Source organism: Triticum aestivum, chromosome 7A, assembly GCF_018294505.1.
Source record: "Triticum aestivum cultivar Chinese Spring chromosome 7A, IWGSC CS RefSeq v2.1, whole genome shotgun sequence".
NCBI lineage: Eukaryota > Viridiplantae > Streptophyta > Magnoliopsida > Poales > Poaceae > Triticum > Triticum aestivum.
In genome coordinates, this window is record NC_057812.1 from 35975980 (window position 1) to 36048068 (window position 72089).

General features: G+C 42.7%; 1 protein-coding gene, 1 long non-coding RNA gene and 2 pseudogenes across 2 annotated transcripts; all 4 read right to left on the minus strand.

The window, feature by feature from the left end:
* Positions 1 to 23309: 23309 nt before the first annotated feature.
* Positions 23310 to 30951, minus strand: LOC123152910 (uncharacterized; annotated as a pseudogene).
* Positions 30952 to 39343: 8392 nt separating this feature from the next.
* LOC123152912 (monooxygenase 2-like) lies at positions 39344 to 40194 on the minus strand (annotated as a pseudogene).
* A 98-nt stretch (positions 40195 to 40292) lies between these two features.
* LOC123152913 (monooxygenase 2-like) lies at positions 40293 to 40610 on the minus strand. Its single transcript, XM_044572288.1, has one exon. The coding sequence runs from the start codon at positions 40608 to 40610 to the stop codon at positions 40293 to 40295; it is 318 nt and encodes a 105-aa protein (XP_044428223.1).
* A 1991-nt stretch (positions 40611 to 42601) lies between these two features.
* Positions 42602 to 45217, minus strand: LOC123152181 (uncharacterized). Its single transcript, XR_006476060.1, has 2 exons — positions 44153 to 45217; positions 42602 to 44081 (listed from the first exon to the last, which is right to left on the minus strand). It is a non-coding gene; the product is annotated as an uncharacterized lncRNA (long non-coding RNA).
* Positions 45218 to 72089: the final 26872 nt, after the last annotated feature.

The following is a 72089-nucleotide window of genomic DNA, read 5'->3' on the forward strand; positions in this document are numbered from 1 at the left end:
GAATAGTTCTTGGTCTTATGAACATGGCGGTTTAATGAACCGCTCTCATATTCATATGCCTGAGTATGGTTTCCCTGCAAAACACTTGCGTTAGTGCGACTCAGGTGAGTCCTCTGTCTGTGTGAAGCCTTTGGACCGTATGAAGCCTTTGGTCTGAAGTTTGTCTTCTTCACGTGAGGTGTCATGACGACATTCACAGGAAGATTCTCCAGACACCTTTTCGGAACCTAGATCTTCTTCATAGGCGGTCCATTCCTGCAGTTAGTACCAATGTACCTAGCAAACACTTCACCATTCTGATTCTTAAATAGTTTATAGTTTGCATCAAAGGATTCATCAATGACAATGGGGTTAGCACAAGTGAACCCAGATAGAGTGGATGGATCTGCTGAAAATTCCTTTGCAGTAACCCATGTGGTTTTGGGGTACTGCTCGGTTTTCCAGTAAGAGCCATCAGCATTCATTTTCCTTACGAACCCAACACCCTCTTTCCTCGGGTTTCGGTTCAAAATCTGCTTTTTGAGGACATCACATAGTGTCTGATGCCCTTTAAGACTTTTGTACATCCCTGTTTCAAGCAATGTCTTCAACCTAGCATTCTCATCAGCAATAGCAGTGGAATCCTCAGCAGTGGGGTTAGTTCCCACATCAACAGTTGAAGATATTGCAACAATAGCAGCAGTAGAACATTCAGCAACAGTAGCAGCATTATCACGCTCAATGCATTTAAGACATGGTGATTCAAATCCTTCCTGAGCGGAGCTGATCTGTTCGGCGCGAAGTGACTCGTTTTCCTTTTGAAGATCTTCATGAGCCGCTCTCAATTTCTTAAGATCTTGCTTCCTTTGAAGATAATCATAGGAAAGCTTTTCATGAGTTGTTGAGAGAGTTTCATGACGACTTTCAAGTTCCTCATACTTAACATGAAGATTTTTTATGTCTTCAATTAAGGATTCAGATCGAGTCATTTCAGCACCTAACAGATCATCGCTTCTGTCTAACAGTTTTTGAATATGTTCCATAGCTTTTTGTTGTTCAGTTGCAATTTTAGCAAGTGTTTTGTAGCTGGGTTTTGAACCACAATCAGAGTCATCTTCACTAGATGTTTGATACTGAGTAGTGTGTGTGTTTACCTTGGCACCGCGTGCCATGAAGCTGTAGGTAGGAGTAGAGTAGTCCATGTCATTTGCATCAGTGTCGGTGGTGAAGTCATTGTCTTCAGTGTTGAAGATGGACTTGGCAACGTATGCTGTAGCCAGACTTGCAACGCCTGAATCGGACTCCTCCTCAGACTCCAGCTTCGCCTCCTCAGAAGCGGATTCCTCCTCTGAATCCATTTCCTTGCCAACAAATGCACGTGCCTTGCCAGATGAACTCTTCTTGTGTGATGAATACTTTGAGGAAGACTTGGAAGAAGACTTTGAGTATTTCTTCTTCTTCTTGTCGTCAGAGTCATATTCCTTCCTCTTCTTCTTCTTTTTGTTCTCATTGTCCCACCGTGGACACTCAGAGATGAAGTGGCCAGGTTTCTTGCACTTGTGACATGTTTTCTTCTTGTAGTCGTGAGTAGAAACTTCATCATTCCTTGAGCTTGATCGGGAGGACTTTCTGAAACCTTTCTTCTTGGTGAATTTTTGGAACTTCTTCACAAGCATAGCAAGTTCCCTTCCAATGTCTTCAGGATCATCCGAACTGCTGTCAGATTCTTCTTCAGATGAGGAGACAGCTTTTGCCTTCAAGGCACGAGTTCGCCCATAGTTTGGACCGTAGATATCTCTTTTCTCAGAAAGCTCAAACTCATGTGTGTTGAGCCTCTCAAGTATGTCAGATGGATCGAGTGTCTTGAAATCAGGACGTTCTTGAATCATCAGGGCTAGTGTGTCAAACAAACTGTCAAGTGATCTCAGTAGTGTCTTGACGACTTCATGTTTGGTGATCTCAGTAGCGCCGAGGGTTTGAAGCTCATTTGTGATGTCAGTGAGTCGGTCAAATGTGAGCTGGACATTCTCATTGTCATTTCGCTTGAAGCGGTTGAAGAGGTTGCGAAGGACACTGATTCTCTGATCTCTCTGGGTTGAGACGCCTTCATTGACCTTGGAGAGCCAGTCCCAGACCAGCTTAGATGTTTCCAAAGCACTCAGACGGCCATACTGTCCTTTGGTCAGATGACTACAGATGATATTCTTGGCAGTAGAGTCCATTTGAACGAACATCTTGACATCAGCAGCAGTGACACCTTCTCCAGCCTTGGAAACGCCGTTCTTGACGACATACCATAGGTCGACGTCAATGGCTTCAAGATGCATGCGCATCTTATTCTTCCAATAGGGATATTCAGTTCCATCGAAGACGGGGCACGCAGCAGAGACTTTAATTATCCCTGCAGTCAACATAGTTAAAACTCCAGGTGGTTAAACCGAATCACACAGAACAAGGGAGCACCTTGCTCTGATACCAATTGAAAGTGCATTATATCGACTAGAGGGGGGTGAATAGGCGATTTTTATGAAAGTCTTCAAAACATGGAAGTTTCAAAGACAAACGATAGAAATAAACCTATTACCATGCAGCGGAAGGTAGACTACACTAGGTAAACCATAGTCATGTATTCAATGAAGTGAAAGCACAATGACAAATAGCAGCTAGGTAGTAAGGATCAGGTAGGAAGATACTAAGAAGCCAAACAGATCACACAGTCACTCAGTGAAGACAAAAGATAGTGCAGGCATACAATGACTTCACAAGGAGTAACAGTAAGTAAGGAGAAAGGAAAGGATGAAACCAGTGACTCGTTGAAGACAATGATTTGTTGGACCAGTTCCAGTTGTTGTGACAACTGTACGTCTGGTTAGGGCGGCTAGGTATTTAAACCTAAGGACACACAGTCCCAGACACCCAGTCCTAAACACGCAGCTCAGGACACCCAGTCCTCACAGTATTCCCCTTGAGCTAAGGTCACACAGGCCTCGCCCAATCACTCTGGTAAGTCTTCAAGGTAGACTCCCAAACCTTCACAGACTTCGTTCACTAGCAATCCACAATGTCTCTTGGATGCTCAGAACGCGACACCTAACCGGCTGGAGGATGCACAGTCCTCAAGTGTAATAAGTCTTCAGATCACACAGACAAGAAGACTTAAGTGATGCCTAATTCTCTTTGGCTCTGGGTGGTTAGGGGTTTATCCTCGCAAGGAATTCTCTCTCAAAGGCTTCGAGGTGGGTTGCTCTCAAACGACAAAAGCCATACTCTAAATCTGAGCAGCCAACCGTTTATGGTTGTAGGGGGTGGACAATTTATAGCCACTAGGCAACCCGACCTGATTTGTCCGAAATGACCCTGGGTCACTAAGGAACTGACACGTGTTCCAACGGTCAGATTTCAAACTCACAAGACAACTTTACTTGGGCTACAAGTAGAGCTGACTTGTCCGACTCTGGACAAGATTCGCTCTCAAAGTCTTCACTCGAAGACATAGGCTTTGTTTAAGCATCACTTCAGTCATTCTGACTGGTTCTCTTGGACCCCACTTAACAGTACGGTGGTTCCTATGACTCAACACAGAAGAAAAGAACTACGAAAGATCTAAGTCTTCGAGCTCCATAGGCTTCATGCAGTGTCTTCTCTTGTCATAGTCTTCAATGTGAATATCTTCATATACCACCTTTGACTTCAATGTCTTCATACATTTTTAGGGGTCATCTCTGGTAGGAAAACCGAATCAATGAGGGACTTCTACCTGTGTTATCCTGCAATTCTCACAAACACATTAGTCCCTCAACTAGGTTTGTCGTCAATACTCCAAAATCAACTAGGGGTGGCACTAGATGCACTTACAATAAGTATCTCTTTAATTAGAGAAACATCAAAAAAATTCGAAGATTCAACCACTAGCTAGGAACGGTCACTCCCGCCGTTTTGACCGCATTTTGAAACGGGCATAAAAAATTCAAAAAAATCAAAAAATTGGGAAACCTTCGCATTGTGTCATTATATGTGGCCAAGTTCCTAGGAAAAATAGTAAACTTTTAATAAGACAAGTATTTTAAAAAAGTGTTCTCAGAAACGAGCTATCACGTATGGAGATCAATGGCTTTCAAGCCAAATGATCAATCTTATGGCCACATTCATGGCCTAGTTTATTCAAATGATCTCATATTGTGCACAAAGGTGCATATTGGAATGGCAAACAATATTGCCTAAGGAAGTTTTCACTTTCTTTGGACGAAAAAACCATTTTCCATTTTTTGAGTGCCCAAAAGGAGGTTTTTTTTGTGAAGGACCTCGCAAATATTTGTTGCAAAATTGGACCAAATCATTTTTCTAAAATATTAGGCCATATTTAATGCACAATTGAAAAAATGGTTGGGTGTAAAAAGTTTTGACCCTCCTCTCGTGAAAAAGACAAATTTCCGTCGATTCAGTAGGAAGCGGGTCAAATTTGAACTGCAGGTGCATCATAGTTTGCTATTTTTTTTTACAAAAATCATTTCTAGGTACATAAGTACCTATTTAATCAGAGAAACACCAAAAAAATTCCAAGATTCAACCACAGCTAGGAACGGTCATTCCCGCCGTTTTGACCGCATTTTGAAATGGGCATAAAAAATTCAAAAAAAATTAGAAAAATTGGGAAACCTTCGCATTGTGTCATTATATGTGGCCAAGTTCCCAGGAAAAATAACAAACTTGTAATACGGCAATTATTTTAAAAAAGTGTTCTCAGAAACGAGTTATCACGTGTGGAGATCAATGGCTTTCAAGCCAAATGATCAATCTTATGGCCACATTCATGGCATAGTTTGTTCAAATGATCTCTTATTGTGCACAAGGGTGCATATTGGAATGGCAAACAATGTTGCCTAAGGAAGTTTTCATTTTCTTTGGACGAAAAAACCATTTTCCATTTTTTGAGTGCCCAAAAGGAGGTTTTTTTGTGAAGGACCTCCCAAATAATTGTTGCAAAATTGGACCAAATCATTTTTATAAAATACTAAGCCATATTTAATGCACAACTGAAAAAATGGTTGGGTGTACAATGTTTTGATCCACCTCTCATGAAAAAGACAAATTTCCGCCGATTCAGGAGGAAGCGGGTCAAATTTGAACTGCAGCTGTATCATAGTTTGCTATTTATTTTTTACAAAAATCATTTCTAGGTACATAAGTACCTATTTAATCAGAGAAACACCAAAAAAAATCCAAGATTAAACCATTAGCTAGGAACGGTCATTCCCGCCGTTTTGACCGCATTTTGAAACGGGCATAAAAAAATTCAAAAAAAATCAAAAAATTGGGAAACCTTCGCGTTGTGTCATTATATGTGGCCAAGTTCCCAGGAAAAATAACAAACTTGTAATACGACATTTATTTTAAAAAAGTGTTCTCAGAAATGAGCTATCACATGTGGAGATCAATGGCTTTCAAGCCAAATGATCAATCTTATGGCCACATTCATGGCATAGTTTGTTCAAATGATCTCATATTGTGCACAAGGGTGCATATTGTAATGGCAAACAATGTTACCTAAGGAAGTTTTCATTTTCGTTGGACGGAAAAACCATTTTCCATTTTTCGAGTGCCCGAAAGGAGGTTTTTTTGTGAAGGAACTACCAAATAATTGTTGCAAAATTGGACCAAATCATTTTTCTAAAATACTAGGCCATATTTAATGCACAATTGACAAAATGGTTGGGTGTAAAATTTTTTGATCCACCTCTCGTGAAAAAGACAAATTTCCGCCGATTCAGTTGGAAGCGGGTCAAATTTGAACTGCAGCTGCCTCATAGTTTGCTATTTATTTTTTCCAAAAATCATTTCTAGTTACATAAGGACCTATTTAATCATAAATACATGGTTTGGTAGAGATATGTCGAGGTTTGGGCGGTGGCCGAGGGCCCCAACTCTAGAGCGCGTAAACTTGCATGCCCGTCGCATGGTCACCGCGTGACCGTAATGTTGCCATGTGTTCTGGGCGGCCTAGGCATGTCTAGTGGGTTGGGCACTCCCCAGGTTGGTGCTAGGAAGAAAATTACAACATAAGATTCTCACGAGGAGACCGATCGATGCTCAAACATGAATTAGCAGCCAAGTGTTTGATTAGCGGTACGGGAAATGCACATGGCCAATGGGCTTGAGTTTTGGCTGAGGATGATCATCTACTAAGCATAATGTCTTCACAAATTTTTAGCTCAAAAGGAGGATCCTAGGTGGTACTTGCTTTGCAAAGTACCACACTGGACAAAAATATGAATGTTGAAGCTGGGCTCAAAATATTGAATGGAGTGAGCTGAAATTTTGTGGAGGATGGTTATTTGGGCATAGGAAAGCATTGTAGAAAATTGATACCATTTGAACATGCCAAAGTAGTACTTCCTTCACAATGCTCTTCTATGGACAGAAACTTGGGAAAACTAGTGAGAGAGATTGGATGAATGAAATGAGCTCAAAATTGGTGTAGGTAAGTTAATTATGTATGGTCATGCGCTGGTAAATTTTCAGATAATTTGGGTAAGCCTAGCTAGTACTTACTTCACAAAGCTTCTCTCGATGTAGAAACTTTGGAAATTTCCCGAGAAAGATTTACTAGGAAAATTGAGCTGAATATTATCATGTGGCAATGATTTGTGTATGGAAGAGTGCCCGAGAAGTTTGAGGGTAATAGGAGGGGTCTATATAACACTTGCTTTGCAACGTGCCAATTTGGCCATAAAATATAAATTGAACCTGGGCTCACATAGATGATTTGACTGAGTTGCAATTTGGAGGAGGGTGATAATTTGGGCATATGAAGGAACTATATAAATTTCATATCAGTTAGAGATATAAAAAAGGTACTTCCTTCACAATGCTTCTAGGTGGACAAAAACTTTGGAAATTTGCCGAGGAAGATTTGCTAGGCAAATGGAGCTGAATTTTGTCATGCGATAATTATTTGGATAGGAAAGAGTGCCCAAAAATTCCGAGGGCAATCAAGAATATATAAATAGCACTTCCTTCATAAAGTGTTGTTATGAACAAAATAGGAAAATGAATATTGTTGAATTAGTTTTGAACTAGGCAAGGAAGGATTTTTACAGGTTTGTTGAAGATATGCCCCAAAGAATTTATGAGATTTTTTTGGGAATTTTGGGAATGATAGAAATATAGGTTGCTTCACAACCTAGGGCAAAAACTGCCACATGGACATGACACATAGGCCAAACTGATGAGATGGCGCCTAGTCATCACAACCCACCACAATCTACAAGGCTATGACCATCTATATTGGTCATTAACAACTAGAAATAAGGCAGCGGACTAGCACTGTTTGCTTTGTGACCATTTCGTGTAAGGAAATTACGACCTTTCTGACCAAAATGGTCGCAATGGTTTAGGGTTTGGAGCCCCCTGAACAGCTTTTGACCAATTGGTCTAAAATGGTCATAAATTTATGACCAATTCTTCGAGGGTCACTGACAGAAGGTCATAAGTTGACATATTTCTTGTAGTGGCAAGGGTTGGCATGGTGGTGAGAGATCATGAGGGATCGGTACTCATTTCTTCATGGTATTTACTTCGAGTCTGCTCAAATGTCGTGCTCAAATGTTGACGAAATAGAACTTCGAGCTTGTTTTGGTGGGATTGTATATTACAGTTTCATTGCATAAGTAATGGCGTAGCTAGGCCCCAGGCTACCAGGGCTGTGGCCTGGGGCGTAGCAGCTTGATGCTTCATGTCCTGTAGCAACAATAGAACTGTTTACTACTGTTTGTTACTGGAGCAACAAGCTTGGCCTGGCTACGCCACTGTGCATAAGACCGTCATTTTGGAGACTAATTGTTTGTTTACAAAAAATATTTGTCTAATAATGTTTTGGATAACTCAGCCCTTGTGGATTTAAAGAGGGAAGTGTTACGTGTCGTTCAACTTATTCCACAATGTAACATGGCATGGATTAATAGGAACAAGAACAAAGTGGCCCACGAAGATTGCCAAATTTCATCTAGATTCTAGATTGGATGGGTTAACTTTAGTAGAGTGTACCATCCTCCGGTATTCTGGAGTTGCATAATCTCATAGTCATAGGAACATGTATAAGTTATAAGCAATAAAGATAAACTAAACAATCAAAGTGCTAAGCTAACGGATGGATCAAGTCAATCATATCATTCTCTAATGATGTGATCCCGTTCATCAAATGACAACTCATGTCTATGGCTAGGAAACTTAATAATCTTTGATTAACGAGCTAGTCAAGTAGAGGCATACTAGTGACACTCTGTTTGTCTATGTATTGACACATGTACTAAGTTTCCGATTAATACAATTCTAGCATTAATAATAAACATTTATCATGATATAAGGAAATATAAATAACAACTTTATTATTGCCTCTAGGGCATATTTCCTTCAAGTACCATACTGGAATTGCTGCAATGGAAGGCAGAGAATGGTGTATCTGACAAGGTATTTAAAAAGTTGTTGAAAATGTTAAAGAAGATGCTTCTAAAGGACAACAAATTGCCCGACAGTACGTACAAAGCAGAGAAGGTTGCCTGCCCTCTAGGATTAGAGATGCAGAAGATACATGCATGCTCTAATGACTGCATCCTCTACCGTGGTGAGGAGTACGAGAATTTAAATGCATGACCGATATGCGATGCATTGCACTATAAGAACAGCCGCGATGACCGTGGTGATGTTGAGGGTGAGCGCCCTAGGAAGAGGGTTCCTGCCAAGGTGGTGTGGTATGCTCCTATAATCACTACAAAAAAAGACACATCAGTGATATTTTGGGCCAAGCGAATTTTTTCTGTCATGCTTATGACACTTCTATGACGATAATTGTGACAAAACCCGGTATCATCATAGATGTGGTGGGTGAGGTCGCTTGAAGCTACGTCGGTATTTCCCCAAAGAGGAAGGGATGATGCAGCAACACGGTGGTAGGTATTTCCCTCAGATATGAAACCAAGGTTATCGAACCAGTAGGAGAACCAAGCAACACAACGTAAACATCACCTGAATAACAAATACTCGCAACCCGATGTGTAAAAGGGGTTGTCAATCCCTTTCGGGTAGCGGCGCCCCAAGATGGGCAAACGGACGTGAGAGAGTTGTAAATATTGATAGATCGAACGCCAAATAAAATAAATTACAGGAAGGTATTTTTGTATTTTTGGTTTAATAGATCTAAAAATAAAAGGCAAATAAAATAGATCACGAAGGCAAATAATATGAGAAAGAGACCCGGGGGCCATAGGTTTCACTATTGGCTTCTCTCGAGAAAACTAGCAAACGGTGGGTAAACGAATTTCTGTTGGGCAATTGATAGAACTTCAAATACCCATGACGATATCCTGTTGGGGAACGTAGTAATTTCAAAAAATTTCCTATGCACACGCAAGATCATGGTGATGCATAGCAACGATAGGGGAGAGTGTTGTCTACGTACCCTCGTAGACCGAAGCGGAAGCATTGACGCAACATAGAGGAAGTAGTCGTACGTCTTCCCGGTCCAACCGATCCAAGCACTGTTACTCCGGCACCTCCGAGTTCTTGGCACACGTTCAGCTCGATGACGCTCCCCGGGCTCCGATCCAGCAAAGCTTCGGGGAGGAGTTCCGTCAGCACGACGGCGTGGTGACGATCTTGATGTTCAACTATCGCAGGGCTTCGCCTAAGCACCGCTACAATATGACCGAGGTGGAATATGGTGGAGGGGGGCACCGCACACGGCTAAGGAACGATCACGAAGATCAACTTTTGTGTTCTAGGGTGCCCCCTACCCCCGTAGATAAAGGAGCCAAGGGGAGGGGGCGGCCGGCCAAGGAGGGCGCGCCAAGGGGGAGTCCTACTCCCACCGGGAGTAGGACTCCCTTCTTTCCTAGTTGGAGAAGGAGAAGTGGGAAAGAGGAGGAAGAGGGAAAGGAAAGGGGGGGCGCCGCCCCCCTCTCCTTGTCCTATTCGGACTAGGGAGGGGAGGGGCGCGCGGCCACCTCTTGCCTCCTTTCCTCTTCTCCCTTAGGGCCCATGTAGGCCCAATAACCCCCCCGGGGGGGTTCCGGTAACCCCCCGGTACTCCGGTAAAATCCCGATTTCACCCGGAACGATTCCGATATCCAAATATAGGCTTCCAATATATCGATCTTTATGTCTCGACCATTTCGAGACTCCTTGTCATGTCCATGATCACATCCGGGACTCCGAACAACCTTCGGTACATCAAAATACATAAACTCATAATGAAACTGTCATCGTAACGTTAAGCATGCGGACCCTACGGTTCGAGAACAATGTAGACATGACCGAGACACGTCTCCGGTCAATAACCAATAGCGGAACCTGGATGCTCATATTGGTTCCTACATATTCTACGAAGATCTTTATCGGTCAGACCGCATAACAACATACATTGTTCCCTTTGTCATCGGTATGTTACTTGCCCGAGATTCGATCGTCGGTATCTCAATACCTAGTTCAATCTCGTTACCGGCAAGTCTCTTTACTCGTTCCGTAATACATCATCTCACAATTAACTCATTAGTTGCAATGCTTGCAAGGTTTATGTGATGTTCATTACCGAGAGGGCCCAGAGATACCTCTCCGACAATCGGAGTGACAAATCCTAATCTCGAAATATGCCAACCCAACATGTACCTTTGGAGACACCTGTAGAGCACCTTTATAATCACCCAGTTACGTTGTGACGTTTGGTAGCATACAAAGTGTTCCTCCGGCAAACGGGAGTTGCATAATCTCATAGTCATAGGAACATGTATAAGTCATGAAGAAAGCAATAGCAACATACTAAACGATCGGGTGCTAAGATAATGGAATGGGTCATGTCAATCAAATCATTCACCTAATGATGTGATCCCGTTAATCAAATAACAACTCTTTGTCCATGGTTAGGAAACATAACCATCTTTGATTAACGAGCTAGTCAAGTAGAGGCATACTAGTGACACTCTGTTTGTCTATGTATTCACACATGTATTATGTTTCCGGTTAATACAATTCTAGCATGAATAATAAACATTTATCATGAAATAAGGAAATAAATAATAACTTTATTATTGCCTCTAGGGCATATTTCCTTCATATCCAGGCAATGATCATTATATAGACATCACGTCTAAGATTAGTGGACCGACTCCTGCCTGCATCTACTACTATTACTCCACACATCGACCGCTATCTAGCATGCATCTAGTGTATTAAGTTCATGGAGAAACAGAGTATGCAATAAGAACGATGACATGATGTAGACAAGATCTATCTATGTAGAGATAGACCCCATCGTTTTATCCTTAGTAGCAACGATACATACGTGTCGGTTCCCTTTCTGTCACTGGGATCAAGCACCGTAAGATCGAACCCACTACAAAGCGCCTCTACACATTGCAAGAAAAATACATCAAGTTGGCCAAACAAAACCCAAATATTGGAGAAGAAATACGAGGCTATAAGCAATAATGCATATAAGAGATCAAAGAAACTCAAATAACTTCCATGAATATAAAAAGATAGATCTGATCATAAACTCAAAGTTCATCCGATCCCAACAAACACGCCGCAAAAAGAGTTACATCATATGGATCTGCAAGAGACCATTGTATTGAGAATGAAACGAGAGAGAGGAAGCCATCTAGCTACTAACTACAGACCCGAAGGTCTTCAAAGAACTACTCACGCATCATCGGAGAGGCACCAGTGGAAGTGGTGAACCCCTCCGTGATGGTGTCTAGATTGGATCTGGTGATTCTGGACTCTATGGCGGCTGGAATTGATTTTCGTCGAGTCCCCTAAGGTCTCTGAAATATTGAAGTATTTATAGAGCAAAGAGGCAGTCCGGGGGCACCCGAGGTGGGCACAACCCACCAGGGCGCGCCTGGGCCTCCAGGCGCGCCCTGGTGGGTTGTGCTCTCCTCGGAGCACCCCCCAAGTGCAACATTGTCCCATTAGGTGTCTTTTGGTCCTCCACGCGCGCGGTAGTACCGTGGCCTCAGGCCGGGCACAGCAGCACGAGCAGAAGTAGGGGCGGATGTAATTTTTTACATCCGCGCCCTACGCGGTAGTACGGCTCCAGGTTTGCGGTAGTACCATGTCGGATTTTTGCACAGATCAAAACTCAGCGGAAGTAGCCACAGATGTATTTTTGTATGCTCGTGCCTTCCCAGCCTAGACAAACCTTGCCTTGCGGTAGTACCGCAAGGGGGAGCGGTAGTACCGCTCCGGCGGTTCTACCACTCTTTGCCTCAACGCATCAGGGCCGGTCTGGCTCCTGCCGCGCATGCGGTAGTACCGCAGTGCTCCGCGGTAGTACCGCAGGCCCTTGCGGTAGTACCGCATGGCTAGTGCGGTAGTACCGTGCGTCGTAGGCTGAGTTATTGAATAACGGTTAGATTTGTCCTATAAAAGGGGAGTCTTCTTCTCCGAGTTGACCACCTCTTCCATCTCTAAGCTCCATTGTTGCTCTAAGCTCCATTTTCGCCCGATCTCTCTCCCTAGCCAATCAAACTTGTTGATTTTCTAGGGATTGGTTGAGAAGACCCCGATCTACACTTCCACCAAGAGAAATTTGATTCCCCCCACCAATCCCTTGCGGATCTTGTTACTCTTGGGTATTTGAGCACCCTAGATGGTTGAGGTCACCACAGAGCCATATTCTATTGTGGTGAAGCTTCGTGGTGTCGTTGGGAGCCTCCAATTACGTTGTGGAGATTTCCCTAACCTTGTTTGTAAAGGTCCGGTCGCCTCCTCCAAGGGCACCAATAGTGGAATCACGACATCTCGCATTGTGTGAGGGCGTGAGGAGAATACGGTGGCCCTAGTGGCTTCTTGGGGAGCATTGTGCCTCCACACCGCTCCAACGGAGATGTACTTCTCCTCAAAAGGAAGGAACTTCGGTAACACATCCTCGTCTTCACCGGATCCACTCTTGGTTATCTCGTACCTTTACTTGTGCAAGCTTATATTGTGTTGCATCTCTTGCTTGTTTGTGTGCTTGTTGTTGTTGCATCATATAGGTTGCTCACCTAGTTGCATATCTAGACAATCTACTTTGATGCAAATTTAAATTGGTAAAGAAAAGCTAAAAATTGTTAGTTGCCTATTCACCCCCCTCTAGCCAACTATATCGATCCTTTTAGGTTACCTTTCATAAAAATGTGATAAAAACTTTTGATTCTAGTGTCAAAAATGTCTTTAAATATTTTACTTGAAATATATTTTCCACATCCAGTAACTAATTACCCTTTCGTCGAACTTATCATAAGAATGTATGCATATAGTTTTTAATTTTATATATGGTTATATCCCCTTGCAAAAAATACTTGAAATATAACTACCTATTTCAAAAATAAATAAATAAGAGGCTAAAATAGTTAGTTCTAGAAATTCATATTGATATAATAATAGTGAAATTTGACTCCTAATAGTAGGGAAAAGAGCTGAAGAGGCCTTGATAAAAAAGTTATGTTGCAAAATGAATACCTTATGGAAACTTGATAAAGCACGTTGTGATAGATCAATCAACCAACAGCAGTGTTGGCCTTTTGCAACAATAGACATGATGAACGTGGTAGATTTCCTTGAAAGCTATAATAGATCATTAAATGATGAAAACAATATGAAAGTTTCATTCTTTGGGAACTGTAGGTTTGCAATTTAAAAGCAACATAACAGTAATGCTTTCGAAGAAGCCGAATAAAATAGTCATTGTGTTGTGGGAAAGGTTTATTGGAGCCAAGAAAAAAGGGAGGGACTAAAAATCTCAGAATCAGTTGTCATAGAACATGATACCGACAATAGGACAATGATATGCTTCCAAAAGCAAAATAGTGACACCTATAAGCTGAGCAGCTCCTCTTGCACATATAAGAAATGAAGCAAATACAACCAGTTTGATTTTTGAATTTTATTTTATTTTCAAAGATCTTATTAATTGAGCCACACATGAGTTTAAGTAGGCTTAGAATAGTATTTTCACAACATCAGAGTACAACATCAGGCTTCCTATGAAGAAGAGGAGCTAACGACAATGTGTCCATTTGTACCTTCTGAATCTGGTTAAATTGGTAAACCCACATTAAATTAATATCAACTATGTTTTCCTCTTGAAATTAATAAATGCATAAGTGTTTAACATGATTAATTTCCTGTAAAATCAAAATGAAGGAGGCAACCAAGCGTTGGTTAGGAAATTGGGTGTGGCTGCCATGAAAACACCAAGTTTACCATGTTGCAGTTCAGAAACTAACAATGGTACTGAGAAAAATAATGTATCAACACATTATTGAGTTTAGACCTATCTCCAAATAAAGTGATAATTAGTCAAAGCACATCCCTGGGAAGCAGCTTCAGGCGTGCTGTGCCTTTCACATATAAAGAAGTAAGGAAATAATTCAAATTATATATGCACTCGAGAAGCAAATATCATAAGATTAGTTTAATAAAACAAACCTTCGAATGGCCAAGCATTCACATGATTGAGGGTATTGGTCGTCCCGACACTGATCACAATAAACCTCCAAATTGCATAATGTTCACACGGCCATGCATAGGATGCATGCAAAAAACTGCAGCAAGAAAAAAATTCAGCCATTGAATGTTGGCACAGGCCGATCATACTCGCCCATAGAAGATTACATTCCGCAAGAAGTACGCTTGTAGTTATCATATCGGCTGAGTACTTTCTGGCCAAACCTATACAACAGTACTACACACACGTACGCACTCACTTGATCCAACCATGCACGTCACAAGCCTGTGGGGATAAAATCATGCCATCGCCTGTCTTTATCCATGGAATAGATCAAAGCGATGAACATTGTATATGTGCATCTCCTGGCAGAATCAGTCCAGCTGCTGGCTAGCTTCTTTACGTGAATGTATTCTGCCGTATGTGTTCGCAGACGATCAAGAGAAAACTCCTTGCAACACCGATTGCCCTGAGGTAATTGCGCTTGCCTTGTTCGCGCGTATCGTTAGAAAATGCTCGGCTGTACCATCGAGGTGATGACCGCTTTCATTGGGTCATTGGGCTCTGCAATATTGGTAAGCGCAAGCCAAACTGCCTGGTCGTATCAAGCTTGCAGAAGAGGCGTGGATGTTGACGGCACACATGAATTCTAGGGTATGCGCCTGGCGAAGGGAGCCCTAGGCGGCTACAGTTTTCTTCTATCGATGGATGATGTCCAGGATGCACATGAGTCTTGGTTGTAAAGAAAAGATTGCGTACACAGAGTTTGTATGCAGTACAATTTGTTCCATATATGTACAGTACCTTTTAAAAACATATAGTAGATTGATTTAAAAAATAAAAGTAAATAGTAGATTAGATCTACGTGCCATCCTAATTACTGATTTACATGGGAATTTCTTAAAAGTGCCTAATTAGTATAGGTATAGATAGATAAATAGATAAATGGATAGATAGATAGATAGATATATGTATCCTGCAGAGAAAAATTATAATGTACAATTGTATATAATATAATGTTTCCAATCGAGGGGCTGCCTAAGGGCTGCTGCCAAATCGCCGATTGATCCTCCTGTAGGCTGTAGCAACGGCGACGCGATCACTGTTATGCGAGCAATGCAACACGCACGGAATATTTTTACTGGGTATTACGGAGTGGCTTAGCTGGCTGATTTTGACTGGATAGAAATAAGCTCACGGGCCCACCCGCCCTGAAAATCAGGGGGGGGGGGGGGGGGGGGGGGGGGAGAAGAGTAGTTTGGAAAGAGTCCGTATTGCTAAGTAAACTGCCCGTGTGTCTAGGATTTTCGCTGTTATGCGATCGATCTGACTACCTATGTTACACGGATACGGCAAGTATATTTGTGGGTAGAGGATGACCAAAATGGTTCAACAATGCATTAGAAACTAAATTAATAATAAATTTATTTATGTCTCATAAATTTTCAAGAGTGCTGAAAGTACGAACAGCTTGACCTGTAGATTGTCGTTTCCCGTAAGTCCTCTGTAGTTGCATACTAGTTTGTTTATGTTTTCTCTGTCGATGGATCTGAGTGTTCGTATGGAAAAGATCCGAATGCAAAATTTCCCCAGTAGTTTCTCTCCCGTATGTCCCCAGCACTAGCAGCATGATGGGGTTCAAAATAAGAGCAAGGAGGCTGGATCAATGGAGCTTACTAGCGATTGCGTGATGGAGGGGGGGTTAACCCTAAAAAAACCTTCAGTATTTAGGCCATGGCTGGGGGGGGGGGGAGCGGCCACCCCAGGACTGCATGTACCTCCGCCACTGGTGTTGAATGCTTGCAGCACATCTATGTAGTTCACCCTTCCCATTTTGTTAGAAATGAAATTATTTCAACTGAAATTCACCTTTTTTCTATTTTTATATGCTTAGTATTTCTTCTTTTAGAACCCAATTTGCTTCCCACTAGTTTGAGATGATTTTATAACAACTGTTTATGCATTTCTTTTAGCAAGGTTCCCGCAGCAACGTGCAGGGCATTATCTAGTTACATATACAGTAGCGGTTAGTGTGAATACCTTGGTGGAGACACATGCATAGTAAGCAAGATGACTCCGGTTATCCTCGTGTTGTGTGCGTCGTGGCATGAGCAAAGCATGTAGCGTGTGGGTCATGCAGTTGCAAGGAGAAAACATTAGCATTTCAAGGGGTGGTTGGTAACTCCATCCATCTCAACTGGAGCTCACACGCTTCTTTGGACGAGCAACTTCACCCACTCCGTATGCCTCTCGACATCCAAATTTTTGCTGATTTTTGGGGAAAACCTAAGACGTCTCCAATCCACACCATCAACAAAAAGGGGGCATGTCGAGGATGCTAGAGAGGGGATGGCACTCTGAGAGAGTGGAAAGGCGGCGGTGGAGAGGGAGGGGAAATTCTACGTGCATGAAGAATACTTCACTTATATGCATCCTACCGAAAATTTGCTCAAATATACACATTATTTGTTTATTACATTTGTCCTTGCATTGTATAAAAAAGAAATTGCTTCAATAGATGAACTTCTAATCCTGAAAATTTCCGTCCATTTGTCGTCAACCAACTACTCCTCCGTTCCTAAATATAAGACGTTTGGGTAGTTCATTTGAGATACCAAAACGTCTTATATTTAGGAATGGAGGGAGTAACAAACTAACTTATAAAAAAGGTTAAATACGCAACACATTTGTATATGTGAAGACTTTTCCTCTTATTATTATTTTGAAACATATGTTGTGCACTTGAAGACTTTGGACAAAAGATCATTATTTTTACATGATAATATGCTGGAATTAGTTGAATATCATGATAACACAATATTGTAATAATTGTTTCTCAACTAATAAAAACAGTAAAGTAAAGCCCTTCTAATTTTTTTACAATCGTCGTCAAGCGCTCTTCACAAAACTTTCCAGATGCCTCCAAGTCCGAGTTTAATCTCAACTCTAATTTTAGCTAATTCAACAGTTTAAGCCATCACAACACATTCCTCCCATACTCGATGAGAGCCTTGGTAGCAAAAAAAAACAAGCCAAATCACTTCAAATTTTGGCAGACAACAGAATGAGTCTACAAAACCAGAGAGGGATCGAAACAAATTTGATCAATCCACAACATTAAAATAAACTCGAGCATGAGTGTGCGTGCCAAGAGTGGAGAAGGCCCGAGGAGGGAGGGATGGGAGTATGAGACACATTTTCAAGGTGGCTCGGGGGCGGTGGGAGTTGAAGGGGCATTGTCACTGGTCGTAAGGTGCGTGCATGTTCTTATCTTTTGGTCCATATAAATGTCCCCGCCAGGGTCTCGTGAGTTTAAAGTGTGAGATTGTATACATTAGTACTAGTACTATGGTAGATAGGTAAGATCATTCATATTACAGAAAGTGGTGGTCGGTGTGAAGACCAAGATAGAGACATGCATAGTAAGCTAGGCAACTCTACTAGAGCATGGTTAATAATACTAGTCGTCAACCCGTGCGTTCGCATGGGCTAATATATTGATAACGCTAACTTTGTACAAACTTAAACAAACAATACCATTAACATGTTATAACGATTAACATATTGATGCGATTATCAATAAAATTATGTTTACAGTAAATTATGCACCATTTTGCCATAGCAAGATGCAGGTTTGTTGAAAAATGCACAACTAACACTTTTAGAAAATAAGTTGTTAGTCGAGAGCTTGTACAAACAGGGAAATTGAAGTTCAGAAATATTTACCTATAACCGAACAACACGAAGTGCAAATAGTAGTGCAAGTACATTCTTATACTTGTTATGCTGCAATGTTTAACTATCAGTACCATAACTAATAAAAACCATATGCCGAGGTAGAACATGTATGCTTAGATACGACTATTATTTTGAGGAGCATAAATGAAAGCTTAATAAATAAAGCATTTTTATCTGCTAGTCCTTCAATTACTCTTATGTTCTTCAAATTCAACCGAATAATTTTACATATTATATGTGAAATGTGAACATGATATAAATTGTTGAAAAAAGAAGGAAGAAGAAGGTATTGGAAAAAAGGCAACCTTTTGAATAGCTCCAGACCTACAAATTTCAAATTCAGATGTAATACAAAGATGTAATTTAGAAACCTCAAACCGAACTAAACTGCATATTTATACTATTCGTTTTAGACTGTTTGTCTTCTGCTTTTCTTCTAATATGTAAAGCTTTTGCGCTGTCGCAAAAAAAGTCATGAGCAAAACTATCTGGTAAACAACAAATAAAAGATAAGTGTAAGCCTACAAAAATAGACCAAGAAGACATAATACTTCTAGTTCTAAGAATACATTAGACAGCTGAACACCTAGTAGCACAAATCACGGTCATGTTGAAAGCTTGCCATTCTTCTAAACCATATCATGACCCTTGACAGCTTACCATTCTAATCACCCTAAGAGACTAAAAAAATGGAAAACACAAAAAATACTTTCAATAGTATCATACAGCTGAACACTTGTAGTCGTATAAATCACACTCTTGCTGATGACCTTGCAAAGCTTGCCATTTTTCTCACACACGTAATGTAGCCCTAGCTATGTCCAATACTCCTCATCTGTATCTGAATCGAATTATTTTCTGGGAAAAATAGTTGAAACTAAAATGCCGCGTGAAATGACAAATTAAGAAGAATCATAAGAGAGCGTAAGGTATTAAGTATACATCACAAATAGTATATAGAGTGCTTCAATAGAAATAAAGATTGTATGTTATATAATTTAGAAGATCACACAACCACATACAATATTATCTAGATTAGCCATGCTGGACTCTCTTCTATTTGTAGATGAGAATAATGCTCCATGTCTGGTGTTGCAACAAAAATATCATTGGATCTAAAGGAAGGAGAAGACCAAAAAAATACATAAAAAGATAATGTTTGAGCATCACAACTACTGGCACATATAGTGGTGAGAAATTAAATTATCTGCATTGTCAATTATTACCTCTGGAACAACAGAGCCATGACCAAGGAACCCTTGCGAACAACAGAACCAAGAGCAAGCCTGAAAAATCAAAAATATATTAGTAATACTTCTATGCTTCTAGTGATATAAATCCTACTACCCCACTTTGTTGCAGACACCGTAACATGCCATACTGTTATGTTTAGAACTCCCATCCTTCACTAATTCCAGCAGTTAGAAAACAGTTTTGCTAAATGCAAACTTGGCAAAAGGGGAGATCAGAGAAACTGAATTCATCTAATGACAAAAATAAAAAATCTAGGAGATGACACTAAAAGTTAATTACATTAATTGGCAGTAGTAATGTTGCACTCATTCTAGTTTTCAGGGCAAAACATGAACGGACACACGACTATCAGGGTGTTACTACTATCAAATTTTTCTGTAAAAAATTCAAACAAACAGAAAGGATTACACTTGTCCCGCTTTGCATCAATTAGCTGTTGAATGCTACGTGACACTACCATCACAGACCACACAGATCCCTTCTTGTTGTATGCATCATCTCCTCCTTCCTGCAGTGCTGGACGCTACACCGATGGTAGATGGGTGAGAGTTTCCATTACATATACAACTAATTTGTCCCTTCCCCGACATGATTGATACTGCACGTTATCCCATCTCTCACAGTTAAGCTCAAATTATCTAGAGAAAAGATTTAATGGAGAATCGATTTTAGATCATGGTGCACCTTTCTCTTTCAAGTAACTGTCGACGCGGGTCGTAGGAGGCTGTCAAAGCGCTGAAGCTCGTACTTGCGTCGGCGGCGGCCGCCTTCTCTCTAACACGCCGGTACACATGCTGCTGCGTCGCCTACTTTAATCCCGCAAGTCTGCAACACCATGGAGCTCCCGAGAGTTAGGGATCTGCAGAGCACACACGTGTCCTTCATGATCGATATCAATCTATGTGAAAACTGAGCCGAAGTAGACATTTACAGAGAGGGGGCGGATTCCTACCTAGGAAACGGGAGAACGGGGGCAAACATGGACTGCTGGATGGGATGCAAGTACGATTAGATTGGAAAGACCTAGGAGATCGGATGGTAGAATATAATTTTAACTTTCTGAGAAGATAAACCATGGAGCTTAATTTGTGTGGGCCTACAAAATTAGTTATTTTTCTTCTCACTATAGATTAGATATTTTTGGTATTAAACGTGGAGCCTCTTGCGGGCCCAAAAAATCTGTTTTTCCAAACAAATCAGTTTTGGTCCTATTTTTTTTCTCTGGATTAAAGCTATAAACGATGGAGCTTTGTGTGGGCCTACAAAATTAGCTTTTTTTCTTCTCACTCTAGATTAGATATTTTTGGGATTAAACGCGGAGCCTCTTGCGGGCCCAAAAAAACTGTTTTTTCCAAAAAGAATCAGTTTTGGTCCTATTTTTTTCTCTAGATTAAAGATTAGATCTACACCGTAATAATTCGGTCCCACTTGATTAGCGGTTCATAATTACTGATTAACATGGGAATTTTTAGGGAGTCACAAATTAGTATAGGTATAGAAGATATAGATAGATAGATAGATAGATAGATAGATAGCCGACCGATGGTTATAACATGTTGCCATATCATCTATAGTCATTCTAATAGTCAACAGGTATAGTAGTGGGCTACAAGGAAATACTACTTTTTACCACATGACCTATCATACACTCTCACATAGCTTCTTGGAGCATGTGCTATAACCGGCTATAAATCTACGGTCCGCTTCTCTTCTCTCTCATCCAACTCAGCAAATATACAATATATAAAGTCTTATAGTCCGCCTACATGACCTTATTATACTTGCTCTAAGGCTACTCATAATGGGAGGATCATAGCTAGTATTGCCAACTAGGTAATTTTGATGAGGTGGCATAGGATTAATTAAGTGAAGAAAGAGAGAGAGTTGAGTATTGTATTAGGAATCCCATCAATATTATGATATCGTATCATAATAAATTCTATGTTACCATGTGTCATGCATTGAAATAAATAAGACCATATGTGATACTATATGCATTATGAATGTACTATCATACACTAGTATCATATGCATGATATTAATATATGATATTTTCCACTACGACCAGCCTAATCCTCGTGTTGCGCACGTGCTGGCATGAGCTAGGCAAGGTGTGCAGTGCGGCTGGAATGAGAAAATATTAGCATTTCAATGGGTGGCTGGTCACTTCATCTAAACCGGAGGTCGCACACTTCTTTGGACGTAGCCATTCCAACACACTCCGTGTATCTCTCGGCATCCAAATTTTTGCTGATTTTGGTGCAAAATTAAGCCTTTTCCAACTGCAAATGTAACTAAAATTTTAAAACATTCGTGAAAGTATTGTTCTGCAACTAGAAATTGTAAGGATATTGGTAAATTAATGTTCAGAAAGTTGTAATCTAGGTCGAGCTCCATAGTACCCTCATGAACAGTAAAATTAAAAAAAGTACAAGAATCTGAAATTTTGTGACATTGTTTATGAGTTTTGACCAAATGTCTTACATGCTTGTAAAATTTGGTGCCCACATGACATCCTACGAGTTCAAGAAAAAAAAGAAGCTCTGCTCAATAGTGCACACAAGTTTGAACACTTTTTTAATATTTTTTGTATGTGGTCATAGAATGTTATGTGGCCAAATTTTTTTGCAAGCATCTACATTTGGTCATAATACATGCCACAAAGTTTCAGATTTTTATTGACCTTGTTTACTATTTTTTACTGTTCATGGGAGTATCATGGAGCTCGAGCTCTGAAAAACCACACTCATTAATGTTTGGACAAACAATATTTTGGCTTTAGAATGAAATGAGAGATTTAACTGCTGTGTGTCACATTCGTGGTGTCCATTGAAATTCTTGTTACTAACTCCAGCGCACTACTCTTTTTCTGTAGTGCACTATTCTAAGGGCATGCCCAAGCAATAGTTCTAAACACATCGTCCTAAGTGTTGAAATTACAACCACTTATGTGTTGCATATCTAGGTTCTGTTATATTTAATTCATTCAGGAATCATGTTTGCATCTAAAATTGTAGTCTGTTTGTAGAGAGAATCGAATGAGAGAAAATAGAGAGAGAAGTCACACCAGATCAGAGAATTTAATTATCCGCAAAAAAAAATCAGAGAATTTAATTTCAATACCTAGATAAATGTGCTAAGAGTCGTATTTCACCAACATATAATTCTCATATCTCTCGTCTTTAATTGATGTCTCACCTCAGCATTTTTCCTACAAAACCTTACTAAGAGCCAATCACTGATAGTGCCCCAATAATGGATTTTTGTGCTTCATGCCTTGCAGGCTTACACTGTCGTTCTCATCTCTTAGCTCAAGCAGCTGGCGGTCGAACACCTATAGGTGTGCACCCCGTCCTCCTCGCGCTAGTTTCTAATCCTTCGCAGCACATGCATCCTCTGAAGCATTTTGGAGCCCACCTCGACCAACCTAGTCAACATCTTTGTGGAGGTAGAATTATATTATCTCAAATGATCTCCGGGTTTATTATTTTCTACACCCCGCAAATGAATTGTAATTTTCACAAAACTTTAAATCTGTAAATGGCAGATCAATCGTTTGCATTTCAGATTTTATTTGGATCTGTTTAGAAGTAGTTTTTTTTTTGTACATGCACTCGAGTACATCTCATGGTTTTCGAATGTTGGTATAATACTCTGTAAAAGCTGCTATATCACGAAAGCTTTCTGTCCGCCTTTTTTTCTTGTGCCGAATAGCTAGTCGGGTGAAAAAGGAAAAAGAAACCACTACTAGTAGTGACTAAGAAGCATTTTGAGGTGTTAAACTAGTCAATGCCAATTAAGAAATAAGAAATCACTACTATATGGAAGTGTACAAACCTTGCACATATAAATCTTACTGACATGGTTCACACAAGCTAGACCATGTGACCTTCACGGACATTACAAGACCATACAAATTACTTGAATTTTTTGTAGAGCTTCCGTTCTTCTGCGGTTCAAACCACACGGTGTCAGACATAATATCCTCAATGTCGTAATGAAAATATCCGGGAATTTTCGAATCACCAACAACGCCATCAGGATAGCAATTGTTATCACCTGAGTGACTGTTGTGCGTGTATAAGTCTATAGTCAAATTCTTGGTGTAATCCACACAAACTGTGACCGGTGGCAGCCTGCAAACACTCAACTTGCCATTGAAGACTGAAAAAGCACCCCCATGCATGGTACGATAAACCGCAGTTATTGTAAGTGAATCAAACAAATTGTCCCCAAGATGATGCACCTCACACTCCAACACAGCCAACACGGCCTTTGGGATAGACGCCATTCTTAGATCGACGCTGCCGTGGTGGCCAGTGTTAATGTGCCAATGGAGCCTTTCATATTCTGCATAGAAAGATGGAGCATAGACCGAATATCCGTCTAATAACACCTTATCATCTTCACCTTCTCGGTCTTTAATTAGCAAACGATATTCAATTAGCACAAGCCCAACCGCATAGATGCCTTGATGCGGGTTAAGTAGAGGTTGAAGCTTATAAGAACCCTGTATATTGTATAGTTAGACATATATCCTGGAGGTTTCTTCAATAGTCTTCAATAAAGAGTACAATAAGAAAAGGTACAACATAACTCACCGGCTTAAGCTTACTTGGTTTGTCTCTAGAGTATTCAAAGATATAGTTGCGTAGTTGATTGTTTCGTACATCTCAGAACGCAATCATACCGTACACCTCTAACGCGGCATCATGAGGTGACGATAAATTCAAACTAAAAACTTGGATAGCTCGTCGACAAGGTTCGTTCTCTCTTTTGTCGACCCAACGGTTTTCCCATCTGGGCAATGGAGGCACTGCAGGCAATATGAAAACAAATCATTAGATATCAAAAGTTGTGATGTCGATACATGTATAACGTCATATGGGTTAGAACTTGGGAATATTAGAATAGAACCCAAGGAAGACTTCTCTCAAATTTTCTCCTTACAAATGCTTTGGTATGTTTTTTATGACTTATGGAACTCCCTTCCCTTGGTTCACAAGAAAATCACTGAACATGGTGTAGAAATACAGAATATGACTTGCTTGAGCTACAAAGGGGCATGTACATGCAAACCATTTTTTTTCAATAAAGGCATACCGTCAAACTTTCTAAATTTTTGCCACCGGTACAAACATATTTGAGGCCTGATAATTCGGCTGGTTTGCAGGATTCAAAACTAAGTGGATTCACATAAAAAACGTAAGAAATTTTCCTGAAGGATAAGGTGCATGCCACAGCTGTCAAAAACAAATATTTTTTGGACAACGCTAACGACCACACGTGTGGTGGGAGCGAAACTCACCCACACGCCCTATAATACATAGACCGCATCACGTCACCGCATGCATGCATGTGAGAATCTTTTTGGATTTCCAGTTTTTAAAATGTTTTATCTCTTAAATAAAAAATTCGATTGAACATCCGTTTTCACCATTAAATACCCCGTGACGAGATCTTCGAAACTAGATCTCATATCTATATATTTCGATGATTTTTTGGGGTTAAAAGTTGCCATGTCTATTGCACATGAATTGCCATGGTGTTTACACTGAAGTTGCCATGATATGTTTCAGCTATTTTGTTCTACATTTAAAAGTAAATTTTGACATTTATAAAACAGGAAATTAAGAAACTAGACTTGTCATGAACCATAAATTAAAATTGCCATGATACATGCACTTAAAATTGACATGGTTCATACAAAAAATAATTTTCATGGTAAAAATATTGTAGTTGCCATCATCAAAATACTAAAATTGACATGCTCTACAAACTGAAATTGCCACATGGAAACTTTAGTTTAAGCATATGTCAACTACAATGTAAACATCATGGCAACTTCTTGACAATTTTTTTTCGTCAAAACATATCAACATGGGGTCTAGTTTTGAAGATCTCGTCGAGACGGATTTAATGGTGAAAGCGGATTTTTAATTCGGCTTTTTAATTGGGAGATAAAACATTTTTAAGCGGAAAACCAAAACGATTCCTGCTTATGTCATCTGTTCATATGTGACAAAATGAATGGTAAAGAAGGCGTGTGGGTGATGTGCAAGATGCCACACGTGTGGGCGTTAGTTTTTTCCTATTTTTTCATAAGATTGGACTGAATCAAAACTTTTGTTTGGAATTGCATGCCAAATAAACCATAAGAAAAGTACATATGATTTTCAATCCTGCAAATCAAAATAAGAACAGAAATTCTAACAGGCAGTATTTATAAAAAATTCTACTTATGAACCAACAGGCGCTTGATGTTTAGAAATTGACCGCCAATCTGTCAGGCTGTGATGTTCTAGAATCTTTGGATTCAAATTATATACAGTAGCCATCATATAGTATTATGCTTAAAACTAAGTGGATTCGCAAAATAAAAACCACATAATTGCAATTAAGCGTGGCCACTTACACAAGCTTTGCGCAGATAACATACCTGGATCGAGCTGACACGGGCCCTCAACCTGAAGAGACCCCTCCCAGACCCCCCCTTGATTTCTTGGCGCTGGACATGGTCTGCGGAAACCGCATCTGATTCTCCCACATCTCCTCCATGTCGGCGACGTAATAAGGGTTCCCGTCCTCGTAGTAGAAGGTATACCCGTATCCCCAAGAACCACCAAAGTGGAGCTCCTCTTCTTCTTGGTCTGATTCGTGTGGTTCCTCGGGTTCATAGTACTCATAATCGCCTTCGTCGTCTCGCTCTTGCTGTTCCTGCGTGATGGAGTCCAGCTCCTTGTCCCACAGCCAGGTGCCGAGCACTAGGGTTGGACACGAGCCGAGCCGAGCCGAGCCGAGCTTGATCCGAGCCTGGCTTTGGTTCGCTCTGGAGCGGCTCGGTTCGGCTCGGCTCGCTCAGCCAACGAGCCTACTTCAAGCGGCTCAGCTCGTTTTGGGTATGGCTCGGCTCAGACCGAGCCGGCTCGAAAGCCAGCTGCCACCAGTCTTCATTTTTACTTACAGAAAACAGAACCTTTGTATATAGTCCACAATCTTGATTGTTTTGCAGCAATTAAACCCATATTTTGAAAGAAAAACAGTTTATACTGCTTAAAATGAAACATCCAACAGTATATTGTTTTAAGAAATGGTCATAGTAATGAAAAATAAGTTTTCTTCTTTGAATTCTTTTACAAAAATTGTAACAATGGAACAGATATGAGAGAAGGAATTGTGCAGCATTTCTATTGAATTTTGGACAGCACATCGTTTGAACTTTACACAGCAAAAACATCAAATATTGACAGCGAAACAAAGAAATTTTCACTATCCGCAAATTCATCTAAATCTGATTTGTCACCAACCCCAGACGGCACCTCAAACAAAGTATCTTGCTCTTCCTCGTCCTCCTCCTCATCCTCTTCCACATCTTCATGATCCTCCTTCACTTGCTTATCACGCTCCATTGCCTAGCACACAACAACAACACACACATGAGCTTGGACACACATATATTTGACTTTTGGATAGCAAAAACAGCACACACATGAGCTTGCACAAACATATATTTGAGATTTGGACACCAAAAAAAGAACACACATGAGCTTGCACAAACATATATTTCACATTTGGATACCAAAAACAGCACATCTGAGCTTGGGCACACATAAATTTTACTTTCAAAAAGCAAAAACAGCACATACATGAGCTTGCACAAATATATATTTTGCACGCACATACCTGGGAAGATGTAGCCTCCCTCTCATAGTCGTTTGCGGAGCCAGAGGCAGCGGCGATTCCGGCACGCACGCCAGCGCCGGTGGGGTCAGGGGGACGTCGAGGCGGAGGTCCCCGAGACCGGCAACTTACTCTTCATAATGGAGTCCAAGGTCCTCTCTTTCTCCTTCTCCTTCCCATTCGTCTTCCCCTTTTCCTTGTCTATTGTTGCGACGATAGGCCTCTGCACACATCAGTAAACAACACACGGTCAATCATCGACAGAAGTAAACTAATTACACATGGAATCAATGTAATTTCCCAGCAAGTAGTTTTTTTTCAAGCTGCTGTGCTACAGCAAGTAGATCATCAACAACAGAAAACTAATTACACATGAAATCAATGAAAATTTTGATCCACTCTGCCCTATAACTCCATCCATCCATGATCCATCCATCCGGTTCTTCTAGATCTAGCCGTACAGGCTACAATACATCCATCCATGATCCATCCATCTAGGCCTACATCTACATGACTACATCCATCGATTGATCGATCCATCCATCCATCGATGATCGATCCATCCATCCATCCATCAGATGCATGCTAGTTTAGACACCTACGGCTAGGGAGTGGGACAGAAGAACTACATGAGTACATCCATCGATCCATCCATCAATTGATCCATCCCATGCGTAATAGTAGTTCAGAGAGTTGCAGCTAGGGATTGGAAAGGAAGGAGGTACCTGCTCCTGCTCGTCACGTTCGGCGAGAAACCAGGGGAGGCGCGTCCGTCTGCGTCCGGCGTGGTGAGGGAACGTGGCGTCGCCCGTCGCCGTCGAGCCCGTTGCTGTCGGTGCGGTTAGGAGACGCGGCGTCGCTCGTCGCCGTCGATCCAGCTTTGTGGCGCAGAGCAGAGAAAGGGGCGAGGCAGCACAGAGCAGATAAAGGGGGAGGCGACGCTCTCTTTGCTTCTCTTGTTCCCTAATGCGTTGCGTGCGATGGAGATGGACGAATTGGGCTGGGCCTCGAGCGAGTCACCGAGTTGGACCGGGCGAAACTCGGCCCGGCTCGGTCAGGAATTGGGCCACTTTTTCCAACTGGGCTCGCTCGTTCATTGTATCGGGCCGAGCTGTAACGGGCCGAGCTGGAGCGAGCTTCGGGACGAGCCGAAAAGCTCGCTGGGACGTCCAGTCCTACCGAGCACCTCGTCCTATAGCTTCTTTCTCGTGGCCGCCATGTCCAGATCCGGCTCCATGGCCGCCGCGGCGCCCCGCAAGATCGATCCGCAAGGGCAGATTTACAGGGGACAAAAGGGAGGGATTAGAGGAACTGACCTTGTCCTCCACCCTCCGTGATCTCCTTTCTCCGCCGACACGGACGGATTGAAAGACGGTTTTCTGGCAAGCGGCGAGGCGCGGGTAAATAACCCCTGGATGAACTGCCGCCCCCAGGTGCGGGTGCTACTTTCTTGCGGACGCGACTTATCCCTAGTGGTTGGATGGTTTGAGGAACTGTGGTATCCGAGCCCATCAGGGTTAAGTCATGGTGCTCGCATTTATTGCTGAATTTATTTCAGGATTTCCGGCAATGCGCATTAATTGGAAGGAGGCGTTTCCATCGACGACGAGGTGCCTACGATGACTTCGTAAATTTCAAGATGAGATGCCGGCTCAGTTTTTAGGAGGTGCTCATAGGGATAGAATGTGCGTGTGTGCATTCATATGAATAAGTGTATGCATGTGTATATAAGCGCTTACGTTTTAAAAAAAAAGACGTGACTTCTCTACTGACTCATTGCAATAGCGGCTACGGGGTTTTCCACTTTTGAACCCGGCGCAGGGGCTAATGGGCTTTCTACTAGCATTATTTTACGTAATAACGAGGCCGAAATTGCATATTACGATCAGGTTACAGCTTTAACTTCCTAAAAAAATGTTACAGCTTTATAACTTCCTAAAAAAATTCTCAAAAATAATAACTTCCTAAAAAATGTTACAGCTTTTTTTTTTGAGGGGAAAATGTTACAGCTTTAACATAACAGTCATGTTCCTACCCCTAAAAAAAAACTAAACTCTTGTTTCCCAGTCAATATGCGGATACTAGCTTCATGGTGGCAGAGGATTTTCAAGGGTTGGCAAGGTAGTGAGGGATCATGAGTTTATTAATTAATATATGGATGGGTTTATTAATTAATATATGGATGGGTTTAAAAAATGTTTCTCAACTAATAAAAGCAGTCAAGTGCATTAATTAAAAATGTCTGTGTTGCAACGGAAGAAAAAAATCCTTTGCGCCTAGCTCAGTAAACACAACTCATGACCTTCCAAAGGTCTATGCCCTCTAGTTGAAATTATACTCCTTCCCATCCTCATCAATAGTGGCCACAGTGTCCACCTGAAGGCAATGCGTTCGAACGTGACCAATCCAAACACGGTGATCTCAGCCTCTACATGACACACCTGCAATTGAGACACGCCAGCGCAAGGGAGTGTTTATACTTTGAAAACTAATCCCGTCGAGTTGGCCACCAGGGACACTCTCCGTGAGCTACACCCTACACCTACCACTTAGGATGGTGATAATTTCTGATGTCATGAAGCCATCGGCTCCTCCATGAAATAAGTTGTCATATTTTTGGATTTCTTCTCAAGTCAGAATGCTTGATAAAAAAATGGTCGCAGTTTCTTTTTGCCAGAGCACATCCCACCGAGTAACGCTACACATAATTGTTGGTCGAGAAACTAACCAGCCCATTCAAGTATATTGATCCCCACCCTTTAATTACGCATCTTGCATGGCAGCCCTCAATTGCCTTTAATGCTGATTCCTTCTTAAATCATGCATGGCAGCCCTCAATTCCCGTTTAACGCTGATTCCTTCTTAAATAATTCCGCAATCCCTCCTTCTATTATCATGCACCTCGTGGTCTCCATCTCCTTGTGTGCTTCTCCATTTTCTTTGTCCTCCCTCATTCCTTTCCCTCCCGACTTCTCTCTTTATAAACACCGATTTAGGCCAATATATGTTGGGTCTTTCTCCCATTAATTCCTTCTTTGAAAGAATCCTTGATTCGAGGCTGCTTATTGTTTTGAGCTCACTAACATATTTAAAACTGGTGGAATTTTATAAAGAAAAATGATATGGGATTATCTTGTGAACAGTTCGTGAGGTTAGGATTAGGAGTTCGATCGAGTAATTACTTTTACCGTATTCTTGGGCCACGTCGCAAAGGATGGATGGATGGACTGACGCCCAAGACAGATCAACCTAGAAATTCTGCTAGACGGGCGAAGCCGATTAACATAAGAAAATTCGGCTAATTGTGACAGATAACCTACGCTAGCGCAGCTGGTACATTCAGGGTGGTTTCTTGCGTGAAGTCTTGTGTTCGATCCCCGTGAGGATCTTCGGCTTTGTTCCTCTTTTAACTGGCCTATCATATCCTTCATGGGCCGGCCCATGTTTTTTTAGCTGGCCGATTCGTATCCTTCATGGGCTGGCCCAGGTTTCGTGACAGTTTTTTTAGCGAGGCTAGCGTGGGATGCATCAAATTTTATTAGTACCACCTCGCGTATACTTTTTAAATTTAAACTGAAAGCGTAAATTTACGGGAAGAAGCATGTTGTGACGGTGAACCCACGGAGTCAATCCGTGCTTTATTATTAACTAGCACAAATGCCCGTGCGTTGCAACGGGAGGCTACAAAACTTACCTCCAAGCATGCGAGCTGCAAGCCCAAGAGCCTCCAGCACCCTGATCGCAGTGGACCGGCATTGAAAATTCGCGCGATAGGTGAGGAAGAAAAGATGTGGCATCCACGTGTAGTGGGTCATCGACGGCTAAATCTCTACTATGAAATTTAAAAAGAAAACTAATATGTGATTGTGTTATTTCTAGTTCAGTCCATAAACTAATTTGGGTTTAATCTATCAAACTAAACCAATGATTAATTTTATGAAACAAATTCAGATAGAAGACGTTACATGTCAGCAATTTGGGGTTTAATATATCAACAGAATAAATGTCAGCAATTTGGGGTTTAATATATCAACGGAATAAATGCTTTGTCCTCCAAATTTATATGTAGTAAGAGAATACCTATTGGATAACAGAATAGAAGGAGAAATAATCAACAGTGATGGTGAACAGTAACATAAGGAGCCTAGGGATGTGCATGTGAAGAACGGTGCAAACATGGTGATAACTGCATTGCCATTATCACCAAGCAAAAGCAACTGGGGCAACAACCCATATTATAAACCCAAATATACCTGTGTGTTTCAATGGGAGAAGGAAAAAAAATCCTCATACGCACCATCCCCACAATCATGCTCACTATCTGAAGTATATCAAATATAATCAAGAAGTAGACATTAATTAATGCTAACAGACAGAACAAAGTAGATCACTATGCATGATACACATGATAGCCGGTTGTATATATACAACCCCCAAATTTGAAATGTTAAAATGATTTTGAAACTCAAACAGTTTGACCATTGATCATATCAACTAATCCGCACAAAGAGTTTTACAGAAAGGCAATTAGCTATCACAAGAAAATTTGAAGGGCAAATCTCTGAAAAGAAAATACGTTAAACAGTACATCAAGAATATGATTATGAAATAAAAAAACTTCCGTACTATATACCTTATCAAATCAGGTGACAAAGGAACCCCTCCATATTAATATATTTTATTATACACCAAGATCTCCTAGCTCTGTAGCAACTAACTGCAGTTTTGCTTCAATGCATGAATAGAAAAATTATGTTGAAATACTACTAACCATAAAACAGCATGATATATGTTGGCATATAGAAACTACAAAAGTAAGTTAACACATCACACAATAGTACGAGTAAGCTCACCAGGTCTCAACTCTCAGCATGCAAGCCGTAGCATCGGTGTTGTTACCGAGTGAATTTCTCCTTCCCGCACATTGTCACATACCTCTTTGAATAGATACTTAATATGAGAATCTTGTGAAATTATTTTCCTCGCGTGTTAGGATGGTGCAATGTTACGGTAACAGAGCTAACGACCCGTGTGGTAGATTTAGCCTGCTGATCATAATATTTTTTGATATATAAGCAAGAATAGTGCTAAACTGCTCATATCTATCCGTTGTAACCAAAAGTCTACAAATGATGAATCAACATGTAAGTCTAGCATTGTTTCGATCATTATTAGTTTAACACTGAATAATATTAAATATATACAGAAAATTTAGCAACACAAAATTAGTTTCCTACATATACATGGGATGACATTTAGGTGGATAGTGAAATAACTATACAGAAAGGAGGAAACTTTATAGCAGCTCCGCATACTTATTGAGTAATCCCCTATCATCTGCCCTTTACATCGTCGTCCTTTTTCTCAACACTTTATCTCCCTGCCATGCGCTACGTCTGCACCAAACATGAGCAGCCACATTATAAGATGGATTCAGAATAGCTTACCATTGCAGCAAGAAAACATTTTCTTGCATCAGGAAAAGACCTTGATTTTATTGAAGTCGTACAGTGAGCAGTCAAGTAACATGCACTATAGCAGATCCTGTTCTGCCCCAACCAGGCAAGTCTCTTCAAGTACTAATGATGAATGTTCTTCTTTATTCCCCATGCAAATACCAAAATGGCAAATTGTTTAGGAGAATAACACTGTCAGTTGGAGAAGGTTGTTCTTTGCTTATTGGTCATCGGGACCCAACTTTTACACAGAAAACACATGAAACAGAAGATATACTGTACTAAGGTGAATGCATCAATCATGAGACAAACTAAAAAATTCATACACACACACACAAATTATGGTGCTGATACTGAGACGTTAGTGTGCGCCTACCTTAAATTGCATGTATCTTCCTATTCATTTCTTCAGTTCAAGGGATCCTACTGCTCGAGTGTCAGTGTGTCCAGCCCGCTTGAATGCCTCATCTCAATTTGTGGTGATTCTATCAGTCCCGAAGTAACTTGCCGTCAAGGGTTTCCTAGTTAATTTGGTCAACTGCTCAATTTCAAAAGGGGATTTGGCTTTACAAGGAGTAGCTGGGTGACTTTCAGGTGTGCAGCACAGTACCTTGTTCGTGCTTGGGGCTCAGGGAGGAGGCCGGCAGGAGCTTCGGGAGGGCGCCGGCAGCAGGAACTTGGGGAGGCCGGCAGCCCGAGGTGAGGTCGAATTAAATTTCCGCCTCCACAGACATCCGCGTGCACCAGAGGCCACCGTTGCTGCAGATCTTCCCGGGACAGGCGGCCGTGTGACCGTGTCCAGCAGCTCTGCCTCGTCGTCATCCTCCTCCTCCCTGAAGTAATCGAGCCGGGATGCACGGAATTGTTGGAAGAGAGTAGGTGTGTGGCGGGCCTGCGAGACTCGGGGGTCGGGCGTTGAGGCGACGCAAGGCCGGCGGCGGCGACCAGGGCGGCGCGCGAGGCGGTGGTGGCGGCACGCAGCGGAGCGGCAGGTGGTGGCGGCGCGCTGGAAGTTGAGATAAGTACCTGCTCGCCGGCCCGCAACGACTCCGTCTTCTGCTCATCCTCCGGCGCGCTGGCAGTTGAGATAAGTTGAGGAAGCGGCGAGGGATGTGGAGCTCGAGTGGGTCACAGTCAAAACACCGTAGTATGAAGGAAAAACCAATCGTTTCCGAATTTGAGTCTCTGATAGTTTTATTTTTTGATAGTCCAGCCGTTGATTCGTTGCAAGTAGAAAAACGGGTCCAGCCAAGCCCAGCAGGGAAGGGAGCCGGTGCGATCGTTCGACGCACACGACTTGATTTCATTAGTACCACCTCGTGTATATTACAATTTTTTCCATACAAATTGTAAAAACGTATTATGACATGAGAAGAAAGCGTATTGTGACCGTGAACCCGGAGACCCAATCCGTGCTTTATTATTAGGGAGAGATTAATAAAAATAATTAATACGATTTTGTCCATACAAATTGTTGTTCCTCTTTTAACTGGCCTATCATATCCTTCATGGGCCGGCCCATGTTTTTTTAGCTGGCCGATTCGTATCCTTCATGGGCTGGCCCAGGTTTCGTGACAATTTTTTTAGCGAGGCTAGCGTGGGATGCATCAAATTTTATTAGTACCACCTCGCGTATACTTTTTAAATTTAAACTGAAAGCGTAAATTTACGGGAAGAAGCATATTGTGACGGTGAACCCACGGAGTCAATCCGTGCTTTATTATTAACTAGTACAAATGCCCGTGCGTTGCAACGGGCTAAATTATCATGAAACCTCCTCCGTGAGACAGTACGCGACATTTCTTATATCCAATTCCGACAAACATTGATAATAAGTTATAATATTATCGCTTTTCGGAGTATGACACATGGAGGTAAAGAAGCCACTCTAACATCTTCCATCTGATGAAAGAGTAGTGGTGCATGGAATGAAAAACACAAATATTTCTTTATTTTAAAATAATTAAAGAATTTTGAAACTTTAATCTTTTTATTATAATTGAAGCGAAACGCTTGCCTTCTACCTACCGATTTACAAGTGAGCGTCTGCCGCCTCCTTGATCATCAAATTGGTTCTCCATACAATGATCCCAAGCCAACCTCCACTGTACTTTATATTCTTGCAACTTAACTGATGTTTCAGAATGCAAGACTGGAAAGGGGATAGGGGAGCTAGATCCTGTAGTAGCTGGGATAGGGGAGGGCGACTACAGCTGGATCCCACAGCATCGTCGTCGCAGGCCTATCGGGACGACCGGATGCTAACCCCCTGTGGTGGTGGCGATGATGAGGTCTCCGCCGGCGGTGGCCTCCTCGACTAAAATAGGCATGGACACAGAAACAACTGCTGCCATGGCCAACATCCACCACCAAATTTCGCCGCCGGTCGTCAACCTCCACCTCGCCGCCGCGTGCATCGCCTCTGCTTGACGTTCGTGAGCGGCAACCCCGCGCGGACCTCCGCTTGAACCACCTCAGCCTCGTGTGTGCAGCAGAATTCGCATGTGCCCGCCAGGACGTGCGGTCACACACCAACGAGTTTCTGCAACACCGGCAGAGTTGCAAATTCGAACTAAAAAAATATATGTGGAGCCAATCCAGCAAGTTTGCATAGTTTCGAAGGTTTTACCGGTCCATGAAGATCAACTAACACGTCTGTCAGATGGAGACTTTTACCTGTCCGTGAATATCCAAAATGCACCTTTTTATTAAATATAAAAAAGGAAAAACAATTACCCTGTGGACGCTAGCTAGCTAACACGTGGGGTGGTCGACTGATAACACGCGTTCGGCGGGGTGGCTGCCGCCGGTGGCGAGCGAGGCGAAGCCATGGGGCGATGCAGCAGATGTTTGGCATTGGCGTGCGGGAGACCCTTTTTCTTTCAAATGACGAATATTTCACCTAGGGAATGATTGCGGGTTAATTTCTATAATGCACAGGGACCTTTATATAAAAACGCCGCGACAGTGAACCCGGAGACCCAATCCGTGTCCGTGCGTTGCAACGGAAAAAAAATATCACACGTGGTTCAAGATTTTAGTAATACAAGCACTGACTTGCATATGTCTAGTTCATTCAAGCACCGGCTCTTCTGCCATGACCTCTAAGCTCATCCTCGCTTCACTGTGAAGTCGAGAGAGTATCCATAGTTACTACCAAGTGAAGCCAACTTTAGGATCTGCCTTTCCTAAAGGTTCATGTCAGTCAGATGGATACATTTCACTCATTAAACACAAATATTTATGCACACTTTAGATTAAGCAAACATACAACTTCAGGACCGCAAGCTAATTTGCGAAGGTAAGACTAATCTCCTGCAAGGCTGCAACCTCCCACACTTTGACGTCCTCCTCGACAACTCATGCCATGAATTTATCAACACCATTCAGTAGTTCATCGCTGAATACAAAGAAGGGAGACTAAATCTCGCCACCTGAACAATAAATTTATTTACCTCTGTTTTTCGCACTGAGCAGCAGTTGCACAAACTCTTTCTCCTACCTAATCGACTCCCCGTCTCCATCGCCACCGCCTTGTCCTTCCATCTAACAAGCTGAACCAAGAACCTCCAGTAAGCCATCTGATTTGGTTTTTTCATTCGCTGGCAATTTTTTTTTTCTACATCATCATTTGCAATGCTTGATGGTGTTTTTTGTCTAAATCATCTTTGAAACTACACTACAACAAATTATGCTTGCAACTCCACACAATCAACCCGCTCTATGTAAATTGATTGCCTTTTCAAATCAAATTGTTCCTCTTTTAACTGGCCTATCATATCCTTCATGGGCCGGCCCATGTTTTTTTAGCTGGCCGATTCGTATCCTTCATGGGCTGGCCCAGGTTTCGTGACAGTTTTTTTAGCCAGGCTAGCGTGGGATGCATCAAATTTTATTAGTACCACCTCGCGTATACTTTTTAAATTTAAACTGAAAGCATAAATTTACGGAAAGAAGCATATTGTGACGGTGAACCCACGGAGTCAATCCGTGCTTTATTATTAATTAATAAAAATAATTAATACGATTTTGTCCATACAAATTGTAAAAGCGTATTATGACATAAGAAGAAAACGTATTGTGACGGTGAACCCACGGAGTCAATCCGTGCTTTATTATTAGGGATAGACTAATTAATTAATTAATTAATTAACTAGGGAAAGAGCCCGTGCGTTGCAACGGGTATACATATTTTATGCTCGTGCTTTTCTACGGAGCGAACACAAATTTTCATGAACCACAACTGGCCGATTTGCTCTCCTAGCTAGCAATTCAGCAACCAGACCCATCTTCCATCACCGATGCATCCCTCCCCACTCATCGGTTCCCTCCCATTTACTTTGGTGAGTTCCATGCCATCTCTCCTCAATCCCCCCTCCCCCCTGACCACTTACACTTTTAGCCGCAACCGTATGATCAATCTTATTGTCGTCTATCTTCGCGTGCCTGTGCTTGAGGGGCACGTGATCAGCGCGAAACTCTTGCTACCCACAGATCTACATGCCAATCTTCTCTTTCCTCCTCACAGGGCTGACCACTGCCACCATGGTACGCAACAGGCGGCTACACGGCCGGCCTTCCGATTCACCACCGCGAGCAATATCGGCACATAACTACGCAACAGACGGCTACACGACCGGCTTTCCATTCACCACCGCAAGCAACATCAACACACAAACTGCAAACTCTCCCAGTGGGGCCTCCCTCTCAATTTCTCTACCACAAATTACAAGCAGTGGGAAATAAATCACTCCAGACAAATAAAACAAAATTGTGACAGACCCTTGTAGAAACTAACAAAATAAGGAGAGTTGCATACACATATCAGCATAGATGTCATTGTTCTACATATATACACTAAATATGCACTCGGAGAAGAAGCCGTAGAAAGTAAATAAAAATACGATGAAATTGCACCTGATTCTTAAGTATACGTAACTCTGCATACGAGGCATGATCCCTCTACCTCTGCAAGCATAGCAAGAAGAGTAATTAAGTGCTAATTAAAGCACTTAACTGGCCTATCATATCCTTCATGGGCCGGCCCATGTTTTTTTAGCTGGCCGATTCGTATCCTTCATGCGCTGGCCCAGGTTTCGTGACAGTTTTTTTAGCGAGGCTAGCGTGGGATGCATCAAATTTTATTAGTACCACCTCGCGTATACTTTTTAAATTTAAACTGAAAGCGCAAATTCACGGGAAGAAGCATATCGTGACGGTGAACCCACGGAATCAATCCGTGCTTTATTATTAAAATTAATTAATACCATTTTGTCCATACAAATTGTAAAAGCGTATTATGACATAAGAAGAAAACGTATTGTGACGGTGAACCCACGGAGTCAATACGTGCTTTATTATTAGGGATAGATTAATTAATTAATTAATTAATTAATTAACTAGGGAAAGAGCCCGTGCGTTGCAACGGGTATACATATTTTATGCTCGTGCTTTTCTACGGAGCGAACACAAATTTTCATGAACCACAACTGGCCGATTTGCTCTCCTAGCTAGCAATTCAGCAACCAGACCCATCTTCCATCACCGATGCATCCCTCCCCACTCATCGGTTCCCTCCCATTTACTTTGGTGAGTTCCATGCCATCTCTCCTCAATCCCCCATCCCCCCTGACCACTTACACTTTTAGCCGCAACCGTATGATCAATCTTATTGTCGTCTATCTTCGCGTGCATGTGTTTGAGGGGCACGTGATCAGCGTGAAACTCTTGCTACCCACTGATCTACATGCCAATCTTCTCTTTCCTCCTCACAGGGCTGACCACTGCCACCATGGTACGCAACAGGCGGCTACACGGCCGGCCTTCCGATTCACCACCGCGAGCAATATCGGCACATAACTACGCAACAGACGGCTACACGACCGGCTTCCCATTCACCACCGCAAGCAACATCAACACACAAACTGCAAACTCTCCCAGTGGGGCCTCCCTCTCAATTTCTCTACCACAAATTACAAGCAGTGGGAAATAAATCACCCCAGACAAATAAAACAAAATTGTGACAGACCCTTGTAGAAACTAACAAAATAAGGAGAGTTGCATACACATATCAGCATAGATGTCATTGTTCTACATATATACACTAAATATGCACTCGGAGAAGAAGCCGTAGAAAGTAAATAAAAATACGATGAGATTGCACCTGATTCTTAAGTATACGTAACTCTGCATATGAGGCGTAACTCTGCATATGAGGCATGATCCCTCTACCTCTGCAAGCATAGCAAGAAGAGTAATTAAGTGCTAATTAAAGCTTCATACTGTAGCTTGAGCACAATAGTAATAAAATCCAGTATAAGCTAGCTTTGTTGGCATATATATGTGCACTTGCAGAACTATGTAATCCATATAAAAAATACAACATGCAATGGGAGGGACTTGCATTGTTATCATATGCATTGGCACTGTGCATATACATACATTGCTATATGTACGATGAAATTAAAAAATTGTGAAGAGAAACAAATAGAATACGTGTGTAATATATGTAGAAATATTACTGTTTGGGAGCTGCCTCGAGTGTTAGCCAGCGTGCAGCCGTTCCCGAACAGGTTGCACTCGCCGCCGTGCTTTGGCTCCGCAGCAGTGCATGCTCGGGCTGTCAGGCAACTGCTGGAATGCTGGTTTTCGCATCACGGCTCGATGCAACCGCTCGCTGCGTTGCTGGTTGCCGCTGGTGTGCCGGTGCCGAGCCTCAATGCCATTGCCATCTGATGTGCGTCGCCGGCTCTCACTCGCATGCCTCCGCCTCCCGTGCGCAGTCGCGAGCATCACACGTCTGTCTGCAGGAGTCGCTGCTGCACTGCTCCTGACCGTCACCACCATGCACCAACGGCAACCGCGTTCCCGAACAGCCCACGCGCCTTGGCCTATCTGGCCGCGAGCATCGCGTTCTTGGCACCACTGCGATGGGCCAAGGCCGCGTCGCATGCACCATCGTGCCGCCGTGCCACCACGAGCCGTTCTGCCGCCCAAGTACCCAGGCCACGCCGGCCAGCAAGAACTTGGCCGGGAAACCATGGCCGTCGGGGGTAACGCGCGAGGCCCCGCGTGGCGGAGCGCCCAGGGTGCGACGGCTTGGTGAGCCCCAGCCATCTGGCCACCACGGAGACGGAGTTGATCCCGTCGCAGCCGACTGCCGACCAGCACCTTTGCCCGGAGAGTCGAGCCGTCGGCGAGGTGGAGCATCTTGGCGCCGTCGTCGATGGAAACGATCCTGGAGGAGTAGCGGATGGTGTCCGTCGGCAACTCCGCCGCCAGGACCTACAGCAGCACATCACGCCTGACGCAGCGGAACTCGTCCCTGAAGTCCACTTCCTTCGCTATCTCACCCGTGGACACCGACATGACGCGCAGCCCTTGGATGTGCAGGTGGAGCTTTCTGATCTGGTCGCCGATGCCGAGGGCATCGAGCGCGCAGAAGGCGTCGGGCCAGGTGGCGAAGGCGAACCCCGAGGCCCGGAGCGCCGGGGATGACTCCAGCACCACGCTCCTCACCCCTTTCATGTGCAGCCCGAGCGCGGGGGCGAGCCCGGCTCCCACGATCACGATGTCCTCGCTGGACTCCTCTTGCCGTTGCATGCTTGCCAGGCGAGGTGGAGCATCTTGGCGCCGTCGTCGATGGACACGATCCTGGAGGAGTAGCGGATGGTGCCCGTCGGCAACTCCGCCGCCAGGACCTACATCAGCACATCCCGCCTGACGCAACGGAACTCGTCCCTAAAGTCCACTTCCTTCGCTATCTCACCCGTGGACGCCGACATGACGCGCAGCCCTTGGATGTGCAGGTGGAGCTTCCTGATCTGGTCGCCGATGCCGAGGGCATCGAGCGCGCGGAAGGCGTTGGGCCAGGTGGCGAAGGCGAACCCTAAGGCCCGGAGCGCCGGGGACGACTCCAGCACCACGCTCCTCACCCCTTTCATGTGCAGCCTGAGCGCAGCGGCGAGCCCGGCTCCCACGATCACAATGTCCTCGCTGGACTCCTCTTGCCGTTGCATGCTTGCCGCCGCTGCTGATAGCAATGAGGTCGAGGCCACGTAATCGGTGGACTTTCGGAAGAGAGCGCCTGTTGACACGAATCAACCAACCAATCTAGCTAGAGCTAATTAGTACCACCTCGTTTATATTATGATTTTGTCTATACGAATCGTAAAAACGTATTATGACTGGGCGAAAGCGTATTGTGACGGTGAACTCACGGAGTCAATCCGTGCTTTATTATTATTAGGGATAGACTAGCAAAAGAGCCCGTGCGTTGCAACGGGAGAAAAAATCACACGCTGCTAGTCTGATAAACATGGCTAAAGACCCCACAGATCCACGTCATCTGCGCATTCAAACGTGGTCAATCCTTAGGCGAGTTATCATTGAACCGCACCTACGCAAGGCAATGATTAAAACTTCAAAAAATAAACTTGTTGAGTTGAACGTGACGGCTGCCAGTCCATACACCATCCTTCGTAAGGATTGACTACAATCAGGAGCGAGAAAACACCAGCAAATACTTCCATGAAATTTCTAAAGGTAACACTGCACTTGTATATATGAAGTTAACCCATGCCACAATAGTAATATCCCCTGCCGACCACTCTACACCTGCCAAATTAAGTTCATCTATGCATCACAGAGAAAAGGAATTTGAATGATGTGGGGATGCCACCTTGGATACAACATGGTCGCCTCTGCTATGTCTGTGTCTCTAAATTGAATATTATTTCTGCAATAAAAATAACTTAAAATACCAGTGTAGCAATTGCAAGAATAAAAAATTCACATTGATACTTGCCATAGCCGAACAGATACAACATATTTTTTTGAAACTATAGTAATTTAATACATCAGTATTCCAATGCCTGCGCTGTGAATACTTCAGTTACTAATACCAAAGCTTTCTACATACCTAGCAAAAGGGCCCGTGCGTTGCAACTGATAAAAAATAGAAAAATGCAAACACCCATGCCTACTAAAACCACTATATACAAGGTCCCTATAGACAACTATTTTTCCTGATATAAATGTAGAGTGGAACATAAATTGGTGAAGAAGTAATCCAAAAGACAAATGTAGAGTGGAACATATGTTGGTGAAGAAGTAATCCAAAAGGTACATCATTTTATTCATTATCCAGATGTGTGTATGATGCAACGAAAGCTAATTAATTGGCCAAAAGTGTGATGAAAAGAAAGATAAGAACTACGTCTACATGGTTGATAACTCGCATCATGTGAGGCTACATATATGACCACATATGTGAATGAAAACATTAAAAGGCGACAAAACTACTTTTTGCAGAATAATACACCACCGCAATCATGGGAGCCCAGTTAACGATTTTCATTGAAATTGAATCCATTTTTAATAGAGCAAATAAAATGCAACTTTCTAGATTCTATTGACCCGTATGCTTGTCATGGTAGTTCTGCTCATAAGGATCACCTGATGTCACCATGGCTACTAAAAACTATGTCACCAGTAGACACTACAATACGTACGATAGTACCACTATCTTGCAAACTATCCTTGTAAAAACATAAAGTTTGCTAAAGAAAGATGTCCTATTGGGAAAATGCATTGTTCTCACCGCACACCCAGGTGCATGCCGACATGTGTGAGATGGCAGCCGAGGTGCCGGTTTCCTCGCCCGATGAGGCGGATCCCGCGTCACACAGGGGACATAGGCATGGGCGATGAAGGACGCTTGAGGTGGCTGCACGGGCTACCACGCCCGTGGTGCAGACAATGCAGAAACATGAGGGCTAGTGGCGGTTGATGTTGTGGCAGGCACGGAGCAGCGGCGGCGCCCCGGCACATATTGGGCATAGAAATGTCACACATAATTTTCAAACGACTGATTCAACACTCGCGCGAGGGCGACGTGCTGGTTTTTTCTGTAAAATAAAAAGAAACGAAGGTGAGAGAAGTACGGAAAAAGCAGAGGGGGAGAAGGACAACATACGAAGCATGCTGGAGCAGATTGTAGACCAGCAACCTTGTGTCCTGGCCGTTGTCGACGGCCTCCGCCATGAACCATCGTCTCCGACCTCATCGGTGTCGGGTCCCAAGAAAACCCGATGCTTGAAATAAATTTGCCTGCATGCCTTCAAACTTCAGTTCAGAATCTACATGCAAGTGTTCAAAGTTCAGTTCAGAAGGTACCTGCAAGTATTCAAAATTCAGAATGTTCAGACTATAGCAAAACAGAGAAGGGGAGAAGGAACGACCAGGATTCAAGCTTAATGCTAGCACTCAGTTTGATTGCCGACCATCTTGCTTACTCAATATGCTGATCAATTGTAGTTCTTAATCATAATACATGCTAATCTACCATAGGCATTAACACAAACACTGTCTTGCCAGAAAGAACAAGGCACTGGAATAAAAATAGACACCAAAGAAACTCGCTGCAAATCATGCCAAATAGAGACGGCAATACATGACTGAACGCACACGAAAAGTGGACTGAAGGAAAACGATGCTAATTTTGCTGCTAAATTACCCCTGCAAAAAAAAAACTGCTGGTAAATTGAATAGTTAACTTTTGGTACAACAAATATTTTCCTTTTTCTGTAACACAGTAACTTTTTTCTCTCACACATTAACTGTGACATTTTTACATGTTAACTGCTACAACAATTTTTCACAGTTATTCTCTTGTGGCCCGAAGCAACAAAGACAAATAAACTCCTAACTACTACATTTCTCTCCTCCTACAACCATGGCGGGAGTGCTCATCTAACTACTACATTTTCTCATCAAAAGAAAAACAAACTGCAGAACGTCCCTTAGTTTTTTCTAAAGCTAACTGGACCATAAAAGATGAATTGTTTTGTAAAATGCAAATTAAACTTTCTGGTTTTTCCTAAAGCTAACGCGACCAACAATTTCCAAAGAGAACTGCATCTCACAGCTAACTGCATCAGTTATTTTTTTCTCAATTTATAATAGGAACCCACTACAGTAACAATGAAGTTAACTGTTGCAGTTAACAAAAGATAACTGCTACAGTAGATGAGCTATGCATCCAAGAACTGAGAACCAAATTTCTATCAAAATTAAACGAACACACTCTGGAACATGCAAAGAACCAGCTGGCAGCTTCATTATTTTCACATGTCAGAGTTGCATACAAATCAGATCATAATCACGCACAAGTAGCAAGGCAGGTGATCGGAGCAAAAACCGGCTGTGTAGCTTATGCTACAGTCACCATGTTCTCTAACCGCCTCATGGCCGACGACTAACTGTTGCTGAAGAATTTCAAATGGTGGGACTAAATTAACTTTTGAAAAGCAGGAAGTTAACTGAGAGTCCAAATATTTGGACTGAAGAGAAGTGAGTCCAAATCAGTGAAAGTAGTGGAAGTTAACTCCGAGGACGAGCTCGTTCAGTCAGCATGTTGATCCCTCGTGTCCAGTGGTGGTCGTCGCCACTGCTAGCCAGAAAGTGTCATTCCTCATGCGGCGGTGCCCCTGTTCAAGCAAAATCATAGTAAATTTGAATGGTTTTACAGATTATGAACATTCAGAAGTAGCCAACAAACCTATTAGACATCTATTCACTGTCCCAAAATTGTATCTCTCCATTAGGTGAGGAAGTCATCAAAGAAGCTGTTGATTGTCTTGAACATGTACTCCTACACAGCACCCATGGGCGTTGCCCGACCCCCACTCAGAAAAATCTTCCATACAAAAATCAATCAGTCGAGAGCATGCCCATGCCACCGAACGCTGATGCGACCTGGAGGTTGTTGTTGGCCACGGGCGCGTGATGGCTGGGCTCGGCTCATGCGCCTCCTCTGGAGATAGGAGGAGCTCTCCCAGGGAGGTGGGCGCTGATTCTCGGGATGCTGGAGGCGCGCGCCGTCGAGGGTGATGGGCGGCCATGGTTGGCGGGGGCTGGGTGCAGGGGATGGATGCCGACGAGCAGCTCGTCCATGCCGCCCCCCACCATGTGTTCAGCAAGGTGATGCGGTCAAGGGACTCTCACCGGCTGGATCCCATGGCCTTGATCTGTTCCTTCAGTTGGGGAACAACTCGTCATAATGACCGCTGGAAAAGGCATGGGAACTTGGCGTGCTCGTCCTCGGCGACGAAGGGAACTGGAAGGAGGCCGGCAACAGGTGAAGCACCGGCGGCGGCGCGCAAGATGCAGCGGATCCTGCCGATCTCGTACGATTTGGCAACGGCGGAGCGAGGACGGGCACCGCGGAGAGCACGGATGCGGGCTCGGCGGCGGCGGAGGGAACCCTCCTCTTCTCGTGCGGGGCAGCAATGCCAAGACCATGGTGTCCTCTAGTGCAGCTGCTCTCGAGTCCAACCGCGCAGTCCTTCTCAAGGCCTTCGACTGGCGTCCGCGGCCTGTTCATCATCTCCACTGTCCGCCGCTCAGGAGGGGTGGATCGAGCGAATTGAGACGGACTGAAAAAAATTGGGTGGAGGAGAAGGGGGCAAGAGCAGAGGAGGGAAGGGGAGGAGAAGAGGCGTGACCGGCGCGTCGGCGCGCCGCCGGCGGGGAGGCCGGAGAGGTGGCTGCTCGAACCTAGCTCGCAGCACCGGATCGAGCGTCGCCGGGATCGCCTCATGGCGGCTGGGATCGGGAGGCGAGGAGAACCCGTGCTTCTGTGTGCTTGTAGACCGCGGGTTGAATATTTGATACGACAGGTGGAGTTTTCGAAAATATTCTAAACAAAATTTAGTACCACCTTGAATATGTTTTAAATTTAAAGTGAAAGCGCAAACTTACGGGAAGAAGCGTATTGTGACGATGAACCCACGAAGTCAATCCGTGCTTTATTATTAGGGATATATATATATATATATATATATATATATATATATATATATATATATATATATATATATATATATATATATATATATATATATACACGGCTGCGCTATTGTGTGCGTGCGCGCATTTTTACTTAGGCTACGCGCCGGCCACTCTTAATCAGGCGCGAGTCGCACCACCCCACGCGAAGACGCCAGGTTGGTTGAGGGTAACGGCATGTCAAAGAAAAAGTGAGGCATTTAATTCTATTACTATGTGTTTGTCCGCTACATCCTGATCTTGGGTCACTATTCATTGACAGTAATATATGAAGTATGGATGGTAATGAACCTAGGTTTTTTTACTAGGCATTGACATATCAAGGTTTCATCCCTAAACATTGCCAGTAACAGAATAAGTATAGGTAGTAATGGACCTAGGATTTTTTCCGTTGGCAGTAATATATTAACTATGGATGGTAATGAACCTAGGTTTTTTACTGCGCACTGACATATCAGAAGGTTTCATCCTTAAACATTGTCAGTAATAGAATAAGCATATATAGTAATGGACCTAAGCTTTTTACCATTGGCAATAATATATTAAGTATGGATGATAACAAACCTAGTTTTTTTTACTAGGCACTGACATTCGAAGATTTCATCCCTAAACATTGCTAGTAATAGAACAAGTATAGACAGTAATGGACCTAGGAATTTTACCGTTGGTAGTAATATATTAAGTAAGGATGGTAATGAACCTAGATTTTTTTTACCAGGCACCCCAAAGTGGGTGGAGCAGTTTTGGTGGTAACGTCGTTACGGTCAATTTTTTGTATGATAGGCCACAATGCGCGCAGGCATACTTTAGCAAGCCTATATATATATATATATATATATATATATATATATATATATATATATATATATATATATATATATTATATATATATATAATATATATATAATATATAGGGAAAAGATATACAAATGGATGGATTTATTAATTAATATATGGATGGGTTTAAAAACTGTTTCTCAATTAATAAAAGCAGTCAAGTGAAGATTTTTAAAATATTTTTTTATCACAAGGTCAGTCTGGCAATCTTGATAAAACTTTCTAGATGCCTCCAACTCCCAGTTTGATCCGAACTCTAATCTTAGCTAATCCAACAAGTTTACACAGTCACAACACATTTCTTATGTACTAACTGTAAGCCTTCGTCGCAACAGGAGAAAACTAAGTGAAACTACTTCACACTGTAGCAAACAATAGAATCACTCGAAGAAAACAGCGAGGTGTCGAGTTGTTCTCAGCCTACAAGAGACCGATCAATGGCTGATAATGATTTTGAGCAATCCTAGCCACTATAATAGCCTTAAGGGTGAGTATGTCACTCTTGAGTGGAGAGGGGACGAGGGCGGAGAAATGGGGCGCATTTTAAAGGCAGTTCAGTGAAAGTGGGAGTTGAAGGAGCATGTCACCAACCATAAGGGGCAATGCATGTTCTTATCAGTTGGCCGATATAAATGTCTAAATCAGGGTACCATGAGTTTAAATTGTGAGATTATACATTATTACTAGTACTATGGTAGATTGGGAAGATCATTCATACTATATACTATTGGGGTGTATGTCAAGACCAATGCTAGAGACATGCATTATACGTAAGATAACTCCAGTTATCCTCACAAGCTGCACACGCGGTGGCATGCAGTGGGTCATGTGGGAGAATCGAAAAAATATTACCATTTCCACAGGTGGTTGTTAAATCCATCTCAACTGAACCCACACGCCAAATGATCAGTTGGTTTTCCACGGGCTGATTCATCGCGTGGGTCATGAGCCCTGGATTTTATTGGGGATACCGGGGGGGGGGGGGGGGGGGAGGGGATCCCGCATAACCAAATGAGGCCTACAAGACCGTGCATAGCACTTGAAATTTTTGTAGAGCTTCCACTCTTCAGCGGTTCAAACCATACGGTGTCACATATAAGATCTTCAATGTCATACTCAAAATATCCGGGAACTCTAGAATCACCAACACACCATCAGGATAATTTGGTACTATTACTTGGTGCTTGGTAATTTTGTTATGTGTTGATGAATAGATGATGTATGTATGTGTTGATGGCTAGATGTTTCATTTGGAGAAAGCCATTGTAGCTAAAGCTAATTGGGATAATACGACTCATTCCTTTTTATGGATGTGCCTGTAGAGAAGCTGCGATTAAATCAACACATTGCCCCATGGGCGCCAATGATGTACCATCAGAAGATGATGGTACCATGGCCACAACATGTGATGCTATTTATGTCAGTCTCATAGCTAGAAATTAGTCCTTCTATTTGTAGTAGACTCCCTCTATAATCGTAACATTTAGAACTAGCTTGCGTGCTCATATTCCACCAAATATTGCTCGAAACAACAAAGTGTTAAAAATTCAAACACTTTTTTAAGGGCAGTACAGAGATTTTAGCACACAAATCAATCCACAACCTCAAACTGCATCACAGAAAAGAATTGGCGGACATATTTTGTGAGCATTTTCTAGAATCTTGACTTTGCAGAATCCTGCACGAAAAGAACTGGGTCGTAGCATCGATTCTAAGTTGTTGTTGTTGTTGTTCTTGTAGTTGCATCCATATGCCTGGAGCAGGGTTGGTCCTGAATTTTTTTTTGTGGCGGGGGGGGGGGGGGGGGGGGGGACACTTAAACTAGGGCCCTTAATATAAACACTTAAATACGAATATTATTACTACTGAACAGGGAGAGCGTGGACATCAGATGCTCACCATGGAACAGGGCGGGGCAGAGGCATCATCGAAAGAGGAGATACCCACCTTGATTTGCCCATATAGGACACCGACCACAAGTTTTCAGAGAACATGTCATGTCACTATGGACAAGAAGGACTCGACTTTGCCAGGGACGCTTTGTTGAGAACCGTTCCACGGGTCGAGACGATTTTTGACGTTGTGTTAATCGACGATGACTAGACTAAAATCTTTTTCACAACCAGCTCAAGCAAATGCGAAAAAGACCGCCTCCGAGAATAGTGCCCATGAGGTCTGATCCACATAGATGTGACCAAAATCCCAGTTGATCCCATCTAACTAAACAAGGCCCAAGGAGCAAACTACATGGAGTTAAGGCACCGTGATCCATTGGAATGATGGCAAGAACCTATGAAGCAGGATCTTTGCTTCAGACTTTAGTTTTAGAAATTCTCAATCAATGTATCTTTGGGGAAGCCAATAGACACCCTATGAACAACAATGAGCCCAAATTCAAGTTCAAAGCAAAAAATTGTTTACTTTTGGAACAAATTATATCTCTCATTTCATAACCAGAAGAAAAAATTCACAAAAGATGACGACTCTGTATACCCTAACAATCATGGAGAAAAAAAATAGTTTTCAAATAGACCTATAGTATACAGCGGCGCCGCTGCAGCCTCTACTCATCACAGATCAACCAAAACATTAGAATGAAGCTCTTCTATTTTTTTTACTGTATGTTTGGGACTTTCTCCACAACACTTTCCGGATGCCTCCAATTCCCAAATTGGTTCCTAACTCTATTTCTAGCTAATCCAATATGTTTAGGCTGCCACACATTTCTCGCATGCTCAACCGGAGCCACCATAGCAACAAGAGAAAACCAAACCAGCTGGCTTCAAACTGCAGCAAACAATAGAAGCACTCGACAAAACAAGAGAGGGATTGAATCAATCTGAATCTGTATGAAGCCAGTCAATGGATCAAAACAATTTGGTGCAATCTGCGCCACTAGAATAGCCTTGAGCATGAGTATGTGTGTCTGTAGTGGTGAAGGTCTGAGGGGGCAGGGTTTGGATGGACACATTTTAAAGGCGGCTCGGTGACGGTGGGATTTAATGGGGCATGTCACCGCCGGTAAGGTGCATGCATGTTCTTACATTATGGTTGATATAAATATACTAATCAGGATATCATGAGTTTAAAATGTGAGGTTGTACATTGATGCTAGTGTACTATGGTAGATTGGAAGGATGATTCATTGTGCGTACAACCGCAGTTGGCATCAAACCAAACCCACATTTCTACCAACTCTTATAGACAACAGTCTCTGGTCTTGCTCCATCGTATTTCAAGAGACAAGTGAGGGAGTATTGCTTGCTCAACATCTATCTTGCACAAAAACATTTCACTGTAATCAAACTACTATCTGTTACGCTGTGCACCATGCTAGAGACATGCATAGTAAGTAAGACAACTCCGGTTATCCTCGCGTTGTGCGCACGATGGCATGAGCAAGTCGTGCAACACGCTGGTCATGTAGCAGCTCGTCGTCCTCCCACTTCCATGATTCTGAGGCAGCCATGGCCGGCTGAAGGCATGTTTCTTGGGACGCTCCTTGTGCCCTGACGTTCTTCACCGCCCAAGTCATACACGTTGCCTCCACACATGCGAGACACCATGCCACATAGAGCCACACACGCAACATGCACCGGCTTCTGGAGTGGAGCACAACGACCATACCCCCCAAAAAACACGTGAGATTCTAATGGGGTGGGGAAAATATGGTACCTCCACGAAACAGCACAAAGAGAACCCCTAACCATCCCAGTGCCTAAACACACCATCGACAATACAGGATGACATTACTAGAGAAAAGCCTAGCAGTAGCGCAGGTCTAAGGGCTATCACTAGCGCGGGGCACCACGCTACTGATACAGCGCTACAACTAACGTGTAGCAGTAGTGTGTTTCTGCCCGTGCTACTGCTATAGCTACTTAGCACTAGCGCTATCTATACCAGCGCTACTGCTAAGTGGCTTAGCAATAGCGTTTTCCTATTCAGCGCTAAAGAGCGCTACTACTATATGTTCACATATTTTTTTCTACGTATTTGCGATGTTTTTGTACAGATTTAATACAGTATTCTAATCATATCATAAACTGGCAATATGCTCATCATATCATACACATAATAGTCTCATCATATCATTCAACACAAATCATGTCGTCACATCATAATCATGATATGGCTATACAAGTTGCATGGCATGTCTCATCTATCTATTAAGGACAGTATAACCGCACCTAATCCCTGCCCTCACAGCGATTTGGATTTTCGGCCGTCCATTTTGCTGATTTGGTCATTTCTGGCCGTTAGATATGCTGTCCTAAGGGGCTGCTGCTCCGGAGGAAAAAACCGAGCCCTCTGGTGAACTGGGCTGGACAACCCATTTATCTAACCTAGCACAAACAGCCCAATAGGGTACTCGTTGCAGTCCTGTCTCCGGAAAGGAAAGGAAACCTCTTCGATCCAGAGAGAACGGATCGGGGTTGCGGGCGACGCCGCCGCCGCGCCGTCTTCGCGTCTTCTTCTGAATGGATCCAGCCAAAGCGCGCAGGATCCTCCCCTTCCCTTTACCCCGGCGAGGCAGCCAGGGAGACGGCAAAGAGGTTGGTGAGGACGGAGAGATCCCCTCCCCGCATGGCGATGGTGGGCATGAGGCGACGCCTCCAGTTCCGGCAACGTTGAGGCCTCTCCGCCATCGCGATCTGTAGAACGAAGCCCATCCCGAACACCAGTCGTAGGATGAAGGGATTGTTCAGGGAATGGATCGTGGTGCGCACTTGCGCTACAGAGGGATTGTTCTGTTGGAAATATGCCCTAGAGGCAATAATAAAAGTATTATTATATTTCATTGTTCATGATAATTGTCTTTTATTCATGCTATAACTGTATTATCCGGAAATCGTAATACACGTGTGAATACTTAGACCACACTATGTCCCTGGTAAGCCTCTAGTTGACCAGCTCGTTGTGATCAACAGATAGTCATGGTTTCCTGACTATGGACATTGGATGTCGTTGATAACGGGATCACATCATTAGGAGAATGATGTGATGGACAAGACCCAATCCTAAGCATAGCATAAAAGATCGTGTAGTTCGTTTTGCTAGAGCTTTGCAAAGTGTCAAGTATCTCTTCCTTCGACCATGAGATCGTGTAACTCCCGGATACCGTAAGAGTGCCTTGGGTGTACCAAACGTCACAACGTAACTGGGTGACTATAAAGGTGCATTACAGGTATCTCCGAAAGTAGCTGTTGGGTTGACACGGATCGAGACTGGGATTTGTCACTCCGTATGACGGAGAGGTATCTCTGGGCCCACTCGGTAATGCATCATCATATTGAGCTCAATGTGACCAAGGTGTTGGACACGGGATCATGCATTACGGTACGAGTAAAGTGACTTGCCGGTAACGAGACTGAACAAGGTATTGGGATACTGACGATCAAGTCTCGGGCAAGTAACGTACCGATTGACAAAGGGAATTGCATACAGGGTTTGATCGAATCCTCGACATAGTGGTTCATCCGATGACAACATCGAGGAGCATGTGGGAGCCATCATGGGTATCCAGATCCCGCTGATGGTTATTGACTGAGAGCGTCTCGGTCATGTCTGCATGTCTCCCGAACCCGTAGGGTCTACACACTTAAGGTTCGGTGACGCTAGGGTTATGAAGATATGTATATGCAGAAACCCGAATGTTGTTCGGAGTCCCGGATGAGATCCCGGACGTCACGAGGAGTTCCGGAATGGTCCGGAGGTAAAGAATTATATATAGGAAGTGCTATTTCGGGCATCGGGACAAGTTTCGGGGTTATCGGTATTGTACCGGGACCACCGGAAGGGTCCCGGGGGTCCACCGGGTGGGGCCACCTGTCCCGGGGGGCCACATGGGCTATAGGGGGTGCGCCTTGGCCATCATGGGCCAAGGGCACCAGCCCCTATAGGCCCATGCGCCTAGGGTTTCCCCCTAGGAGGAGTCCTAGTGGTGGAAGGCACCCCTAGGTGCCTTGGGGGGGAGGGAAACCTCCCTAGGCCGCCGCCCCCCCTAGTAGATCTCATCTACTAGGGCCGGCGCCCCCCCCCTGGCACCCCTATATATAGTGGGGGAGAGGAGGGACTTCATACACCAGCCCTGGCGCCTCCTCCCCCCCCCCCCCCCCCCGTTACGTCTCTCCCTCGTAGTCTCGGCGAAGCCCTGCTGCTGTGACGCCCTGCATCCACCACCACGTCGTCGTGCTGCTGGATCTTCATCAACCTCTCCTTCCCCCTTGCTGGATCAAGAAGGAGGAGACGTCTCCCGTCCCGTACGTGTGTTGAACGCGGAGGTGCCGTCCGTTCGGCGCTGGTCATCGGTGATTTGGATCACGTCGAGTACGACTACATCATCACCTTGCAAGCTTCCGCACGCGATCTACAAGTGGTATGTAGATGCAAACTCTCTCCCTAGACTCGTTGCTTAGATGAACTCATAGATGGATCTTGGTGAAACCGTAGGAAAAAATTTAATTTTCTGCAACGTTCCCCAACATGTTCATCTTCCTGGAGGAACTTCTATCTGGTTAGTGTTTGAGCCGGTTTGTTTAATTTTCTTTTCTTTTCCTAATCCAATCTTCTTTGTGTCCTTTGTAGTAGGGACGTCACCTTGTGCTATTGAAGGATACTGAGAAGAATTTTTTTCTTCAGAGAGAAGGATACCGAGGAGATATTTGATTCCAATTGGTCTAATTGTTGTCAGTGTTCCCCCTCATGATAACTCCCGCATTCTTGATGAATTAAGCATGGAAGGATGGAAATCTGGATGACGGCCATAGTATTGCAGAGTTCCAGTCAGATCCTTGTTTTATTATTCGTCTTTTGTAGATTGAATTCAACTACATTGAGACAGCACATCAGCCGTGGCACAATAACAAATGGCAGCAGAGGGTTCCCACCTTGATGATTTTTCTGTGTAACCAATCTAAATATTTAAGTGTTGTTATATTGGCAAAATAAAGGCAAGTCATCCATAGCTTTGAATTATTCAATTTCCGATATCTTCACGCTTCCTTGTTTCCTGCTATTTGTATGTAACCTTACAAAATTAGGATTTGGGAGAGATTTCATTTGCCCGTGATGGTAGTTGCTATTTTTTTCAGGCTTGAGAGGAGCCATTTGTGTGCAATAGATCTGAGAGTTGTGCCATGGTTGTCATTTTTGGAGGGCAAGTTTGTCTAACTTGATATGGGCATGGAGCCATCCCTGGGGAGCCAGTCAACCTGGTCTAGCGCATTGTTGGTAGGCTCGGGGTTATCTGGGCATGGTAGACCGCCTCAAGGCCTTCAAGGGCTCCATCGACCTCCATTCAGGTATTATTCATCACCATGACCTATGTCATGTATGAGATACCTGTTAAGCTGTGTGAACACATTGATAGTCTTGTAATGAATTTCTTGCTTCTGCTTTGGCGTTAAATATGTTTAGACGAATCTGAAGAACTTGATACTTTATGTAAGTCTATATGTATAGGCGCAGCTCTCGGTAGGGCAAGGTTGGGCGCTCGCATTACCTTGATTTCCAGCTACTCTGTTTTACCTATGCAAGTTAGATTGATCGCTAAACAAATCCTGCGAAACAAAACCCTGTTTTATTGGGCCGCAAGCACTGCCATTTTATTGGGCTGTATCTAAGTAGCCACCGATCATGACCACAGTCCACGGACGTTTGATTTCCTTTGTTCGTTCATCTGCGTTCCAGTTCACACGGGTCGACATGAACTGACGGCGATGAACCCCTAGCAGGGATGGCGCGGGTATGGCGGTCAGCAGTGGCATGGGAGGTCGTCGGCCAGCAGGAGTGCGGTACGCTGGGGTGGCCCTTCCCGTTCATATACCATATGGTATAGATCAGCAAGCGATCAGTGGCTTGAACGATTTCTTATGCCCACAGGTTTGTAAAGTGTCCCTTTTTTGTTTGAGCATAGAATTGATCCGCCCGAAATGTTTTACGACTTAATATTGTAAAATTAGCGGCGATTCTTTTCTATTATGCCATGCAACTTCCTGACTTTATTCATTTGTCACATTTCACTGTGCATATGTAACTCTTTTACATGGAAAACTATTTGTGTGCATTTTAGTTTCTATTGGCTACTTTAGCTTTTCATCAAAAACAAATTATGCTTTCGTGTCTGCCCCACCTCAATTATTCTCCATCCTCTGCCACTGTATATATTTGATTATTTTCAATATGCGACAATTAGTTTCACTCGATCATACGATATGATGTTGCAAGATTGACAAATTTTACATGCTCCTATGTATGGTGTGGAGCGTTTCAGTTTTTCTTAGTATACTTTCCCTGTTTTGAGGAAGCACCACATAAATAGGACTTGAAGATAGTAGTACGAGTATTTCACAGGGTTCGTGTGTTGCATCTAACAAGTTAAAATATCAACATTAATGTCGATTCTCTTAACATATACGCATTCTTTTAGGAGATTCATGCTAATTTTCAGATCCTGTGGTCACAAAAGCATTGATCCAAAATCATAATATTTGTCTACTCAAAGCGGGGGTGTTATCAGCTGACCCAAGACCTATCCTGGCCATTAAAGGAACAATTGTATCATTGTTGCAGCAACTTCTGCGAAATTTCCACATGCCTAGGGTGCTTGGCGAACTAAATCTCTGCATATAAACATAGTCTGTCATGCTTGCTTTGGTGGTAGGAGAAAGAGATGAAATATTTGTGTTAGTGCTATCATGTTCAGAAGTCTCTCCTTCTGTCTTTTTTACTTTGATAAATATTCGATGTTTATTGTCCTAGACCTTGTAATGGTGTGGCTGGCGCACTAGCTAGCTAGGACTGGTGCTGCCCAGGAACATGTAAGCCTATGTAGCTGTCAATTTGTCTAGGTCGTCCCTTAGTGAAAAATGTTATATCTCAGTAATGTGTTGCTTATGCAATTATTGGTGGTAAATCATGGGCTTGGGTTATGAGAAATCCTATATTATGTAACTCGGCTAATCCACCAAGAACTAAAGAGAATGCCCACAACATGTACAATGGACTAAATCAGCTCAAAAATTTACTAATACAGTATATACATATTAGTTGATGTCAATTTTAAAACAAACTAAATCTCAACATATATTAGTATCAATCCCTAACATTGGAGCGCTCAAATAGACGGGTGTAGCAACGCGTGCCATCAATGATCTAGTACCTATACTAATTATGGACCCTCAAAAAATTCCCATGTTAATCAGAAATTAGGAGCCGTTAATTTGGTGGGACCGAATTATAACGGTGTAGATTAATCTTTATAATCCTAGGCAAGAAAATTACTAATTACCTTACCTATACTAATTATGGACTGTCCAAAAATTCCCACGTTAATCAGAAATTAGGAGCCTTTAATGGGACCGAATTATAACGGTGTAGATTAATCTTTATAATCCTGAGCAAGGAAAATACTAAAATAACTAAAATATACTAAACTCTCATATATCTCTCCCACAACATAAGCCTCTCAATCTCTCATGTATCTCCATCTAGAAAAAAAAAACTAGCGCCAAATCCAATTTCACGTATCTCTCCAACAAGAAAAAAAACTATCACATATCTCTCCGTCAATGTACTCGCAATTTCTCACGTATCTCCATCTAAAAAAAATTGTTCTCTCCCAATCTCTCATCTATCCCTCCAACAAGAAAAAGAATACCTCTACAAAATCTGTCCTAATCCCTCACGCATCTCTCTCTCTCTTCAACAAGAAAAGGCTCTCACGTACGTATCTATTCCCCACAACCCAACTCTCTCAATCTCTCATGTAGCTCCACCTAAAAAAAGAATCTCTTGCGTATCTCCTCAAACTCCAACAAAAAAACTCTCCCCACCTCCATCCACTAGTAGAAAAAGGGCCATTTGTCCCGGTTCGTAAGGCCGAGCTGTCCCGGTTGGCGAACCGGGACTAAAGGGTCGTTACTAATGCTCTAGGCCTTTAGTCCCGGTTCTTACACGAACTGAGACAGATGGGCCTCCACGTGGCCGTTGCGGCGAGCCCAGGCATGAGGGCCTTTGGTCCCGGTTGGTGGCACCAACCAGGACCAAAAGGCATCCACGCGTCAGCAGGTAGCAGGAGCTGAGGTTTTTGTTTTTCTGAAAGGGGGTGGTTCAGGGGTTTTGTGGGTTAATTTAGGTTGTTAGCTAGCTAATAGAGAGAAGTGTCCTCTCTTATCTCCGTGTTTGGTTTACCAACGCTACTGCTATGCCTAAGCATGGCTTAGATTGAAGTGAAGGCAATATGTGGTGCATGTCGAAAGTAATACTAATCCTAACTTGATCAAGTTTGGATTGTACTACTTTCGACATGTACCACATGTATGTTGCCTTCACTTCAATCCAATCCATGTTCATTTCACCCACTGATATATAATAACTCTTCATGCTCGCATCATGCATCATCATAATAACAAGTCTTACTAATCATCATCATACAACTTCTACTCATTATTAATAACAAGTCATACGATCATCATCCTCATAGTCATCGAACCAACCCTACTTAATTGTTCTTAGCACATGATCATCAGTATTAGGTAGGACCTAAATACCCTCTTTAAGGTAAAATAGCATAAAACAATATAGACCCTGACTCTCCATTATGAAGAATGGAGATCATCCTGTCTCCAATTCTTGCGCTTCGCTTCCTTTTGCTTCCAAGAACCTCCTTACGACTGTCCATACATTTTTTCCATTCTTTGATTAGCATGTCTTCACTTCTTTTAGAAATCCGGTATGGACAGTTCAGATTCATAGGATGACCTGGATGTATGTTCAAAACATCAAGGCTACCATTCTGATACATCAAATGAGGCACGCAATCCATTGGGATTCTCTGTTGAAAAACATACTAATAACTTCATAGTTAGCAATGATGTACTAGTTTTAGAAGTATGCAAAAGATGCACGGATGTCGTAATAGTAAAAAATCTTACCAGGGTATCTCCATGGTAGTTACCGTGGTTCAACACGTGCACTAGTGGCACGTATTGACCATAATGTTGAGGAGTTTGATTGTAGATATTGTAATTCTCAATATAAGTACAAAATGCGATCAGATGATTTTTCTCCTGATAATTTAATTCGGAGCCATCGGTGTAGTGGGTTTTGTCTACCATCTTCCGCACATTCTTTGAACAATGAAAAAAGCTGTCAACAGAAATAAGCTGTCAACTATTTAAAAATAAACAATATAAATTAGTTAATAACTATGTTTGAGAAACTCACATAGCGGTAGAATTGGAGGCGTATCAACAAGGACCCAAGTGTCCATATTGTCTTGCCTGATTTCAGGATCACGAAGATCCATGGTGACAAGCATATCCTCATGAAAACCATACATCTTGTAAAGTGCTTCCCATTTTTTGCAACTAAAATGGGTTACGCTCTCAGAATTATACAGTTTTACTTCGAAATCCATACCATGATGGCTCCTTAGGTGAATTTTCTTTGTTTCCATTTTTTCATGGTCTTCAAAACCCATCCTCTCCAAGACATAGCGTCTTGCATGGCATTGGATAAGCTAGTCGAATTGTCAAAGATGAAAATTACACACTGGAATAGTTGAAGTCGTGCTTAATTATGAAAAAACACTTGTCGTCGTTGTGTACCGTTTCAACATCGAATGTCTCCTCGAGCTTAATGCTGAAGCACCGATCTTCGTCTAGGTGAGGCCTGTCGCACAGACCTCGGTCGTCGTGGCACCTAATATGGCACCGTCGTATCTACTTTTCCAAACACTTTTGCCCTTGTTTTGGACTCTAACTTGCATGATTTGAATGGAACTAACCTGGACTGACGCTATTTTTAGCAGAATTGCCATGTTGTTATTTATGTGCAGAAACAAAAGTTCTCGGAATGACCTGAAACTTTACGGAGACTATTTTTGGAAATAATAAAAAAATCCAGGCAAAAGATCAAGACTAGGGGGCCACACCCTAGCCACGAGGGTGGGGGCGCGCCTGCCCCCCTGGGCGCGCCCCCTACCTCGTGGGCCCCCTGGAGCTCCTCCGACCTCAACTCCAACTCTATATATTAACTTTCGGGGAGAAAAAAATAAGGGAGGAAGATTCATCGCGTTTTACGATACGGAGCCGCCGCCAAGCCCAAAAACTCTCGGGAGGGCTGATCTGGAGTCCGTTCGGGGCTCCGAAGAGGGGAATCCGTCGCCATCGTCATCATCAACCATCCTCCACCACCAATTTCATGATGCTCACCGTCGTGCGTGAGTAATTCCATCGTAGGCTTGTGATAACCCACAAGTATAGGGGATCACAACAGCTTTCGAGGGTAGAGTATTCAACACAAATTTATTGATTCGACACAAGGGGAGCCAAAGAATATTCTCAAGTATTAGCAGCTGAGTTGTCAATTCAACCACACCCGGAAACTTAGTATCTGCAGCAAAGTGTTTAGCAGCAAAGTAATATGATAGTGGTGGTAACGGTAACAAAAGAGTAATGAAAGCAAAGTAATACTTTTGGTACTATGTAGTGATTGTAACAATAGCAACGGGAAAGTAAATAAGCGTAAACCAGTATATGGAAAGCTCGTAGGCATCAGATCAGTGATGGATAATTATGCCGGATGTGGTTCATCATGTAACAGTCATAACATAGGGTGACACGGAACTAGCTCCAATTCATCAATGTAATGTAGGCATGTATTCCGAATATAGTCATACGTGCTTATGGAAAAGAACTTGCATGCCATCTTTTGTCCTACCCTCCCGTGGAAGCGGGGTCCTAATGGAAATTAAGGGATATTAAGGTCTCCTTTTAATAGAGAACCGGAACAAAGCATTAGCACATAGTGAATACATGAACTCCTCAAACTACGGTCATCACCGGTAAGTATCCCGATTATTGTCACTTCGGGGTTAATGGATCATAACACATAATAGGTTACTATAGACTTGCAAGATAGGATCAAGAACTCTCATATATTGATGAAAACATAATAGGTTCAGATCTGAAATCATGGCACTCGGGCCCTAGTGACAAGCATTAAGCATAACAAAGTCATAGCAACATCAATCTCAGAACATAGTGGATATTAGGGATCAAACCCTAACAAAACTAACTCGATTACATGGTAAATCTCATCCAACCCATCACCGTCCAGCAAGCCTATGATGAAATTACTCACGCACGACGGTGAGCATCATGAAATTGGTGATGGAGGATGGTTGATGATGACGACGGCGATGAATCCCCCTCTCCGGAGCCCCGAACGGACTCCAGATCAGCCCGCCCGAGAGGTTTTAGGGCTTGGCGGCGGCTCCGTATCATAAAACGCGATGAAATCTTATCTTCTATTTTTTTCTCCCCGAAAGCAAATATATAGAGTTGGAGTTGGAGTCGGGAGGTCTCCAGGGGGCTCACGAGGTAGGGGGTGCGCCCCCCACCCTTCACTACTAGGAAAAGGCCTACTAATGGCGCACCTAATTTGGCCATTAATGGCGCATTAGTGGTGCGCCATTAGTGCCACGCCATTAGTATATTTTACTAATGGCGCACCACTGGTGCGCCATTAGTATCTGGTATACTAATGGCGCACCTCAGATGCACCATTAGTATATACAACAGTGCGCCATTAGTATGCCTCCCAGGGGGCCATGTATACCCAGGTGCTTTGGCATACTAATGGCGTACAACAACAAGATGCGCCATTAGTAACTTCGGCATACTAATGGCGCACTGCTTAATGATGCGCCATTAGTATCCTTTGGCATACTAATGGCGCACTGTGATGTGATGCGCCATTAGTATGAATATTAGGTTTTTTTATTTTTAATTTTCTGTTTTTTTGCCTAGGTTACAAAATGTATAATTGGACAAAATATAGACAGCACACATCAACAACAGATTCATCGAATACAATAGAAGATTAGTCTCTGAATACAATTCATCATATTAGTCTCCGAATACAATTCATCATATTAGTCTCCGAATTGAAAAGACTGAACAAAGATAGAACATTACAAGTCTCAAGACCGCGAGTATCGAGTTTGTCGGAAGTAATACTAATCCTAACAAGTCGTGCTAATCATCATCATACAACTTCTACTCATTATTCATAACAAGTCATACGATCATCATCTTGATAGTCTTCGAACCAAACCCTACTTAATTGTTCATCAGCACATGATCATCAGTATTAGGCAGGACCTAAATACCCTATTTAAGCTAAAATAGCATAAAACAATATAGACCCTGACTCTCCATTATGGAGAATGGAGAACATCCTGTCTCCAATTCTTGCGCTTCGCTTCCTTTTGCTTCCAAGAAGCTCCTTACGACTGTCCATACATTTTTTCCATCCTTTGATTTTCATGTCTCCACTTCTTTTAGAAATCTCGTATGGACAGTTGAGATTCGTAGGATGACCTGGCTGTATGTTCAAAACATTAACACTACCTTTCAGATACATCATATGAGGCACACAATTCTCTGGAATTATCTGTTGAAAAACATAGTAATAACTTCATAGTTAGCAATGATGTACTAGTTTTAGAAGTATGCAAAAGATGCACGGATGTCGTAATAGTAAAAATCTTACCAGGGTATCTCCATGGTAGTTACCGTAGTTGAACACATGCACTAGTGGCACGTATTTACCATAATGTTGAGGAATTTGTTTGTGGATAATGTAATTTTCAATGTCAGTACAAAATCCGACCAGATGATTTTTCTCCTTGTAAGTTGTTAATTCGGAGCCATCAGTGTAGTGGGTTTTGTCCACCATCTCCCGCACATTCTTTGAACAATAAAAATAAGCTGTCAATGGAAATAAGCTGTCAACTATTTTGAAATAAACAATATAAATTAGCTAATAACTATGTTTGAGAAACTCACATAGCGGTAGAACTGGAGGCGTATCAACAAGGACCCAAATGTCCATATTGTCTTGGTTGATGTCAGGATTACCAAGATCCATGGTGATAAGCATACCCTCATCAAAACCATACATCTTGCAAAATGCTTCCCAATTTTTGCAACCAAAATGGGTTACGCTCTCAGAATTATATAGATTTACTTCAAAGTCCACATCGTGATGAGTCCTTAGGTGAATTTTCTTTGTTTCAGAAATTTCATGGTCTTCAAAATCCATCCTCTCCAAGACATAGCGTCTTGCATGGCATGGGATAAGCTATACTCGAATTGTAAAAGATGAAAATTACACGTTGAAATAGTTGAAGTAATGCTTAATTATGAAAATAACAGTTGTCGTCGTTGTGTGCCGTTTCGACTTCGAAGGTCTCCTCGAGCTTAATGCTGAAGCGCTGATCATCGTCCAGGTGAGGCATGTCACACAGACCTCGATTGTCGTGGCACCAGTTGCACTCCGCCGGGAGACTTTCATCGTTCGATGATGATGACGACATATCCTGGGACAGCTCCCAGAATTGCTTGCCGCCCGAACCACCGGCCTCATCGTTGTGGGCCATGTTTCGCTCTAAATAGGAAAAAAGTTTGGTCAAAAAGTTGGTTATTGTCAAGGAACAAGATCAAGGTCTCATCATTTAGGGTTTGTCGACACCGAGGCACCCTAAAAGCCTAAGCTTTCATCATTTAGGGTTTGTCGACGCCGAGGCACCCTAAAAGCCTAAGCGTACATCATTTAGATTCTCATCGACACCGAGGCATCCGGGGCAGCCAAGTTAAGTTTTCATCATTTAGGGTTTATCGATGCCGAGGCACCCTAGGTTGGGCCTAATCACTTGGCACTAATCACTTGGCTCTATTGCCACCTATGGTTTAATGCAGCAAGAATGGCGGGGCAGTTGATCCTACTTAACTAAGTACTAAGATACCCCGGCCCATGCATTAGTCGCAAGTACCCCATATGTCCTATTTTTAGCAAAGTCATGCTAAAATTCACGGAAAATTTCAGCATGACCTTTGCTGAAAATAGGACATATGGAGCTCGAATTTGCCGGAACGGAAGTTAATCGACATTCCAGCAAACTCAATGGCCTCTCGGGTGGACAAGGCAAAAAAGGCCTCCATCACAACATGGAAAATACATTGGCATGTGAAGAGGTGAAACAATATATGCATCTCCAAGCAGTATCATTCAACATTTTGGACAAACCACTACAAGCAATACTGGACCATTTCTCCCCCAATACATCATAGCAACATTATTTGGGTACCTATATGGTATTAACATGCCATTCTCTGTCAACAGAAGTAGCACAAAATCATTCAAGTACCAGTGTTTAACTAAAACTTGGTGTGAATAAGATCCTCTGTCAGTACTTCATACCAATAATCAAAACCCCAAAACCTGACCCCAACTAGTTACCATAAGGTCAAATACTGTCCACAAAACCATAACAGAAATAGCACAAAATTATTCAAGTATCATTGTTTAACTAAAACTTGGTGTAAATAAGGTAATAAAAGCAAATTATCCTAGCCAATATGGGTTTTCAGGAAATATTGAGACGCCGCACTTCTAATCGACTCCTGAGGTACATTCTCAACTAGCATAGTTTGTTTACCTTCTATTCCTATGTGGTTCATTACTTGATTTCCTTTCAGCCTCAAAGTTTATGTTTGTCCTGGTCATATTATGCTTTTTGCAACCACTAGAAATGTAAAAGATTTTTTGTGAACTTGGGAAGAAAAGAACCAACTTTCATCAAAGAAATAAAAATAAGATCATGAGCAGAATAGTTGTTAGGGCACTGTCATTTATAGGACCATTTAACATTGGCTAGGCATTTCTTGGCTGCAACAATCACTGAGTTTGAAATAGGTAGAATAGAATGTATTTTTCTCACTTGGGAAAGTAATCAGTTACAGCAACTTCAATATTTTGTCTCTGAATATTTGCATAAATTCTTACCATCATCCATGAGCAGCACCACATAGCAGTTCACAGAGCAGAACATGAGGCAGTTAGCTACTGGCAGAGCTTTTTGGCCAACACTCATAACACTGATCAACATTTCTCTAACTCAGTGAAGAGGAGCAGCAGCAAAGCCTATGCAAAAATTAACATCTAGTGTAATCAAAATCGCCTCATTGGCAGCCGTCAGGAGACGGAGCAAACAGGCAGATGAACTAAGACTGACCTCCCTCCCTGGCTGCCTCAGTTACCCACCTTAGGGAATCCACCACCGCTGCGGTGGGTGATAGGCCATCACATTCGGTCAACTGAACTACTTCATCACATTTTCAAAAGATTTCATGAGTGGTTTTCAAAAGCATGTCTAAATCACACTTTACCTGCTTCAAACACATACAACAAAAAGGCGTACAATTTCTTCTAGCAATTCATCAAACAATTGGTGTGCACAAATAAAACTACACACTTAGAATCTCCAAATATATCAAGGCTGTTAACCTCTGCCACCTGAGAGGGATTTCACCGCCTCGAGCTCGAGCTTACGTGGGTGAGGTAGGTAGTGGGGTAGAGGTGCAGAAGAAAACATTGAGGAAATGAAATGGAGATGGTGGCTAACATCTACGGCTTGGCGCCGCCGGAACCAAGCCTGATGCGCGAGGGGGAGAGGGGGAGAGGAGGAGGGTGAGCTCACGGGGGCCGTAGGGATAGGGCAGTGGGGCGCAGGGAGGATGTCGGGGACGACGACGACACAGGGGAGGAGGCGACGAGGTCCGGGTGGTGGTGCTCCGGCGACGGTGGTGTAGACGGGGCAGCGTCCGGGCCGCCGGCGACGAGGACGGCGGGGCGATGGCGTCCAACGAGGTGGGGCGATGGGGAGAGCGGCGCCGACGTCGGGGCCTCAGGCGGCGGTGGTTGGAGACGGGGATAGGGCAGCGGCGTCGGGAGAGGAGAGGGGAAGGGGATCGAGGGCGAGGGCGAGGGAGAGAGAGGGGATAGGATTGGGCCGGGGAGGAAATATGGATGGGGGCGGCACAATACTAATGGCGCACCACCCCTCGGTGCGCCATAAGTACATCCATACTAATGGCGCACCTCACCCTGGTGCGCCATTAGTATTGAGCCAACAGGTTATCTTCCACCTGACCTGATCCACACCAAGTTCCCTCTACTAGCTTGACTGGTCAGCAGCCAGTTCTCACACCAGGAGGTCCTGGGTTCGATTCCCAGGCTCCACAATTTTTTTATGCATTTAAAATGCTGTTTGATACTTATTTGTGTTTAAATATGTTCAAACTTGTTTAAATCATAACAGTAATATTTTTTTATAAGACAGTAATAATTTTTTTAAAAATATCATCAAACAGTAATGCCGGTGGAGCGGGGGAGAGTGCGCGGGGTGCGGGGGGTCGGCGGCGGCGGTTGAGTAGGGGAATCGAGGGTGCGGGGGGTCGGCGGCGGCGGCCGGTGGACCGGGGGGTGCTCGGCGGCGAGGGGGACCGGATCTGGCGAGGTGGGATAGCGATCGAGATGGAGGGGGATAGAGATCGAGTGTCCATGAAATTTAAAAATATTCATGATAGTTCAAAAAGTGCCCATGAAATACAATCGAGAAATGAAGGCTACGATTTAAATACAATTGATCTTAGCTAGCTATCTGTTCACAATCTTCTTGCCCTTCTTTTTCGCAAATGGAGTTCTTCTGTGGAACGGACGTCCTTTAGGTAGGGTGGTCCTGCTTCTTCTTGTGGTGTATGCTGCTATTCCATCGGTGCTCGCACCCAGCATGATGTTCCTTGGATCATTCCCAAATTCTAGGTCTTTAAAGTTCAACACTTGCCACTGGCTCGCATCCTTAGGGTGACTCAGCATCTTGTCTTTTTTATCTATCTCCGGATCATTTGCGTCATCTTCTCGCTTCTTCTCCTCCCTATCCGCGTGCCCATCGATGGTCCAGCATCGTCTGCTCCGCCGGCATCATCATCTTCATGATCATGCCCGTCGTCTGCTCCGGCATCTTCCTCATCATCATGTCCTGCATCTTCTACATGATGACTGTGTACAGCATCACCGTCGTGATCATCTCCTGGGGATTCTTCGTCTTCTCGCCCGCCCGAGCCGCGGTGGTTGTCTTGCTGCCCTTCCTCATTTCTTGCCCGCCCCCCATGGACGACTTCGTAGTCATCTTCATCACCTTGCCACCGATAGCCATCCATGAAACCACGCAAGAGCAGGTGGTCCCGCACCTGCCCGGAATCCGGGTCCGCAATAAGGCTCTTCAGCTTGCATCTTCGACACGGACATCTTATCTCCATCTCGTTCTTTTGAAGCATCTCGGCCTTCACGGACCTCAAAAACCTATTCACGATGCCTTCGGTCATCGTGCAGACCATGGTCACCTGCGGAGGAGGTGGAGAGAATGAAGTGGGGAGAAAGTGAGTGTGGGTAGGAGAGGCTGTCCAAAATATCTTGTTGCTGCCCACTTACTAATGGCGCAACAACTCCAAATGCGCCATTAGTAATCCAGGTTACTAATGGCGCACCTTTTGGTGGTGCGTCATTAGTAGTTTTGCAAAAAAAAACATACTAATGGCACACTGTCCCACAGTGCGCCATTACCAGTGCGCCATTAGTAGTTTTGCAAAAAAAGGAATAAAAAATATAATAAAAAACAACATTAGTGGCGCACTTTCCGACAGGTGCGCCATTACTAGTTACAACTAGTAATGGCGCACTGTGTCTGGATGCGCCATTAGTATGTTTGGACAGGTGCACTAGTTCAAAATTTTTTTGATACTAATGGCGCACCCTGGGCCAGGTGCGCCATTAGTAGTTTCAACACTAATGGCGTATACTGATGGCGCACCGCTTGTCTGGTGCGCCATTAGTGTCAATCCCATCTATAGCCCTTTTTCTAGTAGTGCTCGTGGACAGGGTGTGGGCCCCCTGGTCTTCATCTTTGGCGAGGATTTATTATTATTTATTGTAAGATATTCTATGGAGTTTCAGGTCATTCCGGGAACTTTTGTTTTCTGCACATAAAACAACATCATGGCAGTTCTGCTGAAAACAACGTCAGTCCCGGTTAGTTCCATTCAAATCATACAAGTTAGAGTCCAAAACAAGGGCAAAAGTGTTTGAAAAAGTAGATACGACGGAGACGTATCAACTCCCCCAAGCTTAAACCCTTGCTTGTCCTCAAGCAATTCAGTTGACAAACTGAAAGAAATAAAGAAAAACTTTTACAAACTCTGTTTGGTCTTGTTGTTATAAATATGTCAAGCTAGCATTCAAGTTTTCAGCAAAGATTATAACTAACCACATTTTCAATAATTCTCAGGTCTCATGATTACCCATATCAATAGCATAATCAACTAGCAAGCCATAATAATAAATCTCGGATGACAACACTTTCTCAAAACAATCATAATATGATATAACAAGATGGTATCTTGCTAGCCCTTTCTGAGACCGCAAAACATAAATGCAGAGCACCTTTAAAGATCAAGGACTGACTAGACATTGTAATTCATGGTAAAAGAGATCCAATCATAGTCACACCCAATATAAGTTAACAGTGATGAATGCAAATGACAGCTGCGCTCTCCAGCTAGTGCTTTTAATAAGAGGGTGATGACTCAACATAAAAGTAAATAGATAGGCCCTTCGCAGAGGGAAGTAGGGATTTGTAGAGGTGCCAGAGCTCGGTTTTGAAATAGAGGTGAATAATATTTTGAGCGGTATACTTTCATTGTCAACATAACAACCAAGAGATGGCGATATCTTCCATGCTACACACATTATAGGCGGTTCCCAAACAGAATGGTAAAGTTTATACTCCCCCTCCACCAACAAACATCAATCCATGGCTTGCTCAAAACAACGAGTGCCTCCAACTAACAACAGTCCCAGGGGGAGTTTTGTTTTGCAATTATTTTGATTTAGTTTGCATAAAGCATGGGACTAGGCATCCCGGCGACCAGCCATTTTCTCGTGAGTGAGGAGCGGAGTCCACTCCTCTTGAGAATAACCCGCCTAGCGTGGAAGAAACAGACAGCCCTAGTTGATACATGAGCTATTCGAGCATACAAAACATGATTATTATTTGAAGGTTTAGAGTTTGGCACATACAAATTTACTTGGAACGGCAGGTAGATACTGCATATAGGAAGGTATAGTGGACTCATCTGGAATAACTTTGGGGTTTAAGGGATTGGATGCACAAGCAGTATTCCCGCTTAGTACAGGTGAAGGCTAGCAAAATACTGGGAAGCAACCAACTAGAGAGCAACAACAGCCATGTACATGCATTAAAATTAATAAACATTGGATGCAAGCATGAGTAGGATATAATCCACCATGAACATAAATATTGTGAAGGCTATGTTGATTTGTTTCAACTACATGCGTGAACATGTGCCAAGTCAAGTCACTTAAATCATTCAAAGGAGGATTACCACCCCATCATACCACATCAGAACCATCTCAATAGCATGTTGGCACGCAAGGTGAACCATTATAACTCATCGCTAATCAAGCATGGCACAAACAACTATGATCTCTAATTGTCATTGCAAACATGTTTATTCATAACAAGCTGAATTAAGAACGATGAACTCATCATATTTACAAAAACAAAAGAGGTTGAGTTCATACCAGCTTTTCTCATCTCAGTCAGTCCATCATATATCATCATAATTGCCTTTCACTTGCACGACCGAACGATGTGAATAATAATAAGAATGCACGTGCATTGGACTAAGATGGAATCTGCGAGCGTTCAATAAACAGGAGAAGACAAAGCAATATGGGCTCTTAGTTAAATCAACAATAAAGCATATAAGAGCCACTTCAACAATTTAATCATGGTCTTCTCCTACTGACCCCCAAAGAAAAGGAAAGAAATAAACTATTTACACGGGAAAGCTCCCAACAAGCAAAAGAAGAACAGGAAATATTTTTGGGTTTTCTTTTTAATTATTACTATAGCAAGAAAAGTAAACTACTACTATTTTTTTGGTTTTTCTTAAGGTTTATCAAACACACAAGAAGAAAGCATAAAAGGAACTAAACTAGCATAGATGATACAATGAAAAGGTATGAACCCCGACATCTAGCAATGAGTGTGTGTGTGAACATAAATTTAATGTCAGTGAGAAATACGTACTCCCCCAAGCTTAGGCTTCTGTCCTAAGTTGGTCTATGGCCACGGCTGGCCTGGCTGATATCCATAATAATAGTTGTTGGGGTCGTACTATGATGCAGCGGCTATCGCCTCCTGAGCTGCAGTGTGGCGACGAGCGGCCTCCGCCCTCCTCTCGTACTCATCTGCCTCCTCTCTAGTAATAGTATATCCTCCTCTTGCCTGATAATCAAAGAAAGCAGGAGCAGGGAGAGTAATATGTACAGCACGGCGTTTGTCAAAGATTAGTCGGTATTGGAGAGGTGATTCGTTCCTCTCGACAAAATGGTGGTGAACCATAGCATTAAAATCTAGATAGGCAGGAGGTAATTCAATATCATCTTCGCGTACATCTATACCAAGAAAATTAGCTACGCGAGTTGCATAAATTCCACCAAATAAATCTCCATTAAGTCTATTAAGATGCAACCTACGTGCAACAATGGCTCCCAAATTATATGATTTGTCTCCTAACACAGCACTCCTAAGAATACTGAGGTCAGGGACACACACCTGACATGCCTCATCTTTACCATTTATGCATCTACCTATGAAGAGAGCAAAATAATGTATAGCAGGAAAGTGGATGCTCCCTATGGTAGCTTGTGTAATATCTATAGATTCTCCCACAGTTATATTAGCAAGAAAATATTTAAATTCAGATTTGCGAGGATCCCTTATACTACCCCATTGTGGAAGTTTGCATGCAGTTGTAAAATCCTCTAAGTCCATGGTATAAGATTTATCATAAAGATCAAACAGGACAATTGGAGAATTACGTGAAGTGGAAAATTCAAACCTCCTCACATAGGAACTAGTGAGGTTATGATACTGACTGCACTTCTCTTCCTCGAAGCTCACAAGATCAGCATTACGCAAATATGCGTTGAATTCTTCTTTTATTCCCACTCGATCCATAAAATTTCCAGAAGGCCACTCACAAGGACGCACTGGAGCATCTCTTGGTGGCTCTTTGTCAACATCACGCATTGCAAGCCTGGGTCCTTGCTTCTTTGAAGAACCACCTTGGAACATCTTCCTAAGCATTTTTTATTCCTCTGAAAAATTCTGAATTTTTTTAGTAACTTCAAAATAAAAGTAAACCAAACTCAATAATATTGATAGCAACCACTCCTACAAGTGCCTAGAGCCTATATCATGCATCAAAACTACTTTTGACCATATAAATTTGACATGCAAGCTCAAGAACAGGGTCACCTAAGAAGCAAAAAATTGCAATGAATAAAGCACTAGAACAAAAACTAATTGGACCAATGGAGGAGTCACATACCAAGGAACAATCTCCCCAAGCAGTTTTGTGAGAGGTGCTTTGAGCAAGGAGATCGAAAATGGCAGCAAAGAGGGCTGGAACTCGTGCTTGAGTTGGTTTTTCGTGTTTGTGAGAGCAAGAAGAAGAGGATGGGTGCAGGAATAAGTGGAGGAGGGCCACCGTGGGCCCACGAGGCATGGGCGCACCCTCCACCCTCGTGACCAGGTGGCAGCTCCCCCACGGTAATTTTGCACCATAAATCCTCAAATATTCCTGAAAAAATCATATTAAATTGGCATGTCATTCTGAGGACTTTTATTTTCAGGACATTTTTATATTGCATGGATAAATCAGGAAACAGACAGAAAAATACTATTTTTACTTTATTTCAACTAAATAACAAAAAGTATAGAGAGGGTACAGAAGGTTGTGCTTCTAGTTTCATCCATCTCATGCTTATCAAAAGGAATCCACTAACAAGGTTGATCAAGTCTTGTTAACAAACTCATTCCAATTAACATGAATCCAGAGAAATTTCAAATAACACTAGGTTACCTCAACGGGGGTATGCACATCCCCAATAATAAGTATATCATATTTCTTCTTGACAGTAGGAAGAGGAAATTCAAAACCTCCAAATATAATCGATGGAATTTTTCCGATAGAATTGATACTATGAACTTGAGGTTGTTTACTCGGAAAGTGTACCGTATGCTCATTACCATTAACATGAAAAGTGACATTGCTTTTGTTGCAATCAATAACAGCCCCTGCAGTATTAAGAAAATGTCTTCCAAGAATAATAGACATACTATCATCCTCGGGAATATCAAGAATAACAAAGTCCGTTAAAATAGTCACATTTGCAACCACAACAGGCACATCCTCACAAATACCGACAGGTATAGCAGTTGATTTATCAGCCATTTGCAAAGATATTTCAGTAGGTGTCAACTTATTCAAGTCAAGTCTATGATATAAAGAGAGAGGCATAACACTAACACCGGCTCCAAGATCACATAAAGCAGTTTTAACATAGTTTCTTTTAATGGAGCATGGTATAGTAGGTACTCTTGGATCTCCAAGTTTCTTTGGTATTCCACCCTTAAAAGTATAATTAGCAAGCATGGTGGAAATTTCAGCTTCTGGTATCTTTCTTTCATTTGTAACAATATGTTTCATGTACTTAGCATAAGGATTCATTTTGAGCATATCAGTCAATCACATACGCAAAAAGATAGGTCTAATCATTTCAGCAAAGCGCTCAAAATCCTCATCATCCTTTTTCTTGGATGGTTTGGGAGGAAAAGGCATGGGTTTCTGAACCCAAGGCTCTCTTTCTTTACCATGTTTTCTAGCAACAAAGTCTTTCTTATCATAACGTTGATTCTTTGATTGTGGGTTATCAAGATCAACAGCAGGTTCAATTTCTACATCATTATCATTACTAGGTTGAGCATCATTATGAACATCATCATTAACATTTTCATTAGGTTCATGTTCATTGCCAGATTGTGTTTCAGCATCAGACATAGAGATATCATTTGGATTATCAGATGGTTCAACACTAGGTTCACTAGAAGTTTGCATAGTTCTATCATTTTTCTTTTTCTTCTTTTTAGAAGAACTAGGTGCGTCAATATTATTTCTCTGAGAATCTTGCTCAATTCTCTTAGGGTGGCCATCAGGATACAAAGGTTCCTGAGTTATTCTACCAGTTCTAGTAGCCACTTTAACAGCATAATCATTTTTCTTACTATTCATCTCATTGAGCAATTCCTTTTGAGCTTTAAGTACTTGTTCTACTTGAGTGGTAACCATAGAAGCATGTTTGCTAACAAGTTTAAGTTCACCTCTAATATTATCCATATAATCACCCAAGTATTTAATCATATCAGCATCTTGTTTTAATTGTCTACCAAAATAAGCATTGAAGTCATATTGCTTAAACATAAAATTATCAAACTCATCCAAGCATTGACTAGCAATTTTAGTAGGAGGGATTTCAGCTCTATCATATCTATAGAGAGAATTTACCTTTACTACCTGTGTCGGGTTATCGAGGTCTGGAGGTTCTTCAATAAGTAAAGGATCAAGATCATATGTTTCTTCAGCAGGCGGTAAATTAAGACCATGTATTTCTTCAATAGGAGGTAAATTCGTAACATCTTCAGCTTTAATACCTTTTTCTTTCATAGATTTCTTTGCCTCTTGCATATCTTCAGGACTGAGAAATAGAAGACCTCTCTTCTTCGGAGTTGGTTTAGGAATAGGATCATTAATTGGAGCAGGAGCTGGCTCAGGAGGTGCCCAATTATTTTCATTTGTCAACATATTATTCAATAAGATTTCAGCTTCATCCGGTGTTCTTTCCCTGAAAAGAGAACCAGCACAACTATCCAGGTAATCTCTAGAAGCATCGGTTAGTTCATTATAAAAGATATCAAGTATTTCATTTTTCTTAAGAGGATGATCATGCAAAGCATTAAGTAACTTGAGAAG

Excerpts from the sequence above, each read along its gene's own strand:
- LOC123152913 (XM_044572288.1), bottom strand. The coding sequence starts at position 40,610 with ATGCAACGGCAAGAGGAGTCCAGCGAGGACATTGTGATCGTGGGAGCC.